This window comes from Apteryx mantelli, chromosome 7 (assembly GCF_036417845.1).
Source record: "Apteryx mantelli isolate bAptMan1 chromosome 7, bAptMan1.hap1, whole genome shotgun sequence".
Classification (NCBI taxonomy): Eukaryota; Metazoa; Chordata; class Aves; order Apterygiformes; family Apterygidae; genus Apteryx; species Apteryx mantelli.
This window is the reverse complement of record NC_089984.1, coordinates 45,448,665-45,520,314: the sequence shown is the minus strand read 5'-3', so window position 1 is coordinate 45,520,314 and position 71,650 is coordinate 45,448,665. Positions and strand designations below refer to the sequence as shown.

General features: G+C 44.0%; 2 protein-coding genes across 10 annotated transcripts; both read right to left on the bottom strand.

Annotated features, from left to right (window-relative positions):
- Positions 1–13,951: 13,951 nt before the first annotated feature.
- Positions 13,952–47,532, bottom strand: ALDH18A1 (aldehyde dehydrogenase 18 family member A1). 9 transcript variants are annotated; one of them, XM_067300404.1, is made up of 21 exons: positions 46,809–46,866; positions 45,476–45,585; positions 44,648–44,759; positions 39,066–39,189; positions 35,475–35,698; positions 34,330–34,479; positions 34,134–34,238; positions 33,062–33,220; positions 32,360–32,450; positions 30,569–30,693; positions 26,833–26,977; positions 24,925–24,998; positions 24,157–24,256; positions 22,832–23,052; positions 21,129–21,266; positions 20,825–21,020; positions 20,567–20,688; positions 18,474–18,660; positions 16,832–16,927; positions 15,587–15,794; positions 13,952–14,080 (listed from the first exon to the last, which is right to left on the bottom strand). In XM_067300404.1, the coding sequence occupies exons 4-20, from the start codon at positions 39,157–39,159 to the stop codon at positions 15,613–15,615; spliced, it is 2,409 nt and encodes an 802-aa protein (XP_067156505.1). In that variant the 5' UTR covers positions 39,160–39,189; positions 44,648–44,759; positions 45,476–45,585; positions 46,809–46,866; the 3' UTR covers positions 13,952–14,080; positions 15,587–15,612. The 9 variants fall into 9 exon arrangements, with proteins under 9 accessions (XP_067156505.1, XP_067156508.1, XP_067156502.1 ...); XM_067300401.1 differs by lacking the exons at positions 13,952–14,080; positions 46,809–46,866 and adding an exon at positions 47,439–47,529 and having other exon boundaries at positions 14,605–15,794; XM_067300406.1 differs by lacking the exon at positions 13,952–14,080 and having other exon boundaries at positions 14,605–15,794; positions 22,895–23,052.
- An 8,050-nt stretch (positions 47,533–55,582) lies between these two features.
- On the bottom strand, positions 55,583–71,228 carry TCTN3 (tectonic family member 3). The gene is made up of 13 exons (XM_067300400.1): positions 70,880–71,228; positions 70,041–70,162; positions 65,774–65,904; positions 65,330–65,438; positions 65,136–65,254; positions 64,277–64,312; positions 63,799–63,873; positions 63,580–63,705; positions 62,478–62,573; positions 62,136–62,233; positions 61,338–61,503; positions 60,406–60,543; positions 55,583–56,524 (listed from the first exon to the last, which is right to left on the bottom strand). The coding sequence occupies exons 1-13, from the start codon at positions 71,041–71,043 to the stop codon at positions 56,303–56,305; spliced, it is 1,602 nt and encodes a 533-aa protein (XP_067156501.1). The 5' UTR covers positions 71,044–71,228; the 3' UTR covers positions 55,583–56,302.
- Between the last annotated feature and the right edge of the window lie 422 nt (positions 71,229–71,650).

Sequence of the window (71,650 nt, the reverse complement as noted above, 5' to 3'; positions counted from 1 at the left end):
ACACCAAAAAGGAAAAACAAGATACTTTTTTTTTTGGGGGGGGGGGGGAGGAGGGCAGGCGGTGGGGAAATCCTTAAAGCTTTCAACAACAGCATCTTAATATGGCTTATTTGCACCTTAATTCTGTCCCTTGGACTTTGAGGGCAAGGCTGCATTTAGCAAGTTACTGACGTCTCACATTCATTGCTCAAGATAACTGGGCCGAGAAGAGCCCAGAGGAATGCAGTTGTCCACCACCACACGCCCCCTGGCAGAGAGCGCTCTGCGATCCACAGAACCAAGAGCAGCAATTCATCACACCTTTAGTTTACGCACACAAACAGCCGGCTTTAGAAACAGCAGGACCTGGAGACTTTGTACGGCAGCTTACGGAGAAGATACAAAAATCAAAACCCACCCATAAAAGAAACGGTCCAGGCTCCCGTAAAAGATGAACGTAGCTGTAAGTCATCTCCGATGAAATGGTTTCATCAGTCACAGCTAAAGCTTGGGAAAAGCCCTCCAAAAATATAACCGCCTAGTGGCGGTTATATTGCCTTTTTAAACCGAGTTCCTCGTCTTTTTGAATTAAGTTCCAGGCAGGGCGTAAGGACGACAGAGGAGAGCAAGTCACAGCGAAGCCGCTAGTCCTGACGATAGCACCGTTGCTTGCGATTTTCGCGTGACTGTGCAAGCGCAGCCGGAATCTGGGAGGAGCGGAGAACGAGCAGCAAAATGTTATGACTGCACCAGAGTAAAAGTCACGTTGAAGGAAGACAGCAGAGAGGAGTACCGGAGAACACTTCATATGTTTCATAGACAAAGCTTAACCAGCGTGCTTAACGTTTCCAAAAGTTAACCCTACACAGGGCGTGAACTTTACTCATACTTTGCACCCAGCATTTCTGTTAAAAGGAACAAAGAAAAAGAGGATAAAACTCTATACCTGCATGTAGCAATTCTTATTTAAATTACAAAATCCGCCCGTGTCTTTTAGAGAACGGATGGAATCACTCAACAGCACGCATGGATGGAGGACTGCCAAATTACTGATTAACGAGATAAGCTGAAAAATTAAAAAGAAAAGGAAAAATGCTACCAACTGGACCCTTAAAGCCCACAAAAATGGGAGGAGGTGCTCTAGCAGGAATCACAAAGTCGCTATTAATAGCAGTCGCTTGTTAGTTTTGCCTCCCAGGAGCAGCATGGAAGTAATCCATTCCACCACTGCGGATATCCTTAGCTGTATTTTGCTTTGGCTCGCTGTTGTTGGCTTTTGTTCTCTTTTGGTATCGCAGATGCACACGTGAAAAGGGAAAGGTGCAATACTTTCTTTTGAGAGGAATTTCCCTAGCTGAAGGTAGAGACAAGTGCAAATCGTAAACAAACTGAGAGCAGAAGCGAGAAATGGATCCAATTTAAAGCTGTCTCCCCCTCCAAATAAGAGAAGCTCCGCTTCTCTCCCCGAGGATAGATGTCCCTCCTATTATCGGCTACTGCGATTAACAGATCGCCAACATACAAAGCACGGGATGGAGAATCATACACACACGCACCGAGAACGTATAAAACATCAGACTTTCGAGAGCTACGAGAAGCCCAGGTGAATCTGTTACGTCTAGAAAAGCTTCCCGCAGCACACTGTACCGCAACATATCGTAGTCCGTTAAACTGCAGCTTCACCACCCTGCGACTGGGAGGACTGCACCTGCGCACAGCCTGGCTCTGCGAGGAGCCCATTTGTTTACACGCACCTATAAAAGTGACCAACAGCAGCACGCAGGTTCCTCGATTGCAGGCGCTGCAAAACACTCCACGTGGGGCACGTATTCATGCGTCAAGCTGATGACAAAGGGATTTTTGTGACCGAGGAGATGACGACTTGAATTGTAAAAACGCGCAACTACGGCGTTCCTGTCTTGGGAAAGCAGCACTAGATAGCCATCGCTGCGAAGAAGTTGCCTGATCTGAGAATCACCTCTTTAAGTATGGAAAAATCGTAGGCAGTATCTCTGCAAAAAGGAGCACGCTTTGAATCGGAAAGCCCCGCTTTACAAGAAGGAACTTGGGCTTCTGCGCACCCAGCCAGAAGGACTCAGGCGCGTGTTGGCCTACGTCAAAAATTACATTTAGCGATTTTGAACGGAGCCGACTAATTCTCAGTCCCACAGCCACAAATCTGTTACCCTTTTCCCAAGGAGCGCGCACTACCAGTACCGTAGATTACGGTCTTACTGCGTACCGTGGTGCCGTTGCTCGTACGTACGTACGTAACCCCATTTCTCTGCTAGAGCGAAGCTCCTTTTGTTGCTGGCTCCTGAAAGGAACAGTAACTTGCGAAAGCAAAAATCCCAGGTAAAGCAGTTGCACACGTAAGACATCAGCTGTGAAGGGCCTTTACCCTCAAAGTAAAAACCGATACTGGAAGCCCCGGAAGCCCTCGACTTCAAGGCAGGAAGCTCCGGGAGGATCACGGCCCAACATCAATAACACGAGGAGCAGAACCTGTTGGGAGGGACCACAACAGCAAGGAGAAAGGAGCTGCGAGGAAAGAAGCGAGCCAGAAGCTATGGAAACAGTCGCGCTCGCTAAGATAAACTCAAAGCGCTCTTTGTCAGGAAGCGATGGCGGGGGGGGGGCGAGGGTTGCTGGTGACAGCACAGCGTGGCCCCTCGGGAAGCACTAAATCAACGAAACGCTTGAGCCGGAGATGGAGGGAAGACGCCGGTTTGCGTAAGGGCAGACCTGACAGAAAAGCGGGCTCAATGCCAGTGTCGCGATCACGACTCGAGCTGCACCGCGCGGCAGCCCCATCTGTGCACAGGCGGCCAAGACGCAGGAACCGCAGGCTGCCCCGATGAGCGGGACAGACGACCGCAGCAGCTCCAGAGCGCCCTGCCACGAGCACCTGTCCTAACACCCGAGTACTCGGAGCCTCTGCTGCTCTCTGCCTCCGTGACACCTTCCTTCCCCAGGAGCCTCTTTGCTGTCCACCGCATCCCCCACAGCATCTCTGGCCCATTAGTGCTCCCCCACCGCATGTCCGCAGCCCCGTGCCACACCAGACAAAACGCAAAGGAACGACAGACCTTCAGCCGGACGCAGGGCCAGGGAGCAGAACGGAAGAAAGGAGGGAATAGAGCGCTTGGCAGATGGACGGAGAAAGAAAGAGAAGGAGAGACACCCGGCCCCAGGGTCAGGGCTCTGCACAAAGGAACAGACGGAGAGGCATCGAGGGCCACACAGAGGGATGGAGGGCTGCACAGAGGACCGGGGAGCAGAAGAGGGAAAAAGAGGGACACGGAGGTGGACAGAAGAAGAAAGAGAGGAAAGAGAGGAAAGAAGGAAAGGGGAGGCAGACAGAGGGACAGGCAGCAAAAGAGAAGGGGGGAGAAGCGTACAGAGGAATGGGGGCGGGAAGAGAGTGACAGGGAGCCGGTCAGAGCAATGGGAAGAGAATGAGAAGGGTGGAGAGCTGGCCAGAAAGGTGGCGAGGGAAAAAGAGGGAGGGAAAGTCAGACAGAAAAAGGGGACAGAGCAGGGCAGAAGAGGAATAGGGAGGCAAACAGGTGGAGGGGGAGCTGAACAGAGGCACGGAAACAGAAAGAGAAGGCTGCAGAGGGGGATGGAGGGCTGGAAAGGAGCCTGGTGTTCAGTGATGGTATTTTACTACTCCTTGCGCGTTAGCCCCTTTCAGATGCTTAACCCCAAATTCTCTCAGCCCTTAACAGCTTCAGTACCCACAGCACCTAGTTTCTCCACACTCTCCAATCTTCCTTGCTCTTTCCCGTCTTGCGCGAAAACCCTCCCAGACCCCTTCTGTACTTACACGCTTCCTTAAAACAGTATCGCCGAAATCAACCAAACGGGCTGAGCTGCTCCTCTTCCGCTTGCTGGCCCTCAGAACGTCAGCCTGCAAATGAATCAGACCACCACGGTCACTGGCAGAGTCTCCTTTTGGAGCTTGCCCGCCCCCCCCCCCCCCAAGCTTTAACGATGGTTTCCCAACCTGGGCAAATGCAGGTCCTCCCTTCAGCCCTGTAACAGTTTTTATTCCGGGGTCCCAAGTCGCTGTTACGACGCTAAGCGGCAAAGCAAGGCAAAGACAGCGGGGGTCACAGCTTACCCACCGAGCCACGAAAATTCTTATTTGAGGCCTCACTGCTTTTTCCAGGTAAACACACCAAAATAAAGCTCCCAACAGGCAACTGAGGCTTCACACAGACCTTGGGGCCCTGCTAGCAACAGCAATGCCGTAGCCGCTGGGCTACCAGGCGCTATTCCCCGCGCCCCCCCCCCCCCACACACACACACTCCCGCTGCTCCGTGAATTGCGGATTACTCACGAGTCCGGTAAGGACGCCGCCGACCTTCCTACGGCCGAAGGCTCCTCGTCAGGACCGGGCAGAGAACCTTTCTGCCGGCATTTGGAGTCTCCTGGCCGCTCTTGACACCTGATAACTTGCAAAGGGCTGAGGGCGGGAGCCTGTAGTTCTTCACGGCAGCATACAGTCGTTCCCCGATGTTCCGAACGCCTAGCATTAACACAATTTATAAATACAAAAATACCACCACTACGGGATGTAAAGCCAAGCTAAAATTTCGGCAACCAAAGCAAACCTTTTCGCGCCTGACAGAACGAGCCAAGTGCATCGGCACCTATAACTCCAGGCTAGCAAGCCCTCCCGGGTGACGTTCTTCTGGCAGGCTGCGTAGCTGAACTCCTCCGTCTTGCCTAAGAGTCTCCACTGGGACGTAACAGCTCTGTCAGCCAGCGCTTGTTGACGGAGGCTTAGTAAAATCCATCGGCCTACAAAAGCATAGAGCAAAGCAAAGCCAAAAACAAAAAGAAGAAAAAGAAGAAAAAGAAGAAGAAGAAAGAAAGAAAGAAAGAAAAGAAAAAAAGAAAAATTCAAAGCTCTGCAGAAAATCGTAAGAATCCAAAGTTGTTTCTAAGCACAAAAGCGGATCTAATACGCACGCGCACACACACACACACGCACACAAGCAAGATAAATGAGAATACGCAAGCCACAAATACCGCTTCCCCCAAGCCCTCTTTTGGGAGCTACGACGACAGTCGGGCTTGCTGCGAAGGGAAAGTTAGACTAAGTAGCCACTAGAGATCAATCTTTCAGAAACCTCCTGCGTCCATGTTTTTGGCACAACTGAGCAGACTGGATTGCCTCTGCGCTCTCAAAGGCAAAAGTCTCAAAGGCGGTTACAGCCCAGATGGCTGCTAAACAGTCTTTCCCACAGCCGGAGAGTTTTTGCTGTGGCCCCAAAGGGCATGGAAGGATGCTGCTACTGGCACCCACTTTCCCTACCGCTCTTTTCTAATGGTGCTGCTCCCACGGAGTCAGCAGATGCGGAAAGCTTTACTGAAAAAAGCTTGCCTTGTCCTGGGAATTTGAGGGCAGCAGATTTTACGGCCACTCCTTCCAGTTTAGCGAAAGCAGCGTCACCTTCCTTGTTCCGGTTCCATTCCTGACTCCTTTCCAGTCATTTCCATCACGGTGCGCTGATACCGGCAAAGCCAGGTTAACGCTGCTGGAGGAAATTAAATCCTCCAAAGATTGCTCGGAGTTGGAACTGACGAGAAGGAGCCTTAATTCTGCAAGGCTTTAACTTTTCTTCTAGCTGCTGTCTTTCTGTTGCCCCAAATACCGTTGCCAGGCATTTAACCTGGGGTCGCACTAATTGAGCCTTCCTGAAAGCCATCTCTTCATTTTACAATTCGCACGCTTCCCTCTCCCTCTATCTCTGGCCACCTGACCACCATTCCCCTAAGATAGGAATTTGCTGTCTTGGAGCTCTTAAAGCACGATGCTTCACAGACACAGAAAGTCACGCGCACAGAAACGGATGGACGCAGCATCCTTTTTGTAACGCCTACGGACCTTCCGTTAGATGTTGGTCATCTATTATTCCGATCGCTATTAATGGTGAACCTTCCTCGCCAGGAGGAACGGGCTTTCCCTTTTGGGGCGACGGAGACAGCTCTCGCTTGGTTCCATTTGATTTTATTACTTCGGCTTGCTTACGTTTTTCTGGTCTCTTCTGCTTCAGCCGTGGCATCGAATCTAAAAATTAAATATCTTATCTTTCCTTTTCTACATACGCGTGTACGATAACAAAACAAAATACAAACAACCAAAGCAAAACTAAGGCAGCTATGGTTAACAAGAGCCACAGGGTAGCAATGGGTTGCTTAGTCCTCAGCGCTGCCTCTGGGAGGCCGAAATAACTAACATTCAGCATCAAGAGTTACCTTAGTTACCCAGGCCAGAACACCTCCTACTGTCGCAGCTCCTGGGGATATCGAGGGTCCGCTGCTGCATTTTTGCTTCCTCGTTTCAGCCCGCCCCTTAGGGACTAATCGCAAAAAACCGCTCGTCCGGCTTTGCTCTTTGTCAGCATTTGCTATCATTGGTTCCACCTCTGTAACAAAGAGAGAAAATTGCATTTCGCTTCCAACAAAACACTTCGACTTATGCACGTTCTTTTTCTCTTTCCCGTGTTCCCCCCCCCTTTCTTTTTTCTTCTTTCCCTCAAAGGAAAGGTCTTAATACACCGCTTTGCATCATACGTTACAGGGTAAACTGTTTGGAAACACTACATACGGCAATTCGGGCTAGGTTATTAGGCAGACAGGCACATCACCTAATACTTAGCTACGCCATCTTCCGTGAAACCTCATTTTTGTTCCGCTTCAGTATTATTGCTGCTGTTCAGTATCCTTTCCGAAACCCTTGTACGCACACGCTTAACCGACAAGTCTCTCGCTCTTTAACTACGTGGAAGAACGATAGCGCTCAATTTGTCTGTCTCTCTTTCAAACCTATTACCTTTTCGATACGGCTCCCAGATTCTTCTTACGCTCGGATGCTGCCCTCACAGGCGATGACCAAAATCAACAACTGGATCGCTAGGTCGAGCTGCTTCTCTTCAAGATGTCCCCCTTCGGTGGACTACCCTGCCAAACAAACCAAAAAGACTGATGAGGCTGTGGGGGTATCAGATCTTTGGACCGCTTCTCCAAGGCTTTCCGGGAGATTGACGTAACCGCTTCTCTTCACAATACTCAAAGCCACGTTCATCTACTACCTAAAACTAAACTGTTTCTATTTTAAGAAGGGACTGCTGTTTGTTGAAACTTTACACATAGTCCATAACCCGCTACGCATCATCTCTCATCCCTTCTGCTTTCACAACACTTTCGGTAATTCAAGGTGGGAATTAAGAGCATCCATTGTCTTATGGGCTGGAGTAAGCCATTTCTCCTGCTCTGAGGAGGTGCCTAAAAGCCATACTGTTTTCTGAAGTAGCATCACTGGGGCTTCCCATAGCCCACCAGCGTTCCCTTAGGCTTTTCATGAGCCTTGTATTTTTTTTAAGGTTATTCCTTAGCCTGCAATTTTATGCCAATGTTCTCCTTAAGCATTGTGCACAGCACGATTAACCCAGACCAGCCACATTAACAGACTCCGCTCGCATGCACACAGGCTTCTAAGAGGTGGCTCAGAAGAAAAGAGAGAAAACTCTGTTTGTCATCTGTGCACCCACCCATCAACATTCTTCACCAAGAAGTGCTGTAAATTCCCTTTTCTCTAAAGTGGGACTGGGTCAAAAGGGAGGCACAGATCACCCCCCATATTTATTAGAACACCTCACTGCTGTGGGCACTGGGTCTGGGAGTGGCTTTAGGACTGCTTAGGGCTTTGGGACATCAGGCTGCTGTGCCACTGCTGGAGACATCCAGACCCCTGTGCAGCATACGTGCAGCTCCCCTGTGCCTGGGGAGCCATCAGAGGCAACAGAGACCCCATCACCACATACTGCACTGGGGAAGCCCGTGGCTTTGGGGCAGCTGGACAGGAGGGAGAAGGGCTCAGCAGGGCTTTCAATCAGTCGGTGCCCACGTTGGCTGGCACCCACACTCTGTGCCTGGGGGTGGGGGAGGCCTCCGGGTGCCTGGGAGTGTCGTTCTTCTATCCATCTTTTTGCTTGCCTAGCCACAACTCTCAAGGAAATAACCTGGGGCTGCACTAATCGTACCTGACTCAAAGTGACACTCAACCTGCTCGGTCCAGAGGTTGTAAACCTCCTCGGGACTTAGCAGCACTCTCAGGCGTGCCTGCCGCCACACGAGCCGTCCTCCTGCAGACGCCGCGCCACAAGCCCGCTCCGGGGCCCGCCTGCCCCCCCGCTCCGCCGCGCCGCCTGCGCAGGGGCGAATGCGCACCCCGGCCCGCACTGCGGGGTAACCAGGGCCCTAAAGGCGACACACAGAACAGGGAAAATCCGACCCGCACTCCAGCAGACGCTGCCCCGCGCTTGCGGCGCGGAGCCGGGCCTCAGCCCCCCCCCCTCGCCCCGCACCGCCGCCGCCACGCAGCGACGGCCGCAGCGGGCAGGACACAGCCCGACACCATCCGCTCGCCTCACCGCCGCCCCCACATCCTCGACTCCGGGGGGCCTCGGCCCCCACTCGCCGCCGCCGCCGAGCGAAAACGCCAATTCTGCTCGCCGCCATGATGCTGCCCGCCGCCGCGCATGCGCCCGCCGCCAACGGACCGCCGCCGCAGCGGCGGCCCGGCGCTCGAGCACCGCGCATGCGCCGGCTACGGACCGGTGCGGGCGGGAGGAGCGGGAGCGAGGCGAGACCCGCAATGGCGCCCTCGCGTGCTCGCGGCGCAGCACTGCAGCCGGGCGGCTCACGCGTGCGAACCGCAGCCCACCGCGGCAGCCCGGGGCTCCCAGCAAGCGCCCCGAGGCTGCCCGTGCCCGTGCCCGTGGCCGAGAGAGCGGCGGGGATCAACGAGCAGGCTCTGGTGCTGCCCCGGTGAGAGGGCACCGCGGAGCAGCTCCGAGACGGCACTGCCCGTCCCCGCGGCACCAGGAAGCACCGATAAGGAGGAGCGCTCTGCGCTACCGGTCTACGAGCACCCGGGAGGGGCGACGAGCACGGCCCATTCACTTACCCGTTACCGAAACGGCGGAGAGTAGCGGCGAACACGGCGACCGGCACCACGCGTGTGCGCGCTGGCTGGCTGCAGTATTCTTTGTACGCAGGGGAGGGCAGAGGTGGCTGCAGTACTGGCATGTGGACACCCGAGGGCAGCAGTGAGCACGCGAAAACCAGTGCGCATGCGTGCGCCTTACGGGTGCAACACTACCGCGAGGGCAGCGGTGCGCGCGCGTTTCGTGTGCCAGAAAACTATACCTCCCAGCATGCCGTGCAGACTAAAATGTCTGCCCGGAAGCCCAGTGCCGGAAGACTACTGTTCCCGGCATGCTGCGCAAAAACAACATGGCCACCCGGAAGCCCAGTGGCGGAAGACTACTGTTCCCGGCATGCCGCGCAAAAACAACATGGCCGCCCGGAAGCCCAGTGGCGGAAGACTACTGTTCCCGGCATGCCGCGCAAAAACAACATGGCCACCCGGAAGCCCAGTGGCGGAAGACTACTGCTCCCGGCATTCCGCGCAAAGCAACATGGCCGCCCGGCAGCCCAGTGCCGGAAGACTACTGCTCCCGGCATGCCGCGCAAAAACCGACATGGCCGCCCGGAAGCCAAGTGCCGGAAGACTACTGCTCCCAGCATGCCCCGGGGGGGCGTGGTGCCGCAGCGTTCTGTGGGGTTTGTGGCGTTCGCTCTGTGGCGATTGCGTTCCGTCCCGCCCCTCTTTCCGCCGCACTTCCCGGTCACTCGGGACCCGGATACCGCCGCAGAGCCCGGAGCGCGGCCCCGCGATCCCCGACACCGGTCCGGGACTCATTTTTTTTCGGAACGCGACGGCAGCTGCGAGCACGGCGGGAAGCAGTGCGCGTGTTGCGGGTGCCGTTCTGCTTTTTCGACACCCGAGGGCAGCGGTGAGCCATGTTAAGCCAGTGCGCATGCGCGAGCCGCTCAGTGCAGTACTTGCCTGTCATCACCTGAGGGTAGCGGTGAGCGCGGCTGTGAACTAGTGCGCATGCGCGTGGTCCCTCTCTGCAGCGCCGGCTGATCGTCATCCGCGGGCAGCAGTGAGCAGGCCGGGGGCGGGGCCACCGCGCATGCGCTGTTCGCCCGGCTGCAGTCCTGGTTTGTGATCAGGCGAGGGCAGCGCCGAGCAGCGTTACAGCCCTGCTGGGCTCGCACGGAAGAGCAATACTTCAATAGCAGCCGTGTTAATGACTTCACATCCTGTAATTATGTGCCAAGACGCAACTTCAGCACTGGCCTTTGGAGATATTTCACTGCCATCGCCTAATCTGATCTACTGTTATTTATGGTGCCTGCTGCAAGGCACAGAGTCTCTGTATTTCATACTCAAGCCGCTTCTACTAGAGGCTTTAGTAACAAAGCGTTCATTTGAACAACATTGCAAAATACTCTACAGACAAAAAATACTCAGAAGTTGCATTAAAAAAAAAACTTACTTAATGGGACAATTTGCAATCATTAAACAAGCAGCGGTCTTCTTTTGGACTTTCAACTTCTTGCCTTTACTGATTGTTAAACAAAATAAATAGCCAAAAGAAAGCTGCAGTATTTTCTCAACGAACTGCTCAGTTTTTATTATTAAATGGTAAGAGATGTTTGTGCAGAGTTTGTACACCTCCCAGCATGCCCTGCTGACTAAAATGGTCGACTGGATGCCCAGTGCTGGAAGACTACTGCTCCCGGCATGCTGCGCAAAACAACATGGCCACCGGGAAGCTCAGTGATGGAAGACTACTACTCCTGGCATGCCACGCAAAACAACACGGCCTCCCAAAGCCTCAGTGCCGGAAGACTACTGCTCCCGGCATGCTGGGGAGCCGCAGCGCACAGGTTTGACCCTGTGGCGATTGCCACCCATCCCGCCCTGCCCCTCCCCCCCCGAGGACCCAGAAACCCGAAGAGCCCGGAGCTCGGCCCCACGATTCCCAACTTCGGCCTGGGGTTCCCCTGACACCGCCCCAGCGATCCCCCGACACCGCCGCGACTGGCCACGGAGGGACTAATTTTTTTCGACACGAGAGGGCAGCAGGGAGCACGGTAGGACGCAGTGCGCATGCGCGGCTCTTACGGTGCAGTACTGCGTTATGGACACCCGAAGGTAGCAGTGAGAACGACGGGTGGAAGTGTGCATGCGTGCGTTTTTCATGTGCAGTACTGACTTTTTGACAGCTGAGGGCAGCAGTGAACACGGTTAAACGCAATGCGCATGTGTGACCTCGCTGAGGTAGCTGGGGATTCTCTGTTCCTGTGCCCAGGGCTCCTGCCGGTGCTTTCCACACAGTTAAAGGTATCTGAACGCAGTGACCTTGGGAGGCAGTGGCACGGTGTCCCTGGGGCTGCTGTGGGGTGCCTGTGGCTGTTCCAGGGGCTCTCAGGCTGCTTCAGGGTCCTTGGACAGAAACAGCACTGGTCACGTTTCCTTGAGAACTTTCCCTTGTGCTGCATAACAGGACAGCTCTGCACCAAGCCCTCCCAGCACTGCCGCTCCTCATAGCTGATCCCTAACTGGCTCCAGTCCCGAGGAAAGCTATGACTACCAGGAGCCTGCACAGCCCCTCACACTCTCCTTGCCCTCCCCATTGCCAAGAGGGACAGCCCCAGCTTCTGGGGCCAACCCTGCCTGGTCACACCAGAGATGGAAAACACTTCCTGCCCTGTGCCAGGGAAATTTGCTGTCCCTGATGACCTGTGGGGACTCTCGCATGAGCGACACATGTGCAGTAAGGACCAGACACAGTGGGCCACTGCTGCAGGGCAGAGAAGGCACAGGCACCTGGAACTACAGCTCCTGGCCTGCCACAGAGCATAACGCGGCTGGCTGCTGGGAACCCCGCTGACAGAGAACTACACTTCCCGCCACTTCGAGAGGCGCAACATGGTCTCCCAGAAGCCCAGGATGTGAAGACTACACCTCCCGGCATGCCCTGCAGACTAAAACGGCTGCCGGGAAAGCCACTGCCAGAAGACTATACCTCCCAGCATGCCGTGCAGACTAAAAGGGCCGTCCGGAAGCCCAGTGGCAGAAGACTACCGCTCCCAGCATGCTGCGCAAAGCAACATGGCCTCCCGGAAGTCCGGTGCCGGAAAACTACCGCTCCCGGCACGCCGGGGCGCTGCAGCGCTTTCTGAGGTTTGACCCCGTGGCGATTGCGTCCCGTCCCGCCCTGCCCCCCCCCCCCGATCCCTCCTCCGAGCACCCGGAAACCGTCGCAGAGCCCGGTGCAGGGCCCTGCGATCCCCGACACCGGCCTGGGGCTCCCCTGACACCGCCGGAACCGTTCACAAAGGGACTAATTTTTTTCGGCACGCGAGGGCCGCAGCGAGCACGCCGGGACGCAGTGCGCGTGCGCGCATTTACTCGTGCAGTACTGCGTTATGGACACCTGAAGGCAGCAGCGAGCACGGCCCGGGGTGTGTGTTCGGGCAGGCTCAATCATCCTCAGGTTTATGAGAGCTTGTGCAAGTCAAAGCACGCAGGTGGCTATTGCAAGCAGCTCCCTTGACAGCGTGTGAGAATCGGGGCAGGGTGTTGGTATGCCGCAATCCCATGAGAAAGGATGATGCATGCCCTATAGCTGCATAGGAAAACTAACCTGTAGTAGGATCTCGGAGAGAAAACTGGAGTACTACTCTACTGCACTGCCCCACAGCTTCTTTCCAGTTTTGGTGTTCGGAACATCAGGCACAGCCCAAAACTGTTTTAGCTGATTTTATATCTTCCCCTGACCTCTGAAATTTTCATTCTGCAAGCAAGAACATTGCCTTTGCTTCATTAGAAAGCATCAGAATATATGGAAGACAAATCAGATTTGTTATAGGCATCCTGATGAACGTTGTTAGGGCTGCACTCTCTTCAGCACGACAGTCTAATGCCACTGCCCCTCAAACTCTTACTATGCTACCTAAATTGGACCTGTATAAAACCATTACACAAAATTAATACCTCTTCTTGCAAAGTGACAAAACCAAATTATTACATTAAGAAAACTCCTTAGGTCCACAGTCTTGAATGTAGCTTATCAGCAAGAAGTCCTGTGGCTTCTGCTCTTCAAGAGTGGCAAACAGAGTTCATTTTTCAAAGTTTGGTGGGGATGTTATCTTCCAAACTCAACTCTAGAGCACACATACTTGGAGGCTTCTTCTGGAACTCAAGATATCTGGGTAGACTGAGTCAAGCACTCAGCATTGATTTTTAAGGCTTTCATCTGTATCCTTTCACCACCATCTTCACTGCTGGAGTTTGGACTTACTTTTTGAGTTTAAGAGATCTGGGGTACTGCAAATCTCTACATGGCTGGAACCTATTCTCAGGGCTCTTTGTGGAAGGCCCTCCTTTCTTTTGAAGTTTACTAGGAAGCTCTTCCCCCCCCCCCCCCCCCGGAAAGGCAGGTAACATGTCCGTAGTTGTATCAGGACCACTAGTGACAGACAATAACATTTCAACGCTCAGGTAACAAAGGTCACCTTAGGTTGCTAGGTGAGAAAGTAGGCAGTAATATTAGACCTGATTCACCTTGCTAGGCTTCCAAATAGCTGTTTTACCAGCCTGCTTCCCCTTCCTATGGTTTACATTTTTTCCAAAGGAAGCAGAGGTGATAATAGCAAATACACGTGGTAGCCTACATAAACACCCCCAAACAGCTTGCAATCCATCTTTATTTGCATCATCACCCCTGTTAAAGATACTAGGTTTCAGTTCTAAAAATTAGTTCAATATTTGCTACTTGAAGAGTACAAAAATGCCTGAGAAGCTAGGAAAAAGCCCAAGGATCACAACCATTCAAGTACTGACATCACATGACCAAACCATTATACCATCAAAAAGTACAGCTGAACAGAACTTCCCCTTGAGACCTGTGCCAGTCTAAGGTTTTACTTTGCATTTCAGATGGCCCTCAAGTGTCTACGTAGCTTGTGATAAGGCTTATAAGCATCCTAAATAAATAAATAAATAAACAAATAAAAACCAAATGCAAACCACAGTCCTGGCAAGCTTGTATTTGAAGACAAAAAATCTTCTGGCATTCCAAAATTCACAGTAACCATTATAACCAACATGAAACAAAATAGTTTTCAATGAAAATCCAAGATGAGAAGTGTTCCTGACATTATCTGTAATTAAAATGAGAAATTATTTTGTATTGAGTAATCTGTCTCCAGAAACTCAGTAACACAAAATAATCCAAGACTCAATGACTGATCTACAAGTCAAATTCCATTATTCTTCATTTAAAATAATAATAATAAAATCTTAGAGTCTTCATTTATGCACAGATGAAGTCCAGTGATATGACAGTTAGCATACGGCATATATTGAAATGCTATATTTACTAGGCAAGAATAAAAAAAAAAGTGGTAGCACAAACTATTTCCACATACGTTCCCAAAATTATGGAATAGATTGTTCCAAAAACACAACAAAAAAACAAAAACACAAAAAATGAAAAAAAACCCACCCCACACAAAAAAACCCCAAACCCCACAAAAACCCCACAAAACCTCCCACCACACAGAACACCAACCCCCCACCACACAAAACACAAGAACCCCCCCCAATCCCCCAAAACACCCCCCCCCCCAAAAAACATTCCACTCTTTTAAGCAAAAAACAAACATTCCCCCCCCCCCCCCAAAGGCAGTTAGCCACTTGTTGAGGTTGTGATTAGATTAGGTGGGGATAGCAAATCTATCAGCTACTTAATATTGAGAACTTATTTGTCATTTTAGAAGTAGAGGCCCCACCATCCACTGAAGGATGTATAGTTATTTGTTGTGAAAAGTGACAATATTAACAGTGTCTGAATACACATAATGCCAGCCTCCGTTAACTTGATAATGTACACATGCAGAAGCTTTCTTAGAGAATTACAGCAGTGCCAACCACTACACATTCTACACTTTAAGATATTTTAAAAATAACTTTATTCAGAAAAAAACAGCTTTAAAATAGTCTTGTTTGGCAGGGGCAGGGGTGGGGGTGGGGAAAGGGGGATTATGTTTCATATAAAACCAATGAGAAAAGCCATTTAGTACAAATGGGTAAGAAAATCCACCTAGTATACAGCTGTGATACTCATCTACAGTAGTCAACAATTAAAAGAAATGTGATATAAAATGTCTCTTGGTCAAAACATTACTATGCATTTGGAAGATCTATTCCATTAATCATAGAATGATCAAATACAAAGAAAAATAAGTGTCAAAGCTTCAGAGCTTTCAAGAGCTGCTAAGATCATAAGACTGAAGAAAAAACAAATCAAGTTTGTTCTCCAGGACAAGTGATGTTTGAATAGAACAGAAAGGCTTGAGAAGAAATTTATGGTACACCACCAACCATACTGTACACATACTTTACTATGGGAAGCAATAAAAACAGAATGCACAGAAATCTAAACCTTTCCTTGTGTCATTTGTATGTTTTGAAGGAGCATGACTCTGGGAAGAGAGAGGTTAACCTGCAGATAGGAAAGAGTAAGTGGCAGCAAAAAGTCTCACAGATGGGATCATTTTGTATTCATCATACTGCACAGTGATGAAAAACAATGTGTCTGAAGATGAAGAACCATCTCCCTCCCCAGAGGGTGCCCTGAAGTCTGAACATCCTCAGTAAACACTTACACTCCTGGGTTTTCCCCCAGATGTTCTTAGCTGGTATGTCTCTGTGGGAGAGGGAGGCTCTCATGAAGATACTTCATGCTGCCATGCTCTGAGAAGTCAGAAACAACATGATTGTCCCCTCTCAGCAACCACTTTGTAGTCAAGAGTCCTTCAATTCCTACTGGTCCACGTGCATGGATACGGGAAGTGCTAATTCCAACTTCAGCACCTACAGGAAACACACAAGATAGAGTTCTCTCAGAAGATGTTTGCTTTTGTACTATGCAGTTTTGCATCGTTATGAAAGACAAAGAACAGCCATTCATTCACCTTCCTTTCTTGGCTCTCCCCAAAGGCCAAAAGTAACGTTTAGCTCTTCTGATTTAATAGTTAAAGGAACCAAAGTATTATAATATAAATTGTAATCTTTATACTTCCAGCTGCTACCACTATCAGACTTGCTTTTAGAAAGAAAGAAGCAAGAAGAGTAGGTATGTCTGACATGAATCTCAGACTTGGGTCCTGAGGGTTTACCCTTTAAAAACTAACAGCTGAATTAGTCCTTATGTCCTTTTTTATCATACTGAGGAGATCTGCTAAGATCCTCAGTAGAGTTTTTTAGCACATGGAGCACTGAATGGTCCAGCTTGCACAGTAAGAGTCTGCTACAGAGACTATATGAATTTCTACCTCAGAAAAGGATGTTTCCCTTGCTTTTTGCAAATCCCAGTAGCTCAGCAGTGCACCTGTTCCTTTAGGCAATCAGTGTTCAGTTGAGATCCTGTCTTTTCTTCCCCTGAAACTGCAGGGCTGGCACACTAGACAGCAGCTTAGCCTGCTCAGCAGGAACAAAGCATGGCATTCTTTAGAGCATCAGTACAAAGATGGACAAAACAAAAACTGTTCACAAATTTCAGATCCCATGTTGTATTGTTCTATCACTATGTGCATGCACCATACTTTATTCTGATTGAATGGAGCTTCAAAGAAGCCCAAAACATCTTTGTTCCCTATTGCTAAATTAGCCTAGATACTCTGTATAGCAGTATTAGCTAGTTCCAGCAGGAAAGAGTTATTCAACTATCTGCTATTCTGCTTGGATGAAAGGTCCAGGTTTCAATTTTTCCTACAGTACCTTTTCTGAAAGCCTTATTTTAGATAGTGAGATCAAAGTTAACTAGTCCTTCCATCCAGGATTCAGAAGGAGATTTGCCATACTTTGCACAGGACAGCAAAACCTACAGTCACACCCTTGAAATTTCTTACCAAGTCCAAATCTATAACCGTCAGAGAATCTGGTGCTGGCATTCCAGAAAACGCAAGCACTGTCCACATGCTGGAGAAAGAACTGTGCTGTTTTTTCTGCGGGGCCGGAGGGGGAAGGGGGGGGGGAGAAAATCAAATACATACAGAATGAGCATGTGCTTCAATAAACACAACATAATACAGTGAACAGAGGTAACATTAGAACTTTCATATGTAACGTTATGTAGCATTTAAACAGCCTGGGCCAAAATATGTTCATATGTACCTTCTTCCCAGTATGCTTATCAAGTAGACACAGCTGCAAATGTTACAGAAAACTTGCAAAAATTATAGGAAAGTCATAAAATGGCTAATCCGAACTACAGTCTAGATTCTGCAAACAGGGATTTTTTTATATGACTGGGGAGAAAAGAAAGCAGTTCCAAACAGTATTTTGCAGTCAAACAAATACAGTTAAATTAAAGAGTCAGCACTCCATTATCTGGAACATGTAGTTGTGCCAGATAACAAAAAATCCTAACTAATATTGATATTATGGAGAGTATTTGAGAAATATAATGCAGAGACACCACATGAAATCAGTTTACTAATCCAGTTTAACACTAAACATGCAACACCTGAGCAAGCTCATGCAGAGTTATGCAAGTCTTAGTACTTCAGAAGAGGCCTTTTGTAAGGTTGTGAGCTGCAGGTCAGTCACCCTTAGCAACAAAACCAACATTAAAGACCAGCTTAATTTCCAGTATGCTGCCTTGCAAACCACTAGTGCACCAGGTCCAGTGAAAGTGGGTTACGGTATCAAATATATGCCTTTTAGTGACACTAGTTTAAATTCTGCAGGAGTTACAGAAACAGAAACTTGCACTCTCACACTGATCAGCCATAGATCAGCATGACCTGGCTATGGCTGATCCTCAGGAATTCCAGGCTGGGACAGAGACTCCCCCTTTGGCTGGGTGCAGTGATAACTGAGTTTTGACCTTGCAGAGCATTCAAATTGCATGCAGCACAGGTGCTACAGATGGTAGCAGCTCAGAGCGGCAAGCAGGAGGACAACACAACAAAGGGGCAGGAAACTGGGAAAGTTGGAGATAAATGTAGCTTCCATACTAGGGATGCAGAAGTGGGGAACAAAGGAATGGGAGAGGTAAGGAAAAAGGGTTCGTGATCCTTGTTTGCAAGATACAAAAGACGTTGGAAGACAATATAGCGGATAATAGCCTGATCCTCTCCCCACTATACTCCCTAGTCCCTCCAATGAGAGATTACAGAAGCTCACCTCTTCAACCTCCAGATGCCTAAGGGCATCTCCAGGAATCAGGAGATGCTCCTGGCAAAACCCTCTGTTGCAATAAGACTGCTCAATCCAGTAACATAAAAGCAATTTGCTTTGCAAGAGCATGTGCTGATATGTCATCTGCCAGTCAGTCAACACATGCCTCCCTGTATTGGAACGAGGACTGCACAACATGTTTTCTCTGAGCTAAACAGAACCATCTTGTAGATTTAGCTCGTAGGCCTCCAGTTAATCATGCCTACTGCAGAACCAAGCGACACTACTGCAATATAAGTAGTTATACTAGCATCAAAAACCTACAGTCAAACCAGAGCAGTAGCTTAAGGAAGCAGATTGATCACTAACCATTCTCTGTGATGATAACATCAGTGTGAGAACTTCCGTACTTGTGGATATGTTCAACAGCCTCTTGGACACTGTCCACCACCTCAATGCAGCACTCCAGATCCCCATATTCAGTGCGGAGAGATTTCACTTCTGAGGGGCTGAATGTCAAATAAGAGGCAAACTTTGGGCCAGCATGAATCTTCACCTGCAATACCAGAAATATTTTGTACTGCTGATCATACCAACATCTTCCAGGTGAAAGCATGGCTTGTAAATCATGTGTTCACTATAGGCTAAGGTTTCTTACACTGCACAAGTTTTGGGAAACTTAGTAGATCAGTGAACTAGCAACAAGGTATGAGGATGGAAGTGCTAAGCTGGCTACCTACCATAACATGCTCATAGTTCAGAGCTCATTTTAAACTGTTTAAAGCAATGACATCACTTTGGGTAAGCCATCGGACAGGACAGTACGACACTATTACCGCCAAAACAGCTAAAATACTGCACCCAATCTTTATACCTGTATTATAAGGAGACAGCAAGTGCAACGCAGAGAATAATTACAGAAACGCTTCCAAATTTGCAAGTCTCGACCAGAGGAAACTTAGGAGCTTGACCTGCTTTTACCCTTCTTTTCTGTAAACTGACATCAGCTGTCTTTGAAGCATGGGCTTCAGACCAAAAAAAGTTACTGAGTCCAAAACAAGAAGAGTCGCACAGATATATCACACTTGTTATAAAGATCTAATGCATTATCGAGCTCTGCGTTTAATAATAGCAGGTAAGACACCTATACAGTGAGGGAAACCAGGATACTTTAGAACTGATACAGCAGAGAAGTTCCCATGCAAGTGAAATGTGAGAAGTTTTGATTAGACAAATGCAAATGGAAAATAAGGCACATGTCTGCTAAAAAGGGGAGCAAAGTCTGAAATTTATGATTAAATCCCCAACATCTGAAAGCTTTTTTTTTTTTTTTAAAAGAAAGATACCTGTAAAATGACATTCTTGTGCAACTACAAGTTATGTTAATCACATAATCCTGCCCAATAATTACATTTTGTGTTGTTAAATCATATTAGACAGACATAACATCCTCTCCGCTGTATCAACACAGGGAAAAAAAAAAAAAAAAAAAAAACATATCAGTCCTCACTCATCTTCCCTCTTCCCCCCACTCCCGCCCCAAATCCAGAGATTTTCCCTCTACTCCAGCCTTCCCAAAAACCAAACAAGCAAAACATGAAAAAAAAAAAAAAAAATCCACCAAGTGAGGACTTGCTCCCGACCAGCTATCAGGACTGGGTTCTCTTACTGTGCCCCTCTGAAAATTACCAAAACACATGGACTCTAAACTTAACCATGTATTCCTACATTAATCACTGCCTGTACACTCTAATTGCCAAATGCATACTGTGTGAAAATCCTTGTTTTCTTTGCAATTCACAGTACTTCAAGAATATTTATGCCCTGATAAATCTCTGCTACCTTTACTGTTTACTATTACTCATGAGAAGATAATTAATGTACTCGCTTTTCACTGTTGTTCTGACATACTAGGAGAGAAAATGAGTGGAAATAAAAGCATGCAAGACATAGGGTTTAAAAAAAACAAAACAAAACAAAAACCAGCTGTGGATAAAGCAGATTCAAGAAGGAGGAAAAAAAGACAGGAATTGACTGAGGTAAGAAACTAAATGAATAGATTCAAGAAAAACAGTCCTCTTTGGACCTGGGAGATTACCAGAAATGAAGTCAGAATTAAGAAGGGTGGATAAAGGGTTGTGTATATGCTCTAAGGCAGAACATAATTTTTGTTACAAAGGAAGAAGTATCTGTATCCTAACAATAGCATGTAGATATCCTGAAGAAGCCACTTTCAGATCACTTCTGTGAAGAACCTTGAGGTTGTGTGGAGAAGCAGAGAAAGCTCTCCAGCAGTTCATTTACATGCACCAAGAGACAGGTGGATAACAAGTGTCATGCCCTAACAAAACTGCGAAGGGCTATGCCAGCCAGACCAAATGCTTCTAAACTGAAAGGAAAAAAAACCCACACAAACAAACAAAAAAAACCCAGAAAACCCACACAAACAATGCTCGACTAACCTGTTCTACTCTCAACATGTCTATGATCTGATCAAACAATGGGGTTCTCAGCAAGTCTCGATGAATTAAGAGAGTTTCCAGAGCATTACAGGCAGCAGGATATTCACACTTTGAGTCTCTGACTGAGATTTAAGAGCAGATAATTGGTTATACATTTAAAACAAAAATTTTGAACAGTGTATTAATTAGCAATTATCATACTCCAAATATGAAGATCAATTAAGCCCATGAGATTAAAGTCACCCTCTCCCAGCTTACTTATTCTCGTGACCTTCTCAACACTGGCATCCGTGTCCACATACACATGGCAGATCCCTTCGCTGTGTCCCATCACTGGGATTCCCTTAGCAGCTTTCTGGATATCCCTGACTAGCTGGGATGAGCCACGTGGAATGATTAGATCTATCAGTTTATCCAAGCGGCAGAGATCTTCTACTTCCTCTCTTGTGTTCACCTGCAGTAGTTGTGATATAAATGGACTATGGTGTGAACTCTGAATTCTGCCTGTACTTTTTATGCATATCATAGCAAAAAAATTGTCAACTTCATTCTAGGCACTCACTAATTGCACCGCATCTTTGACCCCATGAATGGAGAGTGCTTCTTGTGTCAGATGATGAAGGATTTGATTGCTATATGCAGCCTCTTTCCCTCCTTTAAGCAGTAAGCCATTTCCACTGGCTATAGCCAAAGCAGACACCTGTTGGAAATGAATTAAGAAAAAAAAAAAAAGTGATCTGTGTCTTCTGTGGGGTAACACATGGAAAATACAGTAGCCCAGGATTTTGAAACCCACTGATTTACTCAATGTCAGTCTACGGTTTTCATTTTATGGCACCAAGAAATTTTTTCAGATAACAATACATATGACTCCAGAAACGAACTCTGTTAGTATTTCAGGTACAACCTTGAGTTTTCAGGGTACTACTTGCAGGGGGAAGAATGCCATGAACAAGTCAAAGGACACCCTGGATACAGGCTCTGACACAAGCTGCATAGCAGGAGGAGGAAGGAGCCCAGAAGGAGGGAGAGATTGGCTAAGACAGACAAGAGGCTGGGGTGGAAGCACAGAAGGGCAGACTAGAACTTCACAAGGAAACATACTGGTCATCTATGAAGAACAGAGCTGGCAGCAAGGAACTAATGGCAGACAAGGGAGACTAGTGCCTTTTCCTCCCACATGAACTCTCCCTAGAGCATACTCCCCTTCAGTTTGAAATGGAAATCAACATCCACAAAATTCAGTTATGAAATACTAAGCTGCCCACTGACAGAGTCGCACTTCCTTTTTAAGTGCTTGTACCCTCACTTGCTCCTCAAGCACCTGATTATATAGAAGAGATCTGCTCAAAGACCTATATTAATCATCGGAAATAGTGTTGATAATGAACTTTTTTGTTTGCTTTTTAAAAATATACTAGAGTTGCTCAATCAAGTACTCAGGAGGTAGAAACTGCTAAGATCAAGGTTGTCTATACAACCTTAGTTCAGGTTCCATATTTTCATGCATTATTATAATAATCAATCACAGTAATACCGCTCTCACACAGCTCTGCAGATGAAAGTATTCGCCTGGAAGATGCCTGCCTTATTCTTGACACAAGACGAATGATGCTCACTTACAGTACATCATTCAAGATTTTCACTCCAGCAACTTCAGTACTTCAGAACTGAAAACACCATTTTTGCCCCACACCCATCTCACTATGGCTAAGTAAAGACTGTCATTCTGACTTACTGCACACATGCAGTATTGGTATTGGACAGACAACCTCAAAGCCTGGAACTTCTGAGCTTTGTGTGCTAAAGCTTAATTTTTATCACATATTCTTAACAGTTACAGTTAATAATTAACATCTGTACTAAACAGTTCTGGTTTAACCCTCACCCCACAGCTCAGCTGTATCCAGCATGGACAGATAAGACAAGTGTTTATTGGTAGGAACCTACTAAGTTGCAAGTTAGGCAGGGAAGGTACATTCATTAGATGCATGCAAGAACTGCACCCCTTGAGTGCAAGCTAACTCCTTCTACATACGGGGCTATCAAAACCATTCCTGAATAATTCTGAAAACCGCAGATGGAAATCCTGAGAAAGTGCCTGTAGAAAACAGGGGTGCCAACAAAACTCATATTATAAGCATCCTAGCAAAAGTCCTTTGAGAGATAAGACTTCTAGTAGACTCCCAACTATGCGCCATCAGAACTATATCATCTTTTGTTACCAAAGAATTCCCACAAGTGTATTCTGTCCTCCTTCCATACCTGTGGAAGACAGTCAGGACGAGATTCAAAGATCACAAGAAGGACCCCAATAGGCACAGTCACCTGCTCCAACTCTAGGTCTTTTGCTATTCGTGTTCTCCGAATTACACGGCCAACACTGTCCTGTGAGGATGCTGCAATCTGGCGCAGCCCAATAGCCAAGCTGTTCAACTTTGATGTAGACAGACTCAGTCGTTTCAACAAAGGAAGTGCCAATCTTCCTAGAAGAAAGAAAAAAATGTGCTGGAGATAGATTTGCCTGTCTAGACTCAAGCAAAACTGACCTAAAGAAGTAGCAAGCCTATGGAAAATTCAGGTATTTTCCACCACTTAGCAAGAAACCTACCCCAGACGAACAACGCAAGGCATTAAGTCTGGCAGCCACAACAAAACTGCTCAAATCCGACTATGATTTCACATACCACCATGCTCTGACATAATGTGGTTTAAATAATTTGCATATGAAGCCATGTTGGCATCCACAAAGATAAAGTTTGTCCTACTTCAAGTACCTGAATCTCTTACAGATTTTATCTTTGCAATATTTCCAGAAGGTTTGGACAGTAATTGAATCTTTCTATTTTAAGGATAGAAAACCCAAAGCATAGACATACATATAGCATTTCTGTTCAGACTGGGCAGGAACTGCTTAAGTTTTCTGGTCTGAAGATGTTCAGTTAATAAATTTACCCTGCAACACCCCTCCAGGTACTCAGATCCATAAGTGTGGCTCCCTGGTGTCTTACACAAAATATTACAATTCACACTGTGTGATTTTCATACATTCCCCACACACACCCCGGCCCACCACACACAGAGCAATCAACTGAGAAATTGGGATTAGGATAACATAGAAGAATGGGTTTAGTCCAAGCCACCTACATAGTACCTTCCTCAGTAGGAAGCGGACATGGCTCTTTTTAGAGAGCATCAGTTTTAGTATAGAGATGACAATCGTCCCCTCAGGAGCCAAATGTTATCTTCACCAACCCAGCAAATGCTCACTTTGTGCATGACAATAACAAAAAGTTGTTTGTTACGTTCCATTTCCACAATGAGTCTCCCTTGCCAAATGGAGCACTAAGTTTTTTCAATGCACTGCATTACAAGGCCTCAGGATCTTCTCTGACACAGACATTAGTTTTCTGTAACGACACAAACTGCAGCTGTTTACAGTACCAGTTTTCAAGGTTCTGGGTTCACTAATCTGTGACAGCCATACTACCAAATCTCAATGACAGAAGGTTCTAGTTCTGTTCATCTCCTTAGAGGCTCAGATAAGTTCATGATAAAAGGGGCTACCATGAGAAGACCTGTAATATTACCTTTATTTTCAGCCTCTTCTAAGTCCTTTTTGTTTGCCAAGAGAATTTCTTCTCTCTGATCGGTTAGTAAGTCGGCAAGACGACAGATAATCTCTGCTCTCTGAAAGAGAAAGTTTCTAAACTGTCATCTTACTCAAAATCCAAGCTACTTGATTTCTGGTCCCTTCTAGTTCATTTCCATTGACCACATCCTCTTACCGTCTGGACTCCCGGAATACTTGGGGACAGCTGATTTTTCTAGCCTGCAGCACACTGAAAAATGAGGCTGAACAGTAATTCAACCTGCACTTCGCTTTTTTATTATCTTGCTTTCCACATCCAATCTTCTTGCCTAAACCCCTGAAGTTCTTCCTTTAAAACCACCTTTTCTTCACAACAGATGCCTCCTTTCACCTAGCCAGCTGCAAAACAATAACTGTCTACACTCCTCTTTTGCATGTACTTGTACAAGCAGGAGTGAATGGGACAAGTTATCCCAGTCAATTCTCCTGCATCTCTGATCACAAATAATTTCCATGTGATGTTAGATGCTCTTAAAATATCTAAATTTGTCTAAACCCGATGTGCAAATACACATTACTTCATAGCTCTGAAGCACACCATATTTCTGCTCTTCCACTCTCTTACAGCATGCTACAGTCCAAATGATGGATCTGGCACACAACAGAGAGGAGATTCCTGTCACAAGGGGCCCATGAATTAAGTTCGTGCTTTAAATCTGAACACACATTCACAAGTTTAATAAGTGAAGCCATATTGTTCTGTCACCTGTTCAGGCTGCAGAGCTGCCAGGGTCCTGCCACCAGTTCTAGCCATTTCAGCCTGCTGCTCCACTGTAGGGCCTGCAAAAAGCAAACAAACCCAGAAACATTAAAAAAAAAAAAAAACACAGAAAAACACCACACCAAGAATATGGCATGCAGACAAAGTTACAGCACATGTGGAAGTTGGCACTAGCCCTCGCATCTTCCAACTCTCTATTCAGAGCAGAAAATCTGGTATAGAGTCTTTAAAAGGTGTATTCAAGAAGTGAACTGTATGCCAAAACAGGAAGATCTGTATCGGATACAAAAATATTTCTATGGTTTCCAGGCTTATCCTTTTTAAAGAGACATCATACAGATTCTGTAAGGTCACCACATCAGAGCCAAAAAACAAGTGTACCCCAGGTATTAAAAGGATATGACAAAGGGCAAGAGAATACCAGGATGGCTAAATCTCAGGGTATGGGAGGCTATTGAAAACAAGAAGGCATCCTTTGAAAAGCTTAAATAGCCAACTGAGGACAACAGAAATGATTACAAAATAGCATGGTAATGTACAAACAATAATGGAAGCCAAAATTCAATCTAAATAATAGCTTGCAAAAAGACTGCTTTCCCTCTGTCTTTCCCTGTGTTCATTTTGGAAGGGTTCCTGCACAAAAAATGTTTTGCAGCAGGACCTCAAGGGATCTGTATCAAACTGAAATGATATAGAACAGGTTTTGAAACAGAAGTAACAAGTCACTGGGTTCAGACCGCATTTCCCCTAAGAGTTCTGAAGTAGCTCATGGATAAACTCACTGAACTGTCTTTTTTAAACTCTCTCCTGCAATTGCCTGTAGAACAGATGACTTGAAGGTGACAATTATGACTCTACTTCTATTTAAGAAGGGTCCCAAGAAAATTGCCAGAGCAGGATTCCAAAGTCCATACCAAGAATTATACTGGGAACTGTAAGAACTACTGGACACATGATTAAGCAGTGTCTTTTGTTGTTCTTTGAAGAAAGTGACATGCCTGTATATAGAGAGATATGGTTGATTACAAGAAAAGTTACTGGAATTTCCAAAGCCTGTTTTATAAGGCAGAAGACAATGAAAGAATGAGAGTAAGCATTATCCACAGTACAGGAAGACTGCTAGTAAAATTCCACAGGGACTTGTGCTGTCTGCCATATTTATAAACAACTGGGAAAGAGGTAACAAGATGAAAGCCTTTACTGCTGATAGAAATTTATTATTAGTGGGACTAACTGAAAAGCATCAATTTCCTCTGCAGCCAAATCACTAAGCTACAAAATAGCAAGTGAAATTCAATGCAGATAAACATGAAGAGATGCAGATGGAGAAAAAGGACAATCAGGCCTTGGTATTATAAAAAATAGTTCTATGAAAACATCAGCTCATCAGCATTAAAAAGCAAATACAATTTTCAGAATTATTAGAAAAGGCCTAGAAAACAGAACAGAAGATATCATTAATCAAAACTCAAAGTTAGTCCTCTCATCTCATAAATCCAAGGTTTACACGCATCTTGGATGCTATGTGAAATTCTGATTTTTCCCCCCCATCTCAGAGACACCACAATAGAATAAAAACAATTTCAGACAAGAGAAACAAAGATGACCAAACTTTTGGAACAGTTTCTGTACAAAGTGGCTAAGACTAAAACCCCCAAGACTAAAAAATGGTAAAAATCTTACTCAGTTATTTAAATGCAAGTATGATGCAACACTTTATCAGCTAGAGGGAACAGCAGAGGATCCAGCATTTCTAACTGTAGAAAATACCTTTCAATAGACATTCGTCAAGTGGGGCATGCTTTCCCACTTGTTTTACAGGTCTAGTCAAATTAACTCATTCTAAACTTTCAGGAAGTCTCTGCAACTCAGACATGTTACCTTTGTACTCACCTGCAGGTTTTACTTCCGAAAAAAATGTGCCAACTTTTTTCCCATCCACAATATCTGTGATGACGTGACCCGAGATCTTTGGGTGGGTTCCATTTGCAATAACTACAGAGGTGCCTCCTTGGAGGGCCCACAGAGCTGCTTTCACCTATGGTGAAGGATAAAGCCAGTTCCAGGAAATTCACTTGATATTTGAATCCCCACACTTAGGAAGAATTCTTGTTCTTCCTTGTTCTTTAGATTGGTCCTTTACGCTTTCAAAGAGCATTCAACACATTATAGGAGTTTCTATAATACAACATTGAAAGATCATGTATTTGAACTTTATTTTCCCTTCCTTAATTAGCTGCCACTTTATGAACATACTTCACATTTCCCTAATGGCCTGCTTTTTTCCAAGACTTCTGCAAGTACACTTTGGTCGCATGTTCTTTTTCACCATTATCTTAAATTGGAAATTCTTCTTCCTAGGGCGAAGAGACCTCATTTTCTTTTTCAAAAAGTTGTGTTGCCAATTTTCCTGGCACTGGAAGCAAACAATAATTAATCCACTTTGAGAGACTATGCAGTATTATTTGTACCACAGAGCACTGTTCTTGTTCAGGTCCTAACCATTACCATGTAAGATTAAAATATTATTCAATACCTTTAGCCATCTGCATTACTCCCTTAAAGTTTGATTGGCCTAAGCACTCTTCATGGATCTGTTTAAGATGTAGAGGAATTCTCATTGTTTATAACCCTTTGGTGAAGCTGTGAAGTACTCTGAAGAGTCACTCAGGTTTCCATCCAAAGTTTTTACCTACTTTTTTCATATTTTGTTACTGTTCTCATTGTATTTTTTTTTTTTTTTGCTTCTAATTTTGCCTGGGAATATGACAACTGTCTTCACAGTCCTTTTGAGTAAGCTATGTTTGAAGATTTTGCGTTTATTCAGTCCTGAATTAACTTCTTTTTATTTGGCATGCTTCCCTACTTCTGTTGTTTGGGAGGGGGGTTCTGTAGCATAGCATTTAGGAGTCATCTTCAAGGGTCAGGATCCCACTGTACTAAGCAATTTATACATGAAAAGCACAAAATAAGATCTATGGCAAGAACCAAGTCTAAAACAAGAACAGTCTGATGTGCAGACAGATGGGAGTTGAAATCAGAACAACTGCATGCTAAAGGCTCTCAGTTCCCCCTCCCCCCTGCCCCCTTTTTTTCTTGGCAGGCAGGCATCATGGTCAACAAGAGCTCTATTAGATTTGAGGGCAGTTATCTTTGTAGGCTTTCCTCTAACAAGAGAAGCATGCGTTCCCTTTCTGAACATCAGTATTAGCATGCTGATGTTTGTTTAGTCCTTCTAAAGAATGCAAAGCTTACAGCAGGACCATCTTAGTAGTAAAATCCCTTGAAATCCCCGTGTACTGATTAGTCCTAAGATTAGCCTCTTTCCACACGCTTGAGCTATTATTTATGGTATCACAACATGAGTTCTCTAAAATCTCCCTCTGCAACATCTCACTAGTTTATGCAAATATACAAAACCACAAAACTAAATACCAAATGTTACCACTTACTGGTGAACTGCCTGTGCTCTCCGTCACTTCTCCCGATTAAGGTATTAGCAGCATTATCCCACTATTACATTTGTGTCATTTATGTCATTACAAAAGCTGCTAGTCACAATGCTGCTTCCTCACTTCTATGTTTTCCTATATGGTTCTACAACTATGTATTACAGTCCTTATTCACTGGGAAACTACATCTGTCAGATATGCCTATCACACCAGGCTCCTGACTACCACAAGACTTTCAACTGCTCCATTTTTGCTTAAGTTTCATTCTGATAATCAAGATTTTTACTTTTGGCTACTCTTTCTTCCTTGTATTGACACCTCATTTTTCCAGAAACATCACTGTTCTCAACTCTTACACATTTTTGTTACAATGGTAGCATTTGGTTTTGCCTCTAAGGGACTCAGACTTACCATATTAAATATCAAATAGCTCTAGCTTTTTTTTTTTTTTTTTAAACAAGTACTTCCCGACTTTGGCAGCTTTCCACTCAACATTTGGAATCATTTAATCTAAACTATAACTAAACTAACTCACTCTAAACTATACCCCAAATAGTAAACTCAAGGCCTCCTCCTTTTGCGACCTTCCAGTCCACACACTGATACCGAAATCTGCCTTACCTAGTTGATTCTTCAGAAAAGGAAATAAGTCACAAGATACTGGCAAAGTACTTGACTTGGTCTTTCCCTGCTCAGTCAAAACCTACTTCAGTTTCTACAGACAACCTCCTAAAAGTTTCCTTAGGAAACCTGCACCAGACCACAACAACAGCATGTATCCCAGCATTGTGAGAAACACATACCAAAGCCTCATAGCACCACCACATTTATGCACTCACAGCAATGAATACTGAGGGCATCTGACTGTACACAGCTCTAAAAATATCAGCCCTTCCACCTCTTAATCTTATAATCCAGAAGTGAAGCACCTCAGTCTTCACCAATATGTCATTCAGAAGCAAACAGCATGCAAAAAAACCTCAGGAAGGAGGCAGAGGTAACTTATCAGATTCAAATAACAGGGATTCCCAAACTCTTAGGATTATCATGGGGCGGGGAGGGGGAAGGAAGCAGCGAGGACTGGCTCTTACTTTAATTGGAATTACCAACTTAATATGGTTCTAAAGATCACATTTTACAATAAACTACTGAAATGTGATTCATTACGTCTTCTTTTTAAAAATCACATGGACCTAAGAGAAGTTAAAGGAACCCTACACCATTGCAGGATATTCGCAGGATAATTGAGGCTGGAATGGACCTCTGGAGATCACCTAGTCCAGCTCCCCTGCCAGCTCAAAGCAGGGTCAGCTAGAGCAGGTTGCTCAGGACATCGTCCAGTCAGGTTTTCACCATCTCCAAAGATGGAGACTCCACAACCTTTCTGGGCAGTACAACCTGTTCCAGTGCTTTACCACCCCCACTGTAAAGAAGGTTTTTCTTATGTTTAAATGGACTTTCTTGTATTTCAATTTGTGCTCATCGCCCCCTGTCCTGTTCACCATACCACTGAGAAGAGTCCAGCTCCATCTTTTTTACACCCTTCCCATCAGGTATTTATACACATTGATAAAACCTCCACTGAGCCTTCTCTTCTCCAGGCTAAACAATCTCAGCTCTCTCAGCTTCTCCTCGTATGTCAGACATTCCAATCCCTTAATTACCTTCATGGCCCTCCACTGGACTTGCTCCCTTATGTCCACATCCTTCTCGTACTGGGGAGCCCAGAAACGGACACAGCACTCCAGATTCGGCCTCACCAGGGCTGAGTAGAAGGGAATAATCACCTCCCTTGACCTGCTGGCTATGCTCTTCCTAATGCAACCCAGGATATCATTGACCTTTTGTGCAAGGGCACATTGCTGGCTCATGTTCAACCGGGTGTCCACCAGGACCCCCCAAGTCCTTTTATGCCAAGCTGCTCTCCAGCTAGTCAGCCCCTAGCCTGTCCAGGTGAAGGGGGTTCTTCCTCCTCAGGCGCAGAACTTGGCACTTCCCTTTGTTGAGTTTCACAAGGTTACTGTCTGCCTGTTTCCCCAGCCTGTCACAGTCCTTCTGAATGGCAGCACAACAATCTGGTCTCTCAACCACTCCTCCCATTTATTTTTAATCTTCTACTTCCCCCTTCCACATCCCCCTTTCCTTCCCAGGATAGAACAAAGGCTCCAAGCTCCTACCTTGGCTTCCATGCCTCCCATTCCTACTCGGGATTTGGTTCCAAATGTCACAGACTGCTGGTCTCCTGGGTAGAATATGTCAATGAGCTTTGCATCATCAGATCCTGGAGGGCTGTCAAAGAGTCCTAAAATAAATGATAAAAATCTGCTATCATTATGCACCCTCAGCTCTGAAGTTCAAGGAGAAGCTCTATGGAAACTGAAAAGCTGTATTCCGTTTCATGGGATGAAAAATTTTCAAGTCCCTCAAAAAGCAGAGTTCAGTGAAAGTGTGAAATGCTAGCAGGCAGGCTGAAGAAGTATCAGCTATGCTTTTGGTAAAGTTGTATCTCAAGAAGAAACAGAATACCCACACACTGAATAACAGCATGCAAGCTGGAAGTACTGACATTAGAGTGAGGTTAGAGAGAAAGCTGGAAACAAGTTAACAGCTTTGATATGTCCTAAATCAGGACCTACAGGAAAAAGGATAGTCCTCCTCACCAAAATCTCAGATGATATGCCTGAATGCTGGCTTGTAGAATGACAAACTGAGCAATTCAGAAATATGTAAAAAGGTGGGTTATTAGATTCTGCTAAGAAGGGACTCTTAATAGTTTATATATATATATACATATATATTATAATTTTATGTAACAATGCTCTGAGTTGAATGACCCTTTCATTTACCCAACACATAAACCCTAAACTACCACCACACTTCCCAGAAATTCTACATGAACAAACACTGATGTTATAAATTAGAGTGCACAAGTGCAGACTACCTGTGATCTTCCTTTATAGCTTAGGAAGGGCAGGATGAATCTTTCTGTAAGCAACACATCACACTAGATGAGTAAGTTTATTTTTTGAACAAGTTATTTTGACTATTGCTTTTATTAATTTTTCTCAGAGTCATTTTGACTAGAGACAACCATCAAATCCAACTGAATCTGATAGAGGAACTGTTTATGGAAAGGCACCCCCCTTCCTTTTCAGGACCTGTGATATGGGCTGAAGACCAGGATCCACTGAAGCTTAGGTGCAGATCTAACTTTAAAGAAACATGTCTGGAAAAGGTGGAAAGATTACATGACTTGGATGATGCAGAGGTAAGAATGAACTGCACCTCCTTTCAGCATCAATAGATGACAGACTTCCTTCACAGCAGCACAGGTCACAAGACCAAAACAGCATCAGTCAAATAGCTGGAGACAGAAAAGCTAGCAAGCTCACGACTTCTGGAAAGTAATGTCCAGAGCATCTGAGATACCTGTAACTCAGAAATACAGAACCTGCTGCCAGAAGAAAACTATTTAGTGTTCGGATTATGTTCCTGATTCTAAACACAGAGCCCTTGTCATGCATACTACTCATGACTATATCATAAAATCCTGAGTAGCTAGCAAAGGAACCACAGCTTGGATTCTGGAACAAGTCTCAAGTTCACTTGCATTCTCATGCACCCAAACTCAATGATGTGGCAGACAGTCTTTGGCTCATGCAATAACATCAGGTATATGCCTTGAGGAGCTATGTGCTACATTATAACTGTCATTGCGAAAGAAGTGAATTGAAGAGATCAGCAAAACTCAAGTATAGGTTGGTTCTACTATCTGTGGGACTTCAAGGTCCATTTTTTTCCACCAAGAATTGCTATCCATCTGATACCTAAAGCAATGCAAGGCATCTCTGACTGCAGAGGAGTGTTCAGAGACAACTCCAAAGACTTCTTCTGCATGTCATTTCCTTGACAGTAAAAATAGCAGAGTATAGATTGTCTTGATCAAAGAAGGTAAATGGTTCACAAACCTTCTACATCTGAGAGAACAATCAGGAGATCAGTCTTCATCTCCACAGCCAGTCGTGCTGCCAGGCTATCATTATCCTTCACGCTAATCACCTGGAATGCACATACAGATCAGCAACACAACATAGGGGGAGAAACTAGGAAGTATGTGGCCATAACATATACAAAAGCAAGCTCCATCAGTACTGCCAAGCCCTTATGAGCTACTTTGCTCACACTCTGCTGAAAACTCTTAGGAGACAATCTTTGTACGAAAGCAAATACCCTTTTGGAATGCAGTAAAGCAGCATCAAAACAAGAGATAGCAGGAGCAGTGCCCACATTCTCCACCTTGGTGCCCAGTGACAGGACAAGAGGCAATGGACACAAACTGAAACACAGGAAATCCCATCTGAACATAAGAAAAAACAAACCAACCCTTTTTTACTGTGAGGGTAGTTGAACACCGAAGGGGTTGCCAAGAGAAACTGTGGAGTCTCCATCCTTGGAGATATTCAAAACCCAACTGGACAATGACCTGAGCAACCTGTTCCAGCTGACCCGGCTTTGACCAGGGGCATTGGCTAGATGATCCACATTACTGATTTCTTATGTTTGTTTCCCTGCTGCAGGTTTCACAGGACCCAGATTATGGTATTAGTAAACCATGCATTAATGCTGTACATCTACAAACAGGATCCACCCCCTTGCAATACTTTACCCACATTTACCCCCTGCAGATCACTATTTGGCTCTGGAGGTGGAACAACAGCATCATTAGTGTTAATTATAGGGACGATATTCATTCTTAAAAGTTCATGCAGTGTTCCATTTAAGTTCCGACGCTTCTGTTCATCATGGAAATCCAGGTTGGTGACTAAAATCTGAAAGGAGGGGAAAAAAATTAATATATACCTAGCCTGTCATCTTCCCTGATAAGAAGGACATAAAAATATGTATTAAAGTATCATAACAGCTCAGTCAAGTCCTCTGGCTCACCACACAAACATAAGCTACAGTTAAAGGATAAAGAATGCAAGTGAGAAATACTCTTTCCACAACATTTTCAGGTGTATATGCATTAACTTCCACTGGAACCTGTAATGGCCTTTCTCAAGCAGACAGATCACAGCAATCTATGGTAATTTTTAGCTATACGGGAAACATTTTAGTTTTATCAGCAGTACTGTATTATAGTAAGAAGTTCCTCTAAGCGACGACTTCATAGTATGCTCTTTAATTCATTAAAAGTGTTTACAAAAGTAACAGAACTGCATCAACTGTAGAGCATTCACAGAATATTTAAGATAAGCATAGTCTGTTGTCTTACAGTAGTGCAATACATAGAGTTGTAGCATTCAGCAGACAGAGACCCAGGCTAAGTGTACCACCAGCTACTGGTTAGGTTTGAGCAGATGGACAGCAAGTCCTAAAGTATGGATATGCACTTCTGTCAGCTTTACACAATGTGGGTCAGTTCAGCCAGCTGTGATTTTTAAACCGTTTGGATCACTTTGGATCACAGACTTTCTCTTTACAGTTTTTGTCAGGAGAGCTTAATAGAGGGGGGGAAAAAAAGTACATAAACCACACACAAACTCCAAAAATATAAAGCACTTTTGCTCTACCTAGTATGAACTACCAATTATGCTACAATAATAAGCCTCAAAAGTAGGACAGCAATGGAAATCCAAGACTATAGTAAAGACAGCAGCATATGAAGCTTGAAAAAAATTAATAGCAATTACATCACTAACTGAAGTAACAAGCCAGTCTAGGAAAGAAAGAATCCCTTACTTGAGCTGCACAGATGCTGTACTGTGTAAACATGGCCTCATACAGAGCCATGAGTCCACTCTGGCCAGCTGCTGCACAGGCTCGGGCCTCCAAGACTGGAATAGCCTACAAAGTAGGAGAACAGCTGTCAGGCAGTGACTTGAGCAGGTTCCACTCAACATTTAAGGAAAAAAAAGGGACTGCTGCAGCCACTCACCATATCTTTCAGCTGGCTCTGGCCTGAATGAAGTGCTTGCCTCACACTCTGAGAGAGCAAGATCTCATGGCGCAATCGCTGTTTTCCAAAAGCTACAGCTCCACTGGTGACAATCATCATCTCCCGGCCCTGATTCTGCAGCACTGACACCTGTAAGTACAGAGCACAAGAAACAGGAGCTGGAGCAAGATCACTCCTAGTCTGACAACTCTGTGTTTTACAGATATGTTATGCTTACTGGTTGCTGTTGACACAAGTGTCTGCTTACCTATAGATGCGCACAGCAAGGCAACCACCCTTTAAGATACTCCTGCACAGCTTCCTGATCAGTTTGAGCTACATGTACAGCCTGTGCTAAACTTTCTTTTCATAATATCAGTTTTTATGATGAAGTCATGCTTGAATTTTCACAATACCTATTACATGGTAACATTTCAATACCTCTTGACCCTCCTCTGCTATTGCAGAAGATAGAGAAAAGCCATATGGTAGCAGCTTCCCCCAACCTTCTTATTCACCAACCATTCCCACGACTGTTATTATATAGTAATTTTATATACTAGAAGTGAAGAAGCTAACTCCAATGGTAAACAAAAAGTTTTGTATTGCTCCTTCCAGAGAGGTATGTGGCCATGGTTCCTTTTAAAACTCAAAAGCTCAATGCCTAATGTGAATTTAATTTTTTATGCACGTGTTTCTTCCCAGAGAAGACATATCCAACTCCCTCCTCCACCCCGCAAGGTCTTCATTTTATTTTGTGCAGCAGAACCAGTCTATGAGCTGATCCCATCAGCTTTTCCTACAAGCAATGAGGTTTCAAGCCTTCTCTTAGAGGAAATTTGCAATTGTTCAGGTAAACAAGAATGCTCCACCCTTTCTGCAGACCTCACACTTCAGTGCCACTTTCCCCACAAGATCCAACTAGTGCCCGAGCCATATCTTACTGCACAAAGTCTCACTGTGCAGAATTTCTCCCTCAAATACTGATTTATTGAGTTACATGGTCTGCACTACCACAGCACATGGTGATGGAGAAAGGAAAGCCCAGCATACTGATTTAAAAGGCCAACACTGTTTTATGAGTTTTTCCAATAATCACGAAGTTCAGAAGGTAAAACAAACATCCCACCTCAGTACAGAATTACCTGCTCCACAATAGATGCCAGCCTCCCAAGAGCCAAGCCACATTCATCTCCTCGAGTCACAACAGCACTACCCAGCTTCACTACAATCCGCTTTGCATGTTTCAGCTCACTGCGGTGTGCAAATGATTTGCCATGTGCGCGGCTGAGTGGCATGGTGATAAACGGGATGTTGCTCCAACAACGGATGGATTCATTTCTTAATCTCTGGGTATGGTAAGGGAGATCTGCGATTAAAGAAAAAAAGGAAAAATGCAACAGAAACTTGCCCAACCAGTTTTAAGTGCTTCATTCAGACTTCTGAGCCCTTTATAAGCCACATAACACTTCCTCCCTTCCCATAGCTGAAGCTCACAATACACACTTCTACTTCTCAGTGACTGGGAATGAGAATCCAGCTTTCAAGTCACTGAAAAAAAATGAAGACCAGTGATTTCTGAACAGTGCTAACCATCCCTAAGGCATAGAAGGGAATATCCCATGAGTCACAGAGCTTTGAGTCTGGGACTCTAGAAGACCAAGCTGAAGGGCACTTAAGCAGAGCCCATAGAGCTCACATCAGAAGTAAGAGCACTAGCTTTAAAAACACCCTCCTTTGCCTCACTAGGTACAGCTAGAGCGTTCTCCTGTCAGTAGTACTGCAGAAGCACTTGACTGCTGGGGGGGCGGGGGGGAGTAGAGCTTTTATCAAGATGTATTACAGTCAGATATTTTCTCACACTGCTCAACTGGGGAAGCAGAAGGAGGAGATGAATGGCCGACATATGAACTGCTAGTTGCCTTCCTACAGGATAAACAGGCACTGGAACACAGACAGTCACAGCGCTACTCAGGCAAGATACAAGATGTGCAAGGCTGGTATCTTACTTAAAACACTGAGGCGGCAGTGCCTGTGCAAAATCTTTGTTTTCAAAAGCCTGCAAAGGACAGTAGAGACAAACCAGTCTACTATCAGCACAGCAAATTAGAGACAAAAGTGACTGTTAAGGTATAACTGCAAGGAACAATCTAGATCCCTTCTAATTACCAAAGAGGCTGGATCAAACACATAAGTCACAAAATTAAGTTGAAGGTATGAAGGCAGTTGGGAAGCATTTTCAAAATACTTAGGACAAAATTTTGCAGAGGCACAGTGAATTGAGTCTGAAGAGGGAGTGATGCCAGTAAGGTTACTTGCTATTGCAAATGCGCCTAATGATATAAGACGCAATGGAATAAGCTTCAAAAATTTTTTTGAAACTATATTGCCTTATCCTCCATCTAGTTCTTTTCACATTACTGTTTAGAATCTACATTAAACCAGGTCAACTTCTAGACAGTCTCAAAAATATCAGTATTGCAAGAAAGGGGAGAACAGTTCTGAAGTTATTAACAAGATGGCTATGACACTACAGTCTAGGACCAAAAGCGCATCCTAGTCAAAAGATGGCACAGATACAATCCCGACCAATATCATCTCTGAAGACGTAGAGACTCCTTTACAAATCAGTGAATTGAATCCTATGCCCTGGTCAGATTTTACCCAAATTTGTCTGTTCAGTCTCTGTAATTTTGTGTTCTATAATAAGAGATAGATCCTTTCATAAGTTAAATGAGTATTCTGGATGTTACTTCTGCTGGAGTAAAAAAGTAATGAACACAGGGCTACAGAAAAGGGAAGCCAGGCATTTATTTCTGTATTTATTTCTGTAAAACATGGTTAAATCTATTTCCTTCACTATACACAGAAGAACCTTAGCCAGTTAATCATAAGTGAGGGCTGCATTAAGATGTCACAGTTTTATATGAAGTAGAAAATGTAATATGGAGATTAGTTTTATTTGCCCCTCATTTTCATGAGGTAATACTTGTGAATGTAAAGAAGGCCTATAATAAATAGGAAAGAACAGGTAATGGAGTTAAATTGAACAGTTCTTTCCAGCATTAAAAGTTATTATGCACTATTTGCCTATCCTACACAGTATGACCAGAATGGAGTAAAACAGTTTAAGTGTTTTCAGTTCTCGCAGCTAGAGCTCTAGGGTTTAGAAAGTTCCAAGAAGGCAGCTATTGAAAGACAACCAATATCTGGAAAAAAAAAAAAGAAAAACCAAACAAACAACCCACCACACTTAATTTTCATAAAAGCGAGGAGAAAGGCAACAATTCTGGAATGGACAGATAATTCCATTCATCTACACTAAAGTTATAACTGCTAAACTGGCCATCCACTGTGCAAACCTGTCTTTTTGTTATTTTAGACTGCACTGAGAGAGAAAAATCGGCTCCAAGGTTATACATACAAATATTTCTGATGATGCAAGTCCAGGAATTTGTTTTACATGGAATTAGGGAGAAACTGATATTGTCATCCAGTCAACTTTTCACTCAAGTAAGTTTCTAAGCATTCCAGTTTTTCATATCCAGTACCTTGCCAATAGTTTTAATTCTTTATTAAAGAAGGGAAAATACAATAATACAATACAATAAAAAAATACAAATGCATGAGACTTTTGGCACTGCAGATCCTTTTATGCAACCTGCATGAGGGTTGTTTCCCAGGAGTGAAGACGCAGGACTATTTAAAATACACTTGAGCTGAACAGGATCGCAACAGAAACAGCAAAGAGCAAAACAAAACAGATAATTTTCAAACCAGCTTTAGAATGCAACTGATTGATTACTCAAAGTTGCTCCAATAATGGCTACTGACTACTGTCAGTTGTTCCAGAGCTGAGGAACAATTTTCACAACGTTAAGGTTAATTATTGGAGAATTTCACTGACTTTGGAAAACGTAGTATGTTTAGAAATACTACAACGTAGAAGTCAACTGAGCTATAGCTCAGAAAAAGAAGTTCAGGATTTAAGATTTCATTATTTAATAATTCATATAAATACCAACAAAAGAGAACTATTGGGTTAACACACAGAGCAATGGAAAATGAAATGAAGCTTGCATGCAGTGGCAAACAGTTGATATTTTTATCCCACTGACTCTACTAGATCAAGAGGGAATCTGTCTATCCCTGCATTCTCTATTTCAGTCTGCTAATCATATAGAGAGTGAAAGCCTCTGTCAAGTTAGGATTTCATAGCAGAATAGGGAACAATAAAAATGTCATATTCCTAACCACTGTCCACAGGACACCTATGTATTTATGCTCGGGTTTCCTGTAAGTATCTCTGCACTTTTGTCTAACCCAAACAAATTTGAGCTTCCCACCTTCCAATACCTGTTTTACTCAAGTTATCTGTGGGCTGGAAATGGGAACAGGGGGAAGAGGACATCATCAGATCCTGTTTTCCAGGAATGCACCAGGTTGAAACACAAAGAACTTTTACAGCGAGAGTTCTTTTACACCAGAAATCTTTGATAAAAATACATGTCAGAATGAGAAATACACCCTCTCAGACATCTGCCTGAGTATTACTGAGTTAAGGGAGAAAGTAACAGCAAGAAAGTAGAGCTTCACTTGCAGCTCACTCCAAAGCCTGTAAGTTTTGCATGAAGTTAATGAGGGAATTTTCTTTTCATTATAGGAAAGGATATAAGGCAGGCCCAGGCACATACTGACCGACATTATTAGAAACGCGTGCTTTCTCTCATACATACACAAACGGGAAATGGCTGCGATGGCATGTGGCGATAACACAAAGCACCATCCAGGGGAACGGACAAGAGGGCTCAGAGCAGCTCGACACAACATTTTGAGATGCCTTCTGCAAATCAAGGATATCTGCAAGTTAAAAGGGGGGAGGGAGGGAGGGAGGGAGGGAGAAACTGGTTAAATATCAGTGAACTTCCATCTATAATCTCTCTCCTTCCCCCCCCCCCCCCACACACATCCAGAAGGACTCTTTATAGTCTTAATGCAGTTTACTTGTGCAAGGGACAGCCCACTCTCCCAGTTTTGCAGAATTCTCAGGCTGTAATTCAGAGGAGCTGGAAGGCCCCTGTTCCCTACCTGCTTGCAGAAGATTAATAATAAAGATCAAGAACAAAACATGCTTTCCCCAAAAAAGAAAAAGAAGGACTATTAGTGAGTGCAGCTACAATGAAGAGAAGTCAAAACTTTCTCCATAGAGAAGGCTAGAGGGGGGAAAAAAAAAAAAATGAAGAGAAGTTGTAACATCTAGAGTTCTCCAATCCCTTGCTTGGTGTTGCACTGTCACTACAGTACAAACCCATATTAGCTAGATCAAACTGTGCCGTCTCCTTGGTTGCTCCTACTCATTTGCCAGAGAAGCATTTCACAATCTCTTTATAGGGCTACTTGCAACTAAGAGCAACATCATCATCCTGGAAGACTGCCTCTTGCTTTCCTTTACCAGAGACGGCTTTGCTAAGAGTGAATAGAAAATGAGGTAGGTGTGAGAAGTGGTAGATAGTGTGGATCCTTTGTAGGAAACAGACTGGAAAGAAATAACATGCTCTTGAAATGAGCTTGTGAGGAAAGGCAAGCAGACTAAGATAACAGGAAGACTGGATCAGGAATTCTAAAGTAGCAGAAGACATCAAGAAAAAAAGAGGAGATATGTGAAAGGGAAATGATGCTGTCAGAAAGCACAAACAGACATTAAACACAGGGCCTTCTATGAGTGACAAGCTTTCTTTAGGGATACTGCAAGGCTGCAGAACTCCTTCCTCTCTCCTCACTCACTTTAAGATTTCAAATTAATTTTCAATCCTCACCTTCATTCCACTCACACTCCATTCCCATCTCTGCCATTTCCATACCTGGAATGCTTCTACTTTTCAGTAACAAACCAAAACCCCACATAATTGGAAAAAAACACCACACCCAAAACAACAGCAACAACAACAACAAACTTCTTCCTTACAGGGTCGGGGGGGGGGCACTAAAGAGAAATGCAAAATGAATTATTTGGGTACTTCTGGAGGACTCTAGCATCAGCTTTCAAAAGTCTCTTCTTCATTGCTAGGCAAATCTACTCACTCTAAACTAATCTCCAGAGCTGCCTTTTAAAAATGCAGTTCTCCGATCATTTATTTAAAATGATGAGAGTTACCCTTATATTGTTTCTTATAGAAAGCATTACCAACTGGTTCATTTTCATGATTTTACTATCTTTGTAACAGCTGTTAAGTAGCACAATACATTTAGATTCTGTTCTGTATCAGTGCAATGAGACTAAGTTAACTTTCTAGGGCAATCTGAAGTCGAACAGAGGTCTCAAATCCTAAAACTAGTACCTTTACCAAAAAAAAAAAAAAAAGAAAAGAAAAGAAAAAGAAAAAAGAAAAAAGAAAAACTCATCTATATCACAAGTTTTCAGTCTGTTGGCTATAGCCCCATGGGATGTCTGCACCTATTAGCCCTTGGCTGATAAAAAACAACTAAACTTATTACACAGTTCTATATATAAAGGCCCATAACTCAGTTATTAAGGGTTTAAGATGTTCCACAAGTGGAAAAACAAATGGAAACTACTCTCCTGTGAAAGAGCTATAGTGTTCCACACTTAAGCAATAAAGCAGAGGTAAGTCTAGTTTCAAGGAAATACACACGATTTTAAAGAACTGAGTCTTTGACATAACACACAAAAAAGTCCTCTGGAACATTTAGGGATTTTGTTATTTAAATGGCTTTGTTATCTTACCGATTAAATCTTTTGTAAGAAAAAAACCCTGCAGTTTAAGTGCAACTCAGAAACAAGAAACCTTCCCAGAGGAAGCTGCACATTAGAACTGATTAACATAAAGAAAAACTTCAAATACACTGTCTTTAGAACAGTTCATAAATAACTGCCCAAGTTTTATAGAAGTTTACACACAGAGAGAACAGGCAATGCAAAACAACATATCATGCAATACTTTTCTACCAAGAATCCATTCCAGTAAGACAATGGATCACAGCAGTCCGCAACCTAAGACATTACCTTGTGCAGCTGTAGAAACTTCTGCCATTGATTTGTTAGAAGAACTGTTCTAAGTATCCCTTAATACTTCCAATCTTAATATCTCAAACCAAAAATAACATCTGTAGAAGTTCAATACTGTTCCATTTTGTTATACCTAGTACACAAGTAGGTTAAGCAACACATGTAGGGTTGTACAGCAACAGCACTGGACACAGGATTAGGACCTCCAGCTGCCTGCCACCCATCCTGCACAGGGCAGGTGCTAAGGAAGTAAGCAATTCACATTGTTGGCAGGCAGCAGAACCCACTCAAGCATAGACAGGAAGTGTAACTTAATATAAAACACACACACAAATCATTTGTTGCACAGTTATCACCTACAGGTGTCACTCCTGGCCTGAGCACTTAGATGCACCTGAATTTCCATACCTGACCCCTCCTGTTGAAACTGTGACAAAAGATTTCTAACAGAAGCAGCAACTGCAGGGAAACCACGAGACAGAAAAGACTAAACTTCTGTAAATGCAGCTGAAGGCAGAGTCAGCTGATCTGCAGCAGCCAATCCCAGATGTTCTGGCTGCACAAGCCACATCAGCTCCTCAAGAACAGACTGGAAACTAACCCACTGGCTGATGTAACCTCAGCCACTCCAGCTTCATCCCTCCCACCGGCACGCACACCTTCCCATCCTGCTGTCCCAGCAGATGATGTAACTCTACTCCACGTTGCAGCACAAAATCCAGGGCTTTACAGTTACAGCATTAACAACTGTTTTCTGTCTAGTCCCAGACTAGTCCAGACAGCCCTACCCACAGCACAGACAGCCTACCCATCTCCCACACCCAGCTTTCCTTGACCTTGATTCTTCCTATTTTCAGATGTCTCTGAAATCTGATGTGGGTAGGAGATGAAAGGGACTTACATAGCCAAACTTTTGAGACTGGCTTTACCTCTTCTGTCTTCTCCACTGTACCCTAGACCCCTCCACAAGGGCAGAAGGAGTACTGGCTTTGCTCTTCACTTATCTCCCATTTACATTCATTTCTAAATTAAGAGAGAAAGCAACCTTATTACTCCAATTAGTAGAAGCCACAAATGCTGCAATTTCTCATCTTCAAAGATACTACAAAATTCACAGCAGTTCCTCAGTTCAGCTGAAGAATTATACTGTCCCCTGTCTATACTATGCTGTTATATTCCTATTTGCTTACTGTAATTCAAACAAATTCCAGCTTCACTAATTCTCATGTTGTTAGAAGTCAATATTTGGTCCTTTTTTTAATCTTTGAAGTTTTACCTTCTGGGATCAGAAAACATAATAATCTCAGAAAGTCTCAGGACTGTGGGAAAAAATTCATGGAGAGTGTACAGTATTTGAGCAATAGGGGTAAGGTTGGAAAAACTCATTAAAAAAACCCTCAAAATCAAGAATTTACAGAGGACCTAACTCTCAATTATCGGACATGAGGAGCTGCTACACTGGATTTCGCTACCTCCTCATGAGGGAAAACAAACGAAGCCAAAAAAGCCCCCCAAAAATACAGGGACACGTCTTTGTTAAAAGACTCCCTGCAGATCGCCACATGATCAGGTACAGTATTTGTTTTTATTATTGTAGCACACATGAGCCCTGCTGCCCCCCTTTGGCCCCCAATCCAATTATCAGCAAAGATTAAGAATCTTGCTGTGTAAAAATGCAGAAAAAAAGACAATTCCAACTCTAGAACTCCAGGTCATCCACATGCAATAAGAGAGGCAAAACAATGATTAGAGAGGCAAATCAGCACAACAGCTGATTTTCTATATTAAGCTAAGCCTTTGATTTGATTTTTAAACAGGTAGCAAAAAAGGGAAATGCTCCTTTTTTAGACTCACCTGGCTAATTTTTAATATATGCAAGTCCTTTGAACTGTGTTTCCAAACAAAAACTAACAGGTTCCCCTCAACCCATGCTGTTACTTAGAGGCTGCTTTCTTCAGATGCTGAGGTAGAAGAATCAGTAAGAAAAACTGAAGAGAAGCTAAAAATCAAAATGCTTTCATTTTCCCCATAAAACCAGCAGCTCTTATGGAAGCTTGTTAGCTGCAAGGAATCCTAGATTTCCTACCTAGTTAGAAGCTCATTACCTCAGTGCACGGCAAGCGTAACAGGGAGTCAGCAAAGGAAAAGTGTGGTTTCAGACAGTTCAGGGCAGTGAATACCCTGAGAAATCTTAAACAAAATTCCATTTTCAAGAAAAAGCACAGGAACCACCACGCTGTATTAACAATCTGAATTGACAGGCAGACTTGCTACAGTTCACCTTCAGTCCTAGACACAATTCAGTCCTAGACACTGTGTGAAGACTCATCTTTTTTATTGTCCAATTAAAAAAAAAAAAAAGAAAAAGAAAATCACACACAGAAAGAGGATGCTTTAATCAAAATTATTAAGTGAGGAATTAAGGACACTGGTAAATTTAATCAAGTGTTAGTCCTAAAATGCAATATGGTTTCTTAATAATATCTTTCAAGAATTTCCTTCCTCTTACCATCATCACTCTACTCTTGCCTGGACCAAGTCTGGCTAATCTCTTCTATCATCCGTTTCCACTGCCCAGCAGCAAAACATCAGCTTCTACCAGCTATTAAGCATAAAAATAATAGAGCTAGCATCCCAGTTTAAAATCATTAATTTCCATATAGCCATCAAGTGAAGGCTGTACAGGTACAAAAGGTCATACAGGAAAATCAGTGGAGAGTGAATTAAAGTTTAATAATAACTACAGCTGGTGCAGTAACAAATGACAAGGTGAAAATCGAGTACCTGGATACACGTTTGTATTCAGGAGACTTTTTGGTCAGAGAAATGCAAGGATAGAGAGAAAAGATGTCTGAAAAACATAAACTTAAGGCAACATTCTAGTTTAGTATTTCAGAAGACAGACAGACATCTACACTTAGCACCCTAGGCATCTGCTCTCCTCCAGTTCTTCCAGAATCTCTTATAGAAGTACTGGTTGCACTTTCCGTGCACCCTGCCCCCAATCAACCTTTTGATTCATACCCTCCACATCCAAGGTCCCACTGTGTAACCTCTTCAACAAATGCCTTCTGGCCATTATTAAGCCAGTCAGACACAATTTTTTGTGGAGAAAGTCTGGGGGAAATTCATTGACTGTAGAATCTATTTCCAGGCCCTTGTCCTGTCATTTCTCCAGGTAGAGCATGACTCAAAACATCATTTATCAACACCTCAGCCTCAGGGAGCAGTGAGTACTCAGCTCAGCATTCCCTCCATTACCTTATTTTTGAGCTATTTGCCTTTACCTACCTCCTTTTTTAAGTGCTCTGTCCCTCACAATGATGTGTCCCCCTCTTCTCTTGTGGTTGGAGAGAATCAAGAAGGCATTTAGTTTTTATGAAAGATAAGATGGCATCCCAACCTAATGGGAGGGGAGGGGGAAGGAAATCAGTAAGGACAGCAGCTGCTGGCAGATGCCCAGATAAAGTACACAGGCAGGACAAAGAAACAGTTACAACTCCCTGAATAGACTTCTAGTTCTCCAGCCTTGTGTGGGCTGGGGCTATTCACCCCCCGTGTGCAGCTATTCACCTTCTCCACACCACTCATGATTTTACAGACTTGTAATGCACCCTCTCTCATTCCTCCCTCCCACATCTCTTTTCCAAGATAAAGCTGGCTGTGATATTCCAATCGCCCATAGACAGTTCTGGCACCAGAAATGCCAGTTTTGTCACCCCTCCTGATCAAAGCTGCAGTTCCCATCCCCATCCTAATGCTAATGCTCAGCTGTATCACTATAATATTCTGGTAAAAGATCAGGTGACTCACCTGACTCTAATCTCATGAGAACTAGTGCCAACAAGACAGAAGCGCAGCAACTCCTAAGACTACACTGCCACTCATAAATCAGTTTAGGATGCTCACGCCCTCACTAGCTCTTTATATGAAAGCTATTTCATATCTATGATCATTTCTATTGCTCTTCTTACATCTCCCCCATATAAAAAGTATACAGCAAATTAGTCAGGGGAAAGAAGCCAGAACTACACACACAGTACTAAAATGTTGATGAAAGTTGAATTTATACAGTGGCATGATATGTTTTTTTTTTAATTTTGCACTTCTTTTCTTTACCTGGTAATTCTTAATATTCTATTTGCTTTTTGATTTTCACTAAACCTTGAGCTGACTTTTTGGAGTACACATCATCAACAGTGACTCGCAGATATTTTCTTCTCTGGATGCTGCAGAAAAACAGGAAAATACCATTGCTTTCATGGTCCTAATATTGCAACAAACCATAAAAGCAGCTGAAAAATGAATAAAGTTAAGCCTGCGAGATGCTCACTCTGCTACTGAATGCATTTCTTACAAGAACCTTACAGAAAGAGGTAGTTATACCCATAACAGTACACAAGTAAAAAAAAAAGTTACTTTAAAGAGGCCCTTGTCAAAGGCTTTTAGAAATCTGTGTAAATTATGCCCAGCAAGACACCTTTATCTACAGTTTTATTACTTCTTTCAGAGAACTATCAGGTTTCCTCCTACAAAAAATCTAATCTGATCCTGTTATAGCTCCTGTGAAGAAACACTGTGTAACCAACAGAGGCTTATCACCAAGTGTTAAGCTAAAATCTAGATAAGAATTCTGATGTGTCACACAAGTGTCAGGAGGGTTTAAACATTTTTTTTAGGCATGGAGAATCCTTGTAAGCAGATGCAAGAGATGAGGAAGGGGAAAAAAAAGTCTCAGGAGGGATGATGTGCTCTGCTTTCCCCATACCCCAGAAGAATGAAGCCAATGCAGCTCTTATTGATTAGGCTGACGTTTGCAGAGGTCCAAGCAACAGTTTTACTCTGCCAGTGACTACTCACAGTAACGATGCTTTGTAGCCATCAAGAAAATTAGACTCAGGAAAGCTTGAGCTCAGAAGAATAGGGAGCACACAGAGGCAAGCAGCATTTCAACGCATACGGAGCATCTCTACAGTGCTAAGAGTTAATTCGATCATTTTCAGGGGGTCGTCATTCCTCTGCAGGGTTGGCATCTGCTCCTAATCCTCATGTCACAGAACGGGGAATCAGACAGTGACTACTCTGACTTACTGCAGAATCCTGAGGAAAGCACGGCCAGGCCTCACCCGCACGGCGGTGCCGAGGCAGCACCTCTGGCAAGGGACCCCGTGCACAGCTACCGGCGGGCGCGCCAGCACGTCACACCTCTGCCGCCTCCCTCGGTGGCACGACCGGCAGCAGCTCCGGCCCCTCGGCCGGGCCACGCCGCAGCCCCACGGGCCGCGGCCCCCGAGGCAGACGCCGCCGCCGCCGCAGCGAGACGGCCCCCCGGCACCAGGCGCCGGTCGGCAGGCTGGCCATGGCAGCGAGGAGTGGGCCCCAGGCAGGCCGGGCGGCCCCGCAGGACCCCGCCGCAACCGGCGGTACGCGCGGCGCATCCGGCAGCACTCACCGGGCCGCCGCCGCCTCCGCCTGTGGCAGCAGTCGCCAGCTGCGCCGCTTCCGGCGCCGCTGGCCCCGCTCCCCATTGGCCGCCGCCCGGCAGCGAGGTGCACGCGCGAACAGGGCTCCTGCACCCCCATTGGCCGCCGCCCGGCAGCGAGGTGGGATCTGCGTGCGCCGCCCTGCGTCCCGCAGTCCCGCCTGCGGCGTTCCGGCAGGGAGGGCGGTGCGGGCTACCGGGTGCTCCGCGGGCCGCGCCCGCAGGGCGGTGGCACCGCCGGCCGGGGTGTCCCGGCGATGGCGATAGCGAGCTACCGCCCACCCATCTCCGCCAACGGAGCGTGTGTTTAGTTGTGAATCTAAGCGCAACTGGGTAATAATTTATTTTGTACCTAAGTTTCTGGGCGACAGCTGCTGCAGTCGGCCTGGGGAAGCTGTCGGCGGACAGGTTACGGCAGCACCTCTGCTAAGCGCATGGCCGGGGCTGAGGGGGCAGCGCGTGCCGGCTCGCGTGTCCCCGCGGCGGCTCCCGCGCGCCCCCGCGCGCGCCGCCCGGCGGCCGCTTCCCGCCCCCCCAGCCCGCCCCCTCTCCGCCCACGGCAGCTCCCCCTCAGCCGTGGACGCGTGAATTTAGACTTACATGTTTTGTGGCACCTGCCAACGCTTTGATTGTGGTTGTTCGCTCCGCCGCGGTGTGTACTCGGGGAATTCCGCGTGCATTAGCGTGCTCTTTGCCGTCACGGCCGGAGTGTGCTCCTGAGGTGCAACCGCCACCGGAACGGCCTCTCCCTCTCTGCGGCTCTGCCCCGTCCCAGCCGCCGCGGGGGGAGCCGACGGCGCCTCTCGGCGCTCCGAGGGTGAAGGACACCGCGCTCAGGTATTTATGCTACACTGAGGTGTGGCCTGCTGTGACTGTCCGGTATCGGTGTCAGCAGCGCTCCGACCACACAGATGGATGCAAAAGTAGAGGGAAGTAAGTTTTCTAGTAAAATCCTCAGGTGTGAGGTCCCTGTGACAAGAGGCATCCGTGACACGATGTGTGCTGTGCCACCGGAGCCTCAGCCGTGTGATCTTGTATGGAGGACTGCAGCAGTGTTTTGCAGGATCATGTTTGTTAATAAGTCATTCTTACAGCACTTGTTTCTTAAGGTATGTGAAAATATAGTGGCTTACTGAAGAAGTTGAGCAAAATGAAGCAGACAAGTGTAGGGAGCACAGTAAGTATGCAAGAGACCGCTCCTTTCTCTATAAACCTATGGAGTCAAGCAGTGATTAAAATGGCACAAACAAATAAAAGTGGCTCATTTACTTTGTCCCTGAAGAAAACAGAAGTGAACTACAGCAGCTCTTAGAAATCTTTAAGGTGTCTCCTTTAGCTTTGCCTTTGCATTTAATGTGTTTTCTTACGTAGCAGAAGGGGGGAGTGATCTCAGAAAATTAATTTGCATTCTCAGTATGTCTGTTCACTAGAAACAAAAATGCAGATCTGTGATGAAAGCAAGAAGTGGTACTCCAAGGATTCTTTCAGAATGCAAGAATAAAAACACTCACTGGTATTCATTCCCAGCATGACAACAGCCTGACAGCCCCACATAGAAATCTTAATTAAGACCTAAGAGTGCAGCCTAATTCACATAGCTACTGACAATGCACTTTATTAACTTTTGTGACTCTGCTCCTATTTTGTAGTCCAAAATTGCATCTTTTGCTTTGACAGCGTAAAAATAGACTTACTGCCTCAAAACAGGATGCATTAGACAGAGGGTGCAGATAGGATGCTGACAGCAGAGGAATAACACAACGTTGTCTCAGCCCTTTGACATGGATTATATACAGCACTCCAGTCAATGCCTATGGAGAGAAGGACCATCCTAATATGCCTTTCTAGCGCTCCAGCAGATCAATTTCTGCAGCAGTTCAGCTGGGGCTTCACCAACAAACAGACCAGGCAAAATACCCCATTTTGTGTATCTGACGTATAATTCTCCTAATTCCTGTATCTAACAATGAGTTTTGCCTCGTTTGTGACATCATCATATTGTTGCCTGATACTTCGTTTGTAATATCATGGCGCCCCCACATCTTTTCTTGTAGAACTGCTGTAGGAAGTTATGCCCCAAAGTTTATATTTGTAAATTTGATTTTGATTTCCCAATTACAGCATTTTGCACTTCTTTAATTAAATAATGATCTTGTTGATTTTGGACCATCACATTATGATAGCTTAATAAGGATAATTTTCCAAACTTGCTTATGAAACTGCCACATGAGAAAGTAAGAGAAGCTTTACTGAAGTGACAAATTGCTATACTGCTTAACCTCTGTGAATCTAATGCATATCTCTAGGTGAGGCATCGACAGGTGGAGGAGGGACTTGTGGGATTCCTGTTGTGGTAGGTGGACTAAAAAGGCTTTGGAAGTCTGTGCAGAACTTCTGAGAAATGGGGAGAATTTTAACTGGAAGTTTGAATCCAGTCACTAAAATTTGCTTAATGAGATATCTAAAATTCTAAATTTAGAGATTCTATAAGAGATAACCAGATATACAAAAGTAAGCCTCTTTTATACAAGGTAAGTTGTCGGCATGGTTAATTCAGACTCTGGACATAATTGCTAAGCACTACAGGAATTTCCACTCTAATCAGGAGACAAGTTTGCAGCAAGAGAAGGCTTACTTATGCTAGTTTTATCTCAGCCAGTTAAGTTTATCATAGCAGCTAGATATGATAGTACAGACTTTAGCTAATGTAGCTACCCCAGAGAGTCTACAGGATTCTTGATGGGTTTTTGCAGACTATCAGACTGCATGCCACATCTACTGTTGTTACCAAAGCTAGTGTGACAGCTAGTTGGGAACAGGAAGGCATACTTCGCGTGTTCACACCTGTCAATGCATCCACATTTGCTTCAGCTTTATTAGAATTACTGCCCTTGCTGTACTGCTGGGAGCTATGCCACCAGTCGGCAACATGGATTTGGAACAGGTGATCCTCCAGATCCATCCGCTGGTGATGAGTACAGAAACCTCGCCAGGATGACTGAATCAGATGTTAGCTACACCTTGCCTTGTAATCCTGCTGTTTTAATATTTTCTACAGTTATGTATTTTTATAATGACTTTACCAGAAATGGTGAAAGTTTGACTGAATAGAGCATGTCAATCACAATTGTACCAACCCCATGAGATTTCACAAACTCTGTGCATTTTCCCAGTAAGGACAGCAAAATCTTTTTATTGCCTTTTAGTGGGCTGGGTCTCAAATTATTCTTGTGATCCAAACACTCTCCTTTAGCATCTGTTCCAATTTCACCCTCCATTTTTATTTCCTATGGCAGAGAGACAAGGAAAAAGATTCAGCTGATTCTAGAGTGAATGTGCTACGGCAGAAATACTGGGTCAACTACATTTTGCTTTTCATGCTGGTTCATTTTGTTAGACATGAAGGTAAGTTTGAAGGAGAGTTATGACCTTATGAGCCTTATGTGACACTGGGCAGAAGAGCTAGGCCATATCGTCATATCATTCTGACTTGTTGACTGACTCATTTCATATCATATTGCAAACAATTGTGAAGCTGTAAATCTCCCACCCCTGATTTGGACTTTGAGACTCATTCTGTAGTGACCCTCTGGTTGTGAGTTTGTCTCATTAAACATACCTTCGTGCTGTGCCTCATGCCCCAAGACTAGGAGTTATTCTGAAGTCAGGGTGGCAGGGCCATAACAGCTGCTGAGACACTTGAGGTGAAAATGTCACACTGGAAAATCTTTGTTAAATGAAGAGGTTTATAAAAGGAGATGGAGGCAGGTGAAGTTCTGGTGCAGCTATGGTAGTGATGAGGGCAGGGCATGATATGGCCATTGCCTGGTATGTGAGATGACATGCTGTGCTGAAGGTTGCTGTGGTCAAGGCCACACTACCCTGACACCCTGCCTCTTGCTAGGAAAGCCAGTCGTATTAGACCTCACCAGGTGGGTGGGAAGACTTACCTACCCTGCCCTTAGAGATTTGGAGAACTTGCTGCAGTCTTCTGTGCTCAGCACAGATGTATGCCTGTGTGTGCACAGGGCTATCAGAATGATGGTTGACTCTGTTTTTAAAGCATTTTTCATATCTGTCCTGAATGTAGTGTTCCCCACATGCAAGTGAAAAGCAACTGAAGGCTTTGCTCTGGCCTGCATGGAGCAACTGATAAGCAAATTACGGTGATACAGCACCTCTTGCTGCCATGCATTTGATTGTCTTGAAATTTGGTGTGCCTTAGTAAGACAGTGGGTGATGCAAGTTGCTCAACTTTGGCGTTAACAGGGCAGTTTCAAGGTTATGCCCCCCTGACATAGCATCATATTATGAAATGCACAGGTTCTTAGGACCCAGGGGTCATACCATTATCTCAACTTTACCACAGCTTTATCTGTTGTCATTGAGCACTCTTGCCCCTTTGGGAAAGAAATAGTGAAAAAGGTTTTGGAAAAAGTATTTTAGAAAATAGGATGTGCCAAATATGTATGTATTAGAGCTACTAAAATATGCAAGTGCAAGAGAAAGAAGTGAGAATTTTTGCAGTCACAGCACATGGACTGCAGCTGATATGCATTGGTCTGTGAACCACCACATGCTATGCCATACATGGTATAAGCAAATCTTTGTAACAGAAACTTGTCAAAACGTCTTGACATATTGATTCTATGCACTCTGAGATAAACATACTTATTTTACATTTGGGGAAATGAGTGCAAAAAAGGTCTTGGCTTGTGAAATATATTTCAGGTGCTTCCAAGTGTTTATGACTGATAAGAGATGTTATTACTCTTTTGGCAGAAGATTATTATAGCAGTCTGCTGGCACTGATCAGTAAAATAGCAATGATTGACTGGAGAAAAGATAAATAGCAGTTAGAAAGAGAATCACATTTTGTGAATGTGAACCAAAGTTTAAGATCAAGGCATTCCTAATACATAACCTCCCACCATTAACTGCTTATGACAGTGTTCCATTCTTACTTCCCTTTGGTGCAAAGTGACACCATATGGGTTCAGAGTGGTAAGAAGAATGTAGGATTCAGTGATTTTTCACTGACAGGTTATGCTAGCTGTGAAAGTGCAAGGATGGTGGAAAAAAACAGCAGAGTAGTGGAAAGAAAAAATGAGAGTCTCTCTTAAGCAAAAAGAGTAGATATTAATCTGGAGAAATGGGCAGAGAGAAACCTTATGAAGTTCAACAAAGGGAGGTGCGAAGTCCTGCACCTGGGGAGGATTAGCCCCTTGCACCAGCACAGGCTGGAAGACAACCAGCTCAAGAGCAGCTTTGCAGGAAACGACTTGGGGGTCCTGGTGGACAAGTTGAACATGCACCAGCAGTGTGCTTTCCTGGCAAAGAAGGCCAACAGTAACCTGGGCTGCATTAGAAAGAGTGTTGCTAGCAGGAGGAGGGAGGTGATCATTTGCCTGTACTCAGCACTGGTGAGGCCACATCTGGAGTACTGCATCCAGTTCTGGGCTCCCCAGTACAAGAGGGATGTGGCACTACTGGAGCAAGTCCAGCAAAGGGCTACAAAGATGATTAGGGGACTGGAGCATCTCTCTTATGAGGAAAGACTCAGAGAGCTGGGCCTGTTTAGCTTGGAGAAGAGAAGGCTGAGAGGAGATCTTATCAACGTGTACAAGCATCTGAAGGGAGGGTGTCGAGAGGATGGAGCCAGACTCTTCTCAGTGGTGCCCAGCGACAGGACGCGAGGCAACGGGCACAAACTGAAACACAGGAAGTTCCATCTGAACATGAGAAAAAACTTCTTCACTGTGAGGGTGACAGAGCACTGGAACAGGTTGCCCAGAGAGGTTGTGGAGTCTCCTTCTCTGGAGATATTCAAAACCCGCCTGGACACGATCCTGTGCAACGTGCTCTAGGTGACCCTGCTTGAGCAGGGGGGTTGGACTAGATGATCTCCAGAGGTCCCTTCCAACCTCAACCGTTCTGTGTGTGATTCTGTGTGTATGTTATATACCTTGACTTTATATCATTACTGGCACATTCTTGCTACCATTCTCATAAGTCCAGGGAAAGACAGCCTATAAGGTGTACAGAAAACTGTTCTGAAATAACAACTGTCAGTGGTTCTCTGTAGCAATTTGTTTGAAAATATTCCACATTTTCACCGATGAGTAGATAATTGAATAGTGAATGAAAGCAGATAACTGCAGACTGGAAGCAGCATGCAAATCTGTTGAAGGATATGTTTAGAATTTAAAGTGATCTTAAACTGAAGAAATGTTTTCATAAGAATAGGAAGCAATATGTACAGATGCAAAGCATTGCTCTTGGGTAGGAATAGTGAGCTATACAAATAGCAGAGAGAGAGAATAGCTGGTTAACTGTTAAGTGGATTATAAACTGAACATCACAGAATCACAGAATGCTGGAGGTTGGCAGGGACCTCTGGAGATCATCTAGTCCAACCCCCTTGCTCAAACAGGGTCACCTAGAGCGGGTTGCCCAGGACCATGTCCAGACGTCTCTTAAATATCTCCAAGGATGGAGACTCCACACCCTCTCTGGACAGCCTGTTCCAGTGCTCAGTCACCCTCACAGTAAAGAAGTTTTTTCTCATGTTCAGATGGAACTTCCTGTGTTTCATTTTGTGCCCGTTCCCTCACGTTCTGTTGCTGGGCACCACTGAGAAGAGTCTGGCCCCATCCTCTTGACACCCTCCCTTCAGATACTTGTACACGTTGATAAGATCCTCCCTCAGTCTTCTCTTCTCCAGGCTGAGCAGTCCCAGCTCTCTCAGCCTTTCCTCATATGAGAGATGCTCCAGTCCTTTGACACATTATCATACTGCTGCAGAAAAGCAAACTTGATACTGGGAAGTAAGAACAGGACTGTCATATGTAAGACAGGAATAGTGCTTTTGCTGTACTTGGCATACGCAAGATCTCTGCTGAAATACGAGGTCCAGTCCAGCAACTGCACTTTAAGCTTCAACAGGAGCAGGGATGGTAGAAGGTATAGAAGGAAATATGACGACTGAGGAAAGATAGAAGGAATGGATTTTTTTAATCTTCAATATATACTAATGTAAAACTAAAGATTAATATATTTATAAATCTAGCTATATATGTATATATAAACACACTGAAGTGTGAGACACAGCAGTTTTTACGTATCTAAAAATTTCTGCAAAGAGTAAGGGAATAAAAGGTTGTTTACATCCACTGGATACAGCATAGGAAATAAGCATCTTATATTGCAACAAAGGACATTTAAGTTTAGACATTGGGGAAAAACATAACTAACATGACAAAGTAGACACTGACATAAATTGCCATAGGGAATTGTGGACTCTAAACCCACATCCACGTGTTATGGCATGGCTACAGCTGAACGTGCCTTAGGACAGGATAGACCAGGTTATGGGCAAGGTTCTTTCCTGTTCCATTTCCTGTGGTGAGAAAGTGTCAGAAGAGGCAAATATGTGTGAAAGAATATGGCATGATGGAGTTTAGGAATATGAGAGAAAGAACTACAATGGTAAGAAGATGTATTCTTATAGCACTTCCATGCATTTGCAATTCTTAGAACAAGAGGATTTTTGTAATCCCCCAACTGAACTGTTGCAATAATCCAGAAAACAGAGATGCCAGTTCCTTTTCATTCAAGCTGTATCCTGCCACACTTGGCAGCATGAGGTCTGGCAAGTTTCTGCAACTAGACCCTGGATCAATTTAGTTACTAGCACCTCTAAATTAATTTCCCAGATTCCACAAATTAGGGGCATGAGTGGACATGTGACATATTCTACGTGTGTTTTGCTAAAATCTTTGCAAAGGCACTACAGGTAGAATGAGAAGCCTCTTATATCCAAAATAAAAACTTGCTGCTGTACTGGTACCACCAGCCATATCTAACACCAGGATGAAGATGTGTCCAGACTAGCTTTGATGTGCTGCCTCAGAATCAGAAGCAACACAATCAGCAACAGACACTTGCACAGAATTCTGTCCAAGCTAAACAATACAAAGAATCAGAATTAATTCTCCAAAATTAATATAGTTACTCCCTGATTTGCATGCTTTATACTGTCCATGATTTTGTTTTTCCGGGTTATTTCCTTTGATATCCTGACTAATTACAAGTTTTTCAGTTTATTTTTGCACAGTGCTGTTTAAGTTTGTAATGATGAAAGGCAACAAAGTCATGCTAAGCACAGCATAATTACAAAAGGAACCAAAACATTTTGTCAAAGGCAGGCCTCTTCTGTTTTTCTAGCCTGCTACCAATTCTGCTGGAGCACTTGACATTAGATGGGCAGATTTTTCCCCATTTGAAGAATTTAAGATCAATAAGAAATCCTTTTCTAAAAAGCATACTGTAGTTCAACCATTGCTTGCAGGAATGATTGAACAAATTTCCCTAGCCTATGGGATTCAGCAGGTCAGACTAGATAGTCAGAGTGATCACCTTCAACTTTAAAACCAATAAAATGACATTGTGGTCCCGGATATTGAGCAACAGACGAGTAAGGTATTGCAGTAAATTTTAGTCTCATAATACACCTACAAACTCCTTCTAAAATAACTGATTTTGCTCTTTAAGACTGTTCACGATACTCTCTGATGTACCACCTAGAATTTTGGTGACTATCAGTATCAGTTCAGTTCCAACCTAGAGCCATGGCAGAATGTTTCCCGGCTTGCAGAATCCTAACCCAGTTTCACTAGGGAATACTATATTCAGGCCTGCTTCCACATGGAAAGATTAGAAAGGAAATTGCCTTGACAAGCAACTGTAAAATTCAGTTATATTTCAGAGGATGGTACACTTGCAAATTGCTTAGCTTCACATAACACTTGCTAATACAAACAGTGATTAAAACAAAGCAAGTTCAATTGAATATCTGTATTTGAAAAGACATACAAAAGTAAGAGTCAAAAACTGACACAGATGCATGGTTGCCATGTAACAAGGACAGCTCAAAGGTGATTGGCAAACATGTCTACTCACAAAATAACAATTCAGACCCCTGGGAGACCTCACGAGAGAAATTATTCCATATTTTAAATGTTCACTAAGTTCCATATAGAAAAATGAGGTGCTTCTCTAATGGGAAGCTGAATAAACACAGCTCCAAAATCCTTGTGTTGAACTTTGCTCCTCTCTCCATACTCCTTGGTTTAGAAAGCACTGTTAGTTTCTGGGAACATGGAATGATCATTTTCATGTCCTCCTTCCTCTGTTCTTCATACATAAAACATCTCCTGACAGCCCCCAGCCCTCAAGAGTTTCACTGCAATGAGGTTTGCAGATTGTACGCAAGGAGAATTAGGGGCGTGAGAGGCCAAATGACAGAAGCTAGTCATGTGGCTTAATCCAAGAACAGAAGGCACACAGATACCATAGGCTCAGTTTAAGAACCTGAGGAGAAAAGTCCATGATCTGGATCATATTCTGAACATATTGCTACACTTACAGAACTTTAAGTACAGGCCCCATCTATCTGAATCTCTTCAGAAGCACAGAATACTAGACAGTATTAGAATCAGCAAAAAATAGCCAGCCAGATCACTTCTGTAACTTCTTTCCTCAGTCAGTGCTACCTTGAACGGAAAAAAGAAGTCAAATGGGAGTTTCCAGTATGTCTTGGGCTGGCCACGTGGAGGTTCTGGCCATTCTGTCATGTCAGTGAAGGTAACAACAGTTGTCAAAGGCACCATGCTCATGCTTAGGAACTGTAATAAAAAGGAAAGCACAGAGTTTAGCATGCCTAACACAAAAGACACATCTTCTAGCTTAGCTCTCTAATGACCACCCAATGATGGAGTATGCTCCATCAGCAGCTGCTCATATCCTCTTCTGCATGTTGTTTTCATAAACCATGAATGGTACAGAGAAACATTTTAGTGGGGAAAAGGGAAGCCCGATACCTTCATGGTACTGCCCTTCCCCATTTTTAGGATGGGAAACTGTGACACCTTTTACTAAAAGGCAACACGAGAGATTAAGGACTTTTTTTTGACCCTGTAGTGAGCACGGGTCTTCACAATATTCAAGTCAGGAAGATCAGGATGTGGATGGCTTTAGGTGTAGAACTGGATTCCTCCTCCAACCATAATTCAAAACCTGTAAGAGCTGTGAACTCTATACTGCCAGATAAAATGCAAATGGTGAGGACACCTTGAGGAATGCATTTATTATAGGATAGGTAAACATCTCTCCCCTTAAAACATCTGCCAGTGGAGACCCGCTGTGGATGACTTGCAGGCAAGATGTAGGAGTTAACCATTCCAGCTACAACTTTTACAGGAGTAGCTCCTCTTTCCCAAAATTGATACTTAGCAGGTAAGTCCAAGGCACAGGGCTCAGAAAAGATCAGCAGTTACTCTGCATTATGTCTTTCAGACCTCCAAAATGGAAATAGTCACTCAAGCTCTGCTAGAGTAAGCCTTCTAGTCAGGGGAATGTCATATCAGCCATTTGATTACACAAACAGAAGCAATGCAAGCTTTATTTTTTTATAAAATTTGAGATCACCAGGCCATTTCAATATGCAATTGCTGCCAGAAACAGGACTGCCACAATGGTTTGATCAATAAAATAAAGCAGGGACCCAATGCATCCATAAATTTCTTTCTCACAGTTCAGGATATTGTTTCAGAAAAGAGACAAAGATTGGTAGATCAGTTGGTAAAGATGGAACAGGGGACTGGAATTCTGCTGAGGCCTCAGCACTTTTCTGTTTTAACAGAATGCTGTAAGGCACAGTTAACACATGCGCTCTTGAATTCTGTGGAGTTTCATGGCTAGCTTGGGCTCATCTAAAATCATGCTACTGCTGAAGGAGCAGCTCGCTCCTGCTCCTTCTCTGCTTTGCATTGCTAACCTCTTGAGAGGGAATCCACTTGAGGATACCTTCTTTTGCACCTCCACTGGCTTAAGCCAATCTAAATTGCCACCTCATTCACTTTCCTGAAAACGTGACAGCAATCAGGCAGATTGCCTTGGAGCAAAGTGGTGCAGGAAGCATTTGAAAAATCAGAAAAAGACAGAATTCATGAGTCTCAGGAGAAAAATACTGAGATTCCTGATGGATGTAAGTTCTCTAATCAATGAGTAAATACATAGTAGACAGAATTGCCTTTGTCAGCAAGAAGCCTCAAAATGATTCTGGCTTTGTGTCTTGACCTTCAAACTCAGACTTAAAATTGGAGAAAGCGGGGGAAAATAACACCCCATACCGCAATCCTTCTTCCACAGCTGAGAGAAGGCAGCCACAAGCAACTTCCAGCATCTTCCTGTGTAGCTCTACATCATTTAGGACTCCCTTGTATTTTCAGGAAGTCCAAATACAACTGTGATCAGATGTTGTGAATGGGTTTAAAACACTCCCAATACCTCCCCTCCTGGGTTCTGTGTATTCTAGTTGGTCACTAAGGCAACTCTCCAGTGATGTGGTGCAGTACTAGCAATTTTTTCTTCTCTAAAGGAAAAGGTTTTCTCTAAAGAACAGAGAGTTCTGTGATAGAGAATCTGTAGGCAAAAATTAGGAAGTGACTTCATTTAAAAGTACAGCAATATACAAACAAGCACTGGTGACCTCACTGCTATGTTTACAAATGGCTGCAAATTCAACTGCTGAGTCTAGTACTCACTAGTACCTTTCTTCATAAAAGTATCCTGAAACTGAGGTTATATAAATATTAAATTATGTCCTTAGGTTAGAGATCATAGAAGCCTTTTCCCCTGTACTTCTGAGGAAGTTGTTCTTTGGTGTCTAGATGAAGAAAAGAAGCCAATCCTCTTGTGAACCCTTTCCCCTCTTTTCTCTTGGGGAGCAATTTTTAACGTGGATCATTTCTGTAACATGGTTTACAGAGTAACTGCACAAATGGTTTTATTAGCATAAGCCAGGGGAAAGCCAACTGCACCACCACCACAAGGTTAGAAACAACAGACCAGAACTTAATCTGCCTTCACTACCAAAGATTTTGTGCGAGTTTTCTTGCACTTTTGTATCCAAGGTCCCTGTCATGTGTATCAGGAGATCCTAGCTGGCCCTGAAATCAGAAAGAGTTTCTCATCCATTGCTAGAGACACTTATGACAGATTTATGTTCCAGCTCCCTGATTTTGGTATCTGTAGTTCAGATAGCACCTACAACAGTGAGTTTCTTTTCCTGCCTTGTGTCTGTTTGAACTTGGATCTGGCCTCTGCTTCAGCCTCTTCTCACTTTCACACTTCAGCGTTTGACACTGGCACTACTGCTAGCTTATAGTGCCAAAAATCCTGTTCCCAAGATTGATACAAAGGTCATTTCTAAGACTGTTGATGCCGTTGCCAAAATGTCTTTACTGACAACCCTAATTTGTGGATTGTCACTGATGAAGTCAGTACTGATTTTAACAGTGTTTTTTTTTTTCTTGCTGCCAGAAACTTGCCTTCTTATTGTTTGCTTTGCAACATTCCTTCCAGCCCTAAAGTAATTAGCATCAGTTGCTCAAGCAGATGAAATCTGGGTCTCATGGTTCTTGACTGGCTAATCCTTACCGAGGGATATGTACCCTGTGCTCTTATTGGGAATGCAAGTCACCCCTCAGACAGAAGCTATGTCAATGGAGCCATATAACAGCTCAGATTTAGAAGCTATCCTGGGGGTAAGTTTGCTTCTGGGCAATATATGGTTTACAAGGGGAACATTTTACTACTATGTTCTTTTCACACATGTTGCAAGGAGGGAGGAAGAAGAGGTGCCACGAGACATCCAACGAAGAAATATAAAATCTTGTTTGGACTGAGTCTGAAGTTCAAAGAGTAGCAGCAGATCAGACATGTCATATCTCACTGCCATAAGAGCACCACAGGAAGGTGTCAGCAGCTCCCCGTTAAAGCCCTTGCACAGAAGTAAGCTTGAAATACTTGTGCAGCCCAACAGATATTACCATCTCAGAAATCCAGCCTCACACCAAAACCAGGATCCACTAACACTTGAAGAGGAGTATTCATTCTCCTTCACAGCCATCTTAGCTCCACCTTCCTGCGGATATCCTGTAATCTTCTCTTAGAAACCTGTTTTCTGGCTCACAGTCTTCCCTCCCCAGTCCTTGATCTCTACTGCCATCAGCAATAGGCTCTTCCCCAACTACCCATTGGTGATTTCAGAACCACTAGAGGAATAGTAATATCTTCTTGCACAGATTAGCAGCAGGCTATGGAGCCTGTGAAATATAAATCAAGTCAAATGCTGTATCAAGGCTCTAAGAGACAAGAAGATAAACATGCAGTTATTGAACTTTTGTAACTATGACTTTATATGAAGCATAATTAGGTGTTTAAAGTTTGAGTCCTTAAGTGGCAGAAGGTGTTCTGGGGTTGGAAAGAAGGTACCTTTTCCAGTTGTACAGCTGATTGAGGACACTATTGGTAAGACCATAAAATCACCTTCCTCTATGGAGCCATTAAATACAAACCCTTGCCACTGCAGCTAAACCACTGGTAAAATTCAGTATACCTCAACTTAATAATATCAAGACCATTTCATCCCTTGCTTCTTAAATAACTTGTGAATCCCATTTATCAACCTCTGCGTATGAGAGGGTTTTTTTTAATTCCATACCTTTAGTGGTTGACACTGATAAAAGTACCGTGCACCCAGCAGTTGAGCTTGTGGGTTGGACAGGAGGCCCTCCTTAGTCCACAATATCTGGATCTCCAGGGTCACAGGAACCATGCAACAAGAAGTGCAATTCACAGCCTGAAAGCAAAATGGACCCCAAACATTTTAATTTAATCTTTTAAAGGTGAAAAAGGACCACTAAGGTCACAAAGTGTAATGCTTTCGGTAGCGCAGGTCACAGAATCTCAACCAGTCACTTCAGCACCAGCCCCATAACTTCTGGCCAGGTCTTTGTCTATTTTTAGAGCTATATCCATCTTATCGTCATCTTATTTCTGAACAGAACTTGTTTTAGATCTCTCTCTTAGATTTTGTGTTTTGTTTGGCCTTCTCCTGATAGATTAATAATTATTAAAACAGAAATCTCATCCCACACAAGCACTTGAATTGCAAGCTCTTAACTTTAGTTAGGTAATATAAATAACTGCAAAACACAGAAAATCACAAAGGATGATTCATTCGGATAAGTCAATGGTTAAACGGATTCAACAGTAACATAATAATATAAGCATCAAAATAATGACAAGGAGAAAGGCAGCATTAGTTCTAGAACACTGTCAGAAAATTGGTAGTACAACACTGAATTCAGTATTAAATTCTTTTTGCCCATTTAAATGCCTGGAATATCGTTCAAGAAATATTAAATTTGTCAGTTCCTTGTTTATTTAGTAAAGGTGAACATCCTAATAATGTGAACCACAATAAGGCAGACTGTTTATGGTATTAAGACTACTAAAAGTCATTGGGGATCATTACACAAAGAAAGTATGTCCAGATGAAGAAGCTTCTTTTTTCTTGCCCACTCTCTCCAAAGTAATACAAGATAGGAAAAGGAAAAATATTCTCAGTTGGCTTATTTGCATTCATATTACCTGTACACTACAGTTCTGAATCAGAATGGTGGTCCACTCTTCCACCCGAGTTGAACGAGCACTGCCGATTATAGCAAGGTCCTCTGCCCTGTTCATCCCCTGGAATGCCTTATATAACTTCTGCTGGATATAACTACAGTCACTTTCTTCCAATATTTGGGATAGGCTGGAAACGAGAAAATAACAGCTTTGACAAAATGATTTCCAGGAGAGAGGAGACCAATCTCAAGAGGAAACTTCCCTCCTCAGTGATGACCATTTCACGGTGTTTTCTGCTCTTGTAATGAGTCAACAGAAAAATTATGGAAGTATTAGTACCGAATGGACAAAGTTCCAATCCTCTCTGAAACGAGAAGGGAGAAGATGAATGTGGCAGGATAGCAAATGATGAGGAAAACTAACAGCTCCTTAACCATCTTATCACCCTGAGGGAGGGATAACTGCCCTGCCACCAACAAAAGAATGATCCAAATCAACAAAACCAAAAAAATCACTTTTTAACCTTCCATTATAATTCACTCCTCAAATACAAACTCTAATCTTGCTCTGAAATGTTGCCAGACTGGAGCCTCAAAATTTCCCAGATCTTCACTATGTTCAAACTGTTCTACAGGTCTCCCATCCCTCTGATACTCAAGTCTTTTTAAAAGTAAGTGAAAGATCTGTAGAATCCCACTGGTTACCTTGAGGAAGGACCTAGGCTCCACAGCAGTGAGTGAGATGCTACGGGAAAAAGTGGCAAGTGAGTCCACACCTTCCAAATGCGTTAGGGAGGGTGACTGCAAAGAGTGTTCTTACCTGAGCTTGCATCCTGTCCTCATATTTCTTCCAAACTGTACTTTGTGCCTGAGGAACTGTGAGCAACTTCCATCACCCTGGCTCTGTAAAACGGTCATCTGACAGAATGCATGTCAAGAAGCCAAACAAAAGCATAAACAGACACCACAACTTGTACTTAACATTCCTCCTACTCCACACATTTCTCCTTAACCTTATCAGAGGACTGTGAATCAGTCCTGACCAAAAGGCCTGCCAAATGCTGCAATGTAATAGTGAAGTATGCTCTCAAAAGTCCAGAAAGTACAGCACCAGAAGTCAATAAACCCAGTGACAAATAAAACCTGAAAGCAGAAAGGATACATGCTGCATGGCACCACTGTTTGCAATCAACAGTGGTGCTCCAACAATATAGCCAGGGTTTCCACTTCGAGGCAAAGTATGAGAAAGAGTCCTGGTCTACAAAGAGGCAACATGGAGAACCAAGGCAGGACAGAGTGTTACAAGGAAAGAGGAAAACATTATCACCAGATCCATTCATCCTATAAGAACAAATTCACATTCTCAGACAATGTAAACATAACTCATTTTTGGAACAACTGAATACTATGTGCTATCAAAACCTTCTTTATTTGTTTCCAAATACTCCTTACTCGGCAAGTTCATCTCCAGTCCAGGAACTAGCAAACTAAATGCCACTGCCCTGAAACGTGGACACTACCAGGACAATTCTTGAGGCATCAAATTCATACTGCTCAGCATTTCTCTTGAAGGAAGTGAACATGTCAGTCTGGGCAGTTGCACAGTCAGGGCAATGATCTGCAGAACAAACCCTGCCTTGACCCTGATTCTGAGTGGCAGATTCCACCTCTAAATTGTTTTATGAAGAGAACCTCTGGGGATAACTCCATCCATAGCTCAGTTATCAGCCCCTGAAGTCACTCTTTATCCCACATTATATTGCATCTATGGGAGAAGGTTTGTATGAACTTCAACATACATTAGTATTTCCCAGATTTCCACCCCTTACAAAGTAATTCTTATTCCCACTACAAGGGCAAAGTTAAATAAATATCTGGATTACCTATAGCAAATTTGTTCACAAACACTGAACATCTCGGGTGCAGCACTTAACTCCAACCCTGTCTTTCAGGAGACCATGCCGGTGACCCTGATCTCATCCTCCCCACTGCTCCACCCCCCACAAAGAAACAGGGCAGAACAGAATAGCCAGTTCCAAATTTCACAGTGCAAGCTTGCAATAAGCCTGAATCCTCCTACTTACATGGTTTACTTGAGACCAAAACAGTGCTCCCTCTTCCTTCCACTGCCAGCCCTGTTTCCCAGGGTTCTGGTACTACCATACTACCATGACACTGTCCTAATCTTACCACATATGATCTGTATAGAACTGGGCCACAGATTACAAACCTGGTAAGAGCCCAAGCAATATGGGGGCACTGACCCAGAAGTGCAAAGTGAAATGCTGCTGCAGAGAAGATCCTGAGTTCCCAGTGACGCTGGTGACTTTGAACTGGACAGATACGCTCTGAATCCCATGGGTGCTGTTGAATTCTATCTCATAGACCACCTGAAAGTCCAATACAAAGGGGAATCAGAGACAGAGTCAGGTAATGGCCTTAAACTAGACCCGAGCTGCCCTAAAGAAAGAAGGTTCAAATACCTCAGAAACAACATTGTTACATGTGTTGTCTTTCATGTAGGGAGCTCCAGGGGGTGCGACTGGGGTGATCTTTACCTGAAGATAGTAAAGCATACTAACACTTAGCAATTGTTTAAAAGGAGTGTGACTTTCTTACTTTTTTCCAATGATTTTCCATCCAAATCAGATTTCACCTTCCCATTGTAGCTGTGATCCGGGGACATATCACCCTGCTACAGATGCCCAATTTTTTCTGAAAGAGAACAACCTGCCTGTCTGAATCCAACCCTATCCATGCCCATTCATTTTAAAATACATCTTGCCTTATATCCCTAGGCTTTTTTTCTAAAACCAATGTTACGCTTTCTTCCAAAACCAGACACCGAACATTCCCATTCTCCCAAGTTCCCAACCCATGGACATTACTATGAATGCCTAAGATTCCAGATACACTTTATTTCAGAAGCAGAAATTATTTTCATTGGCAAAAGTAACTGACCTTCATGGACTGCATAATGATGCCATTAATTGGAACCTGGGGAAAACAAACAAACAACAAGAAAAAAACAACAGATTTTCTGGGTTTGCATGTGCTCAAAGTCATAAGGCTATCACTAATCAGAGCCTAGACATTACGTTGACAAAAATTATTTTGTTTATTCCAAATGTATGGAACTTGTAATCAATTTGTGATCTAGAACTCACTCTAGAACTAGAGAGGACAACTTTTATTCTTGGCCCTGCTAATGACCTGCTGTATGCAGATACAGTACTTTTGAAATATCAGCATCTTTGGTCCATTCCTGGAGCTCCCCCTTCTGGAATCAAGTAATTTCTTCAGCTTCCATTAAAGAAAAAGTAAGGTTTTTGCTTCAGTGGCAAAGCCAGCCCTGAAAACATAAGTTAAATTCCATCACTGCATACTAATATGATAATGGACATTCAATATGATTTTACAGAGAACATATTGTTCTGAACAAACCCTTCTTTCCCTAAGAACACCTATTGCTTGGCTGATAAAATGGAACAGATAAAAATATACTTAAACTTTGATAACGTTTAAAATGTGAGTTCCTTTTAAATTATTAAAATTATAAAGTATTAATGAAGTACCTGTTAAACGCATTAAGAACTTGCTAATAACTGAAATTTATTGGAAAGTACTTTGAAATGCAGGATTATTACCAAACATGCACATTTTTAACAGGATTGCTGGTAGGAAGGCTATAATAATCAGGAGATCGGGGCACTTCATACCAGATCACCTTTAGTTTACCAATTAGCTGAAGTTGCAATGGAAAGCAATGCAAAGTCAAGCAAATGAGATGTTGAGCAAAAGGAAGAAAAATGACATTCACCTTTAGCACTGTGAAGTCACGGTAGTAAGAGGCAGCATCCAGGGCAGGGTCAGTGATGCAGCTCTTGCTCAAGTTGGCAAAAATCCGAGTACAGCTTGTGCTTTTACTGTCCAGGAAACCTGAGTTAAAAGATGACAACAGATATGAGAAAACAGAAGCAAACCACCCTAAGAAATTCTTCCATCTTTACTAACCAGCAGGATTTCCATCAACACAAAGTCCACTGGCTCCCATCCTGACTGGCTGTCTAAGAGTGCTCAGTGCAGATGATGAATCAAAGTAAGTTAGGATTGGATCACCGGCCTGAAAAGATAATTTGGAGAAATTACAGACAAAGTGATTCTGGAAAACTAAGGCCAAATGTAAGGTGAGGCATCAGGGCAGAGAGACAAATTTATACATTTCCTTTGTATAGAGCCAGTTTTGTCTCAAGGGTTGTCCAAAGTTTAAAATGCAATACAACTAATCAGAAACTCTCTTTGTGCAGCAAAGAAGGAAAAGAACAGAGTAACAATATGGACTACAGGGCAGAAAACTTATACATGAAGAATCTTTCAAACTGTTTTCATGAGGCTTCACTACAAATAGCTGTAGCAAAGGTGCATTTTAAAACTAGTTGCTATTGTATTTCAACTCACCCGGTAAAAAGCAGAGAAGGACGGCTGTGCTTGCGATAGCGTTAAGAATGAGTGTCTGCCATACTTTTCTGAGAACTTCAAAAAGTCAGATTCTTTGATATGCTGTGGCTGTTGAATATAGTTCAGGTTTGCTAAAGTTGAAATGACAAAAAAATATCCACCAACATCAAGTTATTAGAAAAGACATATCTAAGAAAAAGTAAATATTGTGCCGATATTTTTAAAAGGGACAACTTTGGCAATTATAAGCTCTGTAGTACCTTATATTAATTAATCCTTAGTAACGCTGCTAAAAGACTAATATGAGCTACAAACAGGATGATCTCATGATCACTAGCCTATACTGTTTCATGGGAAATGGGTGTTAAACAAATGCGACCTTCTAAAAGCACTAAAACTGCTGAAGGCACCTATCTTAACATATGCTCTAATTTCTGTAAGACACTTGAGTTAGACTCCTATGACATTTTAATGACAAAACATTACCAATAAGTGAATTCAGTAAAAGCAACATTAAATGGATTCAAAATAATTAGGGTTGATAAACCTTAAAGTTAATGTGAATAGCAAAAAGGCATACTAAAAAGACAGGCTTTCTATTGGTATCCGCCAGTGATCACTTCCTGGTGCAGTAGTATTTAATATTCTTATTAATGTTAAAAACTATTAAATTATTACTGCTAAAACACAAAGTCATAAAATGGCAGATGATTAAGGACATACTAATAGACTCATCCTGATGAACAATAAACACTTTAATATATCCAAATGCAACATCTTACATCTACATTCAAGGATTACAGGTCATACTGACAACAGGAGCAAGTAGCAATATCCTCAGCTATAGTAGTACCAGAAAGAATTTATGTACTCTAGTAGATTTAAAGAGAGAAGCAGAGAGAAGCAGAAAAGATGAATTTAAGATGAATTACATCTCAATGTCATTCTGCTGTTAGGAAGGCAAAGCAGATCCTTGGATATACTTGCATAGAGTAGCAAGCAGAAATAATAGCTTTCTTGTATCTTAATACAGCATTAGTCAAATGGTCAATTTAATCTTTTAGGAAGCTGAAGTCCTAAGGAGTATTAAGTTCCTACAAGTTTCACAATAATAGATGTATAGAAGAGTTTTCTTATTTTATGCTTAAGAGTATAATCATTAGACGTAAACAGATATAAAATTGAATACTGCTAGTTGTGCTACTCACAGAACTACTCGTTTTCTGTGGAATACAGTTCTTTATGTGTCCTTCAATTATCAAAGCCTAATACTTGATAACACAGACCAACAATACTACAGCTAAAAACTTTTTCAAACACTTCCATAATGCAAAATACACTTGAGAACTGGAGGAAAAAGCCTTACCCAGCAAAACTTATGATACTTAAACTGTTTAACTTCCAAGAGAAAAGACTGAAATATGACCTTTTCATAGTGTAAAGTTGGCTCAAGAAAGCACACTAGCTACTGCAAGGCTATTTAAGTTAGTAGAAAAAGGAGAAAAAAAGAATTGACAGCTGGTGCTGAAACCAGGTAAACATAAAAAAGAAAGAAAGAAAAAAAAAAAAAAAGTCAGACTAGTGGATAATGGTTCCTGTGACTTTAAAATGCACTTATATTAGTTCCTCCACTGATGTAGAAACAGAAGTAGCAGCAATATTCTCTTAACACTTGCAAAGACTAAAGATCAAGTTGTTATTCTGAAGAGCTAGTATATGAAACAGGAATGCCTTTAAAAGTACTTTATGTATTTTGAAAATATCCAGTATTTCCAACTGTCCCTGGGAAACGATCTCTTCCCTTGGTGAATTGTCAGTTGGATCAGCAAGACAGCCTGATTCAGCCAGCCACACAACCATCAAAGCTGGCAGCAGGGACAGGGTGGGAGTGAACTGTTAGGGATGTGCTGAGCAGTCAAACTATTCCTTTTGGTGTCAATACAGTCTAAAATCATCTTAAGACAAACGTGAAACTCCATCCTTAGCATAAGACTGTGAAAAGGCAATACTTGGAAAAATGGCAAAATGAAGAAATGGGCCACAGATGGCACAAAGGAAAGAGAAGATTTGATGTGATGAGCTAGCAAGGTTGGAGGAACAGCAGAGTTGTGAATAGCTGCCAGACAGAGAACAGCATGCTAAAGCAGAAAAATAAAGCAAATGAAGGACGATAATAATCAGAAAACAGGCAAGGAAGATGACTGGATGAAGCAAAGGATGTTTTACATTTCAGGAAAGACAGCTGAAGTAGAGTGCTGTTATCAAGAGAGAATGAGGATAGTCATGGAGAGTGCCATCAGTGACAACAGAAAAAGAAAAGACTTCATCTTAGGAGTATTAAAGAGAGGAATTACTAAGACTTGAACATTACCCTCCTATCTGCTAGCAATGGTTTCAATGAGGTGCAGTCAATTTGTGCACCACCATTTATTTGTTACCCACTGAGATAATTGTAGTGATCCTAACTGGAAGGCCATTGTACCTCAAGGAGTTAGTGACCCACATGACAATTAACCTGAGTAGGCGCAGGGCTGTGCTGTGCTGTATGTATGGCTTGGCCTTCAGGCCTGCGTTGTGCTGCGTATATCCCTTGGCTGTAGGATAAACTTAGCCAGCTAACTGTAATGAAGGCACCTGTAGGCAGCTCCCACTTGGCACTGGTGATTACACCACCCGCATGTCCTTGTCTTTATCTAAAAACACAGCAACAAATTCTCCTCTTTGTTTGACAGTAGAAATGATGAACAAAATAGTTTTCTTTTAAGAAAATCCTATGAGAGCTCAAAAGACCAAAATGCTGGGTAGTCTTTCCGTGGACGAGATCTACATGGTGTGCTGCATCCTGATCGGAGGCCTGTTCGATGCTGCACAACTTGGGGTTTCCAGCATCTGAAGGGACGTAAGATTATCTATACTGATCCTCTTTTTCCTTATAGTGTTAACTCCTATAAATGGCATTTTAAGTGATGCTTTACAGAGACTGAGAGCCTTTCTTATTGACATCATAATGAACCAGCACTTCCTGGTGCAAAACAATAATTCATTAGTTTCAGAGTCTGGTCCCATTTGCCATCTTCTGGGAGGTCCTCTGGAGCAAGCTTGATTATATTTCTGGCAATGGCAGCTCACGTCACCATCCATGTTGGAAAAGCTTCTCCCACAGGTAATTGATGGGAGCATATCTGTTTGCATGCTTCCTTGGGGGAGGACCAAAAAGGAGCAGGCTGCTTCTACCAGAAAACCTTATCATCCTTCAGCTGATCCCAGACAGAATCTTTCCCGGACATTCTTCTGACAACAAGCAGGGGAAAGAAAAGGCCAAGAGCAGTGAATTCAGTTGTTCCTGGATGCACATGTGCAATCAAATGTTTAGGGCTTGTTCAGTAGGCCTAATCATGTGACAGGTAAGGGCCCAAATATTAAAAAAGTGCATGTCTAAATGGCCAGAAGAATCTGGTGCCATTGATCTGGACAGACAATCCTTCCTTTGGGCAGAGGGGTGGAAGAGATTACAGATCCAGAATCCTTCTTACCCCATTTTTAATGATACTGTGAGTGGCATGGGAAAGTGATTAAAATTTAGCTGCTTCCAAGATACACACTGGAATGGCACTGATGGCACTATCAGTAGTCGTGTAGCCCTCATCAAAACTCTTCTCTCCGAGACCTACTGAAAATTGGAATGGGTAAAATTCTATCACTACTGCCTGTCATATTACACACCTCTTATTTCTTGGTTTTTCCCTATATGCAAAACATTCAGGCAACACCTGCGAAGAGCTGAGGCCACTACCAGATAATAGGAAATTAAACCTGCTTTGAGCAGGAGTTGGACCAGATGACCTCCCAACCTAAATTATTCTATGATTTTATGATATAGTTCAGTAGTAGACAGGACTGTGAGTCAAAACTCCTAGACAAAAGATGCAGAAAAGAAAACAGTAAGTGTTTAAACATGAGACCCTAATGAATCCCAGCGAATGCCAAAGAGTGGGTTGCTACTCTATATGTAGTAAAGTAAGTAAGGTATCTCAGACACAGAAGCAGTTGATAAAAGATGATTTTTGTTTAGCCAGAGAGAGCTTAAACCGAGTGCAAGGATCATTGTTTTGTCGGTCTTTGGTGGTGGGATCCTGATTCACTATGGTCTCTCGGGAACTACTGCAGCCCAAATAGTTAGTAACAATTATAACATATACATGTAAAAAGAGATTCCCTAAGCAGAGACAATCTGTGAGTTCAATGCATGGAAAGCAAGGTTACTTACAGTCATTCGGCTGCACACAGAACAGCAGATCACGTCCACCAGGGGTAGTGATGATATCAGTAGGATAAGGGGTGTTAGCTCTGAATATGATTGATTTTTCCACACACACTTGACCAGCAGACCTGCATCCCCCCCATCCCAAGTAGACTGTTAATGAGACTGTTCTTGCATAATTTCATATTACCACAAACATTTGGTTTTATATTACCAAATGCCCGCAAAAGATGACAGTATTCCTTTTCATCTGCTAACATAAGTTATTGTACAATTGCATTAATAATCAGGTACAGAAAGCCACTCTCTCCACTGTAGTAATTTTGTGGATATTATCTGTTTGTATATTTAGAAATCACTCTTAATTTTCTGGAACAAAAAGTAGGAAGGAAATTCAGTGCCCACATACTACAGCTCCTCTTGGTCTCTCCCACAATGGCAATCTGCAAGGAGAGATCTGCAAGTTTTACTCTCCAAAAAGCTGAAAATATCTTCCTCCCTGACAACATCTCTCAGGCTACAGTCGCTTTACTGTCTCCCAGCTGTATATTAAAGCTTTGTTTTGTTTTGTTTTCAAAACAGGGCTTCCTAGTTCCCATCCCCAAAAGCCTCATAACAGACTAGCCAAGCCCCATTTTACCTAAGTCTTTAAAACATGCTGGCCCTCAGAAGTCTTTCTGAGCTCTCGCCTCAGAAGTAAGCGGTCCCCAGTCTGAGAGGCCTCACAAACGGCAGCGAAATTATCGCGACAGCGCCTCAACCCCACGGCCCACGCCGCGGCTCCCGGCGGCCTTCGCCGGGCGGCGAGGCGCCCGCGGCAGCACAGCCCGCCCCGCCCCGCCCACCTGCTGCCGCCGGCCAGGCGGGACGAGGCGGCGGCTCCGGGGTCACGCAGGCCGCAGGCGCCGCGCGGCAGGTGGCGGGCGGGGCGGGGTCGCGGGGCGGCGGGGCTGCCGGCGGCCAGCCGCGCCAGGAGCAGGGCCAGCAGCAGCCCCCGGGCCGCGCTCATGGCGTCACCCTGTCGCTAAGACACGCGGCAGCCGCCCCTCGGGCTGGGCGGTGAGGTGCGGCGCATGCGCGGCACTCCCCGCGCCAGCTCCCGGGCCGAGGTGGCAGAGCCGGAGCCGCTGTCCCCTGCTGTGGCGCGGGGTGCGGTCCGCGCGGCGCCAGGCGGCGGAGCTCGGGACCCCGAGGCGCCCGCTGGGAAGCCGGGCGGCTCGCTGCCGCGGCGCCGGCGGCCGGGCGGCTCGCTGCCGTGGGGGGGCGGCGGCGGCGGTGCCCGGGCCCGCGGCCTGAGCGCCGCCCCTCGGAGGCGGTGTGTCCCGGCCGCGCTGGCTGGCGCTCAGCTGGGCCCCGCGGGGCCCGGGAGCTCGTCTTCATTGTCTGCAGAACCACGGAACTCGGGTTCTTTTTTTTTCTTCTTCTTTATGGAAAAGTTGGCAATGAACTGAGACCAAACACAGCTCCTGCCAGCCGGTGTCCGCGTTGCTATCGATTCACTGGACTGAGGATTTGTCTGTGGTTGTCTCGGGCGTGCAAGGCGGAGGACGCGCCCCGTGGCATGGTTACAGCCAGGGTGCTCGCGAAGATGGTTGGTTGGCTCCTGCCTTGCGCTG

Coding starts and splice junctions, on each gene's coding strand:
- ALDH18A1 (XM_013944270.2), bottom strand. CDS start 39,159: ATGTTGTGTCGAGCTGCTCTGAGCCCTCTTGTCCGTTCCCCTGGATGG. Junction 35,699..39,065: donor CGCAGCCATTTCCCGTTTGT/GTATGTATGAGA, acceptor CTTTAATCGCAG/ATCTCCCTTACCATACCCAG. Junction 34,480..35,474: donor TGGCATCTATTGTGGAGCAG/GTAATTCTGTAC, acceptor CTGTACTTACAG/GTGTCAGTGCTGCAGAATCA.
- TCTN3 (XM_067300400.1), bottom strand. CDS start 71,043: ATGAGCGCGGCCCGGGGGCTGCTGCTGGCCCTGCTCCTGGCGCGGCTG. Junction 65,255..65,329: donor TGTTGATGGAAATCCTGCTG/GTTAGTAAAGAT, acceptor CTTTTAACTCAG/GTTTCCTGGACAGTAAAAGC. Junction 60,544..61,337: donor TTCAGAACTGTAGTGTACAG/GTAATATGAATG, acceptor TTTTGCTTTCAG/GCTGTGAATTGCACTTCTTG.